We start from the raw sequence: 72089 nt of genomic DNA, 5'->3' as shown, positions 1-72089 counted from the left end.
AAATGAGAAGGCAAACTCAACTAAAAGCATCTCTGTCAGCAGCATACATTCAAAACACATCTCACTGCACATAACTCACACTGATATCTCTTCCAAGAGGCTATTTACACTAGCACTTAGAACCATTAGCAGCCCATGTTAGCATTAAAAATTCTTCATTTAACTCTATATTGTCATTTGGGATTTTTTAAAAGAAAAATAGGCTGGGTCTTCTTTATGTGTTTGAGCTATTTCAACACTGGGTTGAGAAAATGCTTCATAACAGAGCAGAACATTATGACTGAGAATTTTCTCATATTGACTCGTTAAATGTTTTAACCTTAACCTCAAGTTATTCATATCACTGGAACATGCTATTGTGAAAAAAATGAAATTTGTGGTACACCGACATGTAGGGGATTTATCTGGATATAGCTAAGGAATTATTCATCCTGTGCAGCCCATAAGCGGTCAACAACAACAGCTTAACGAGAACCAGGGCCACTTATTCTCAGTGTTTTTTACCTCAATTCCATTTAAAAGGCAAAAAAGTGCCTGAATACATTTTAAACAAGCTCTGAAGAAAATTAAATGTTTAATGAGCTTGCCTCTGCTTCTTTTGTGTGCTATCTTGATCCAGTTGTTATTGTACTGCAACAGTATTGATTCACTGTTCTAGCTTCTTCACTTGTATTGCTTAAATTGCACTTTATGTTAGAGTACTGTCTCGATGTTTTGGTCAGTCAGGTCTGGGAGATGGTGTTGTTTGAAACCATAGGTTTTTTTTTTCTTTCTTATGTGTCCTCTGGAATTCAATTGAAACAGAAATTAAAACATATGAACATAAACATAAAATAGAAAAAAAATGAGTACATATAGACTAATATAAATTCAATTGTGTACAAATATATACATCATGGCAAAACTATAAAGCACCTAAGTAAAAAAAATGAAATAAAGAGAAATAATCCAGGCAAGACCAGATGTAAGCTCAGGTCAACATGGTTCAAGTTAGCGTAATTCAACAGAGAATCAGTGACCTCAACACTGAATTTTTACACCAGGGAAGAAGCTTTACAGTATCCATCATGAAATACTGCTGAGGCCAGACTGGGTGTGTTATGGCACATCTAGTAGGTCAACTGCATGTGGTTTTATGCTGTATTTGTGTATCTACTGTATGCGTGATAAGCACTGTGTGACTGAATACAAAAAAAAAGTGTGTGCATGGTAGGGTGTGTTGGTCAGCTGTTAATGATGCTGTCATGTCAGGGAGTCTCCTTTCTCAGGAGAGAAGGCTGACTCATGGGCTCACTGGCTGGCCTACTTTTACTGGGACTGGAAACTGGATCGCTGCACCCAAAATCCCCAAACATCCATGTACTGTATACAGGGGCCAAGTTACTCAGCAGGACTTTTTGATAAGACATGCAAACATTAGTCAGGTGCACAGAACAAAACAGGTGGCGTGGGTGTGAGATGAGTATTCTCTGTGGAGAGTAATGTTCATTTCAACACCTGATTTTTATTTTGTTTTAGTCTAATAAAATATATATATAGATATAAAATGTAGTCATTTCTTGTTAATGTTAGCTTCCCTTTAATAAACATAAAATTGAAGCCAGCAATGCTATGACCATATGCTACTATGCAGCCATCTTGTGACAGTTTAACCCAGATATTTACATGTGATGACACCAGCCTCTTCTGTCACTTCTCACTTTACAACTATGGGGTCTATAATTTAGGATGATAAAAGAACACATGTTGATTTTACATCTTCATTCAGCTTCATTCATCTTCATTCAAGCTAGTACTTTTTCATTTGTTGTATCCTAAACTGCTCTATCATTTCCCACTGGTTACATTTGCCACTAGATTTATTTGTTTTGAGCCAGTACTGTCAAAATGGAAACTTCTGTCCAGTCGACCAGCTTCAATGATCGTAGTAGTTTTGTACTGACATCATCTCATGCAGATGGCTTCTATCCTGACAGCCAAGTGTGTAATGGTAATAGGAATACAGCAATTGACCCACTTTTACTTAGTGTATTAGCATCAAGTGGTCACTATAGTGGTTTATTATAGTGGTCATTATTATTTATTAATTACATGCATGTACTGACTTGCACAGCGAAGATGGCCATCGGGCAAATGGTTTCAGGTAAGTTCATCCACAAAAACAGAGAATTTGAAGTTACTATTTACTTAACTAAAGAACTTCATTAATATTTACTATCTACAATTTCGGGTATCTAATATTTTAGGACCATTTTAGGCTTGTCAGCAGCAGAGGTGTCACACAGTTTAGTGATAATGCCAGCGGTCAGTGCCTGGATCATGAAAGAATTAATAAGAGTAAAGGTCAGAGACCTCTGGTGAAAGTCTTTAGCTGGTCGCTGCTGTCACTCACTGCCATCTGGCCAATAGTAATCAGAGTTCAGATACTAAAAGATTTTGAATTCACAATATAAGTGTTAAATTACTTTTTTCAATCAGTTTATGTTTGACATCCCTTTCAGCTCAGTCTACAGCTACAGTTTAGATTCACTCAAGTCAACAAACTTGAAATTATTTCCTTTGTTTATTCTTTTAATTAATTATTGCATTAGTCCAGACCCCCAGAAATAAGATAATTATGCATCTGCTCAGCACCGTGCTAGAGACAGCCATCAAAACCAATTCTTTTATAGGAGTATCAATGTTATGGTTTACTTCCAATGAGCAACTCAGTCTGACCTACATTATTTAGTTGTCTCCTAACTTGAGTGTTTTGGTTGTTGAAATCCAACACTGGAACAATTTTTTTTTTTTTCATGAGAACACCTCATTCTCCATTTGGACATTGGTCCATTTGGTAAAAATCTATTTTTGGACTTATGTATTGTTACTAGTATGAGATGACAACTTCATGTAATGGCTTTACATTGACATGCATAGTACAAAAGAATTAGCTTGTTCATTGATCCTTGGCAGCTTTCTGCTAGGGTTTTTAGCAAATCATTTACAGAAATCTCAGCTCTAGGAGGGTTTTGGCCGTATATCGTGTTTCTTATAAGCCTATTGACAATCTGGTAACCAGGTGTGAATCAGCAGCAGTTAGTGTTGATGTTTTGCTCACTGAGTCGTGTCAAAGTGGATTTTGGAAATCCCAGCCCTGGTGAAGACCTCAACGAAGTTCCTTTGCAATAAACTGAATGAGGCAGATAGCAAGCCTTGGATTTATGGAAGTGGGAATGCCTGGGAATATTGCACAGGGGAGTGTTTCTATTGTTGTTATAACCCAGTGATTTAGAAGAGGAGCCTTTAAACTTTCACCAGATTGAAGAAATTCAGTGTTACACTGGGACCTGAGCCCATTAAAACTAACATATGTTCTTGTATCATAAGAGAGCTGTCAGAAACAAGCGTGCAACCCAGTTTTTGGTGTGATTCATGACAGGAGAACCGCTGATTTAGCAATTATAAATGTCATATTTCAAAAACACAAGCGCCCCAAACCATCCATACGTGCACACAAACACTCACCTGTTGCACACTAGTGCAACATTGCCCTGCGCATGTACCTTGTAATTATAGACATCCATTGTAAAGCAGCTGTGAGATCACAATTTGTTTGGGATGAGAAGTTGAACACCCATACTTCGACCCTCATGGCTTTGCCTCCTCACCCACCATCCACCACCCACACCCCCACCCCCAAACTCCTCAACAGCCTAGCAACAAATACACACACGCAACATTTCACATGCACATACACACTAATGTACACGCATCAGATGAGATAATAAGACTCTTTATTCTGTAGCAGGTGAGCTATAGCCTTAGGTGATCTGGGATGGGAAAGATTAGAGAAGGCTAACCGTATAAAAAATAAAAGGGAATAAAGAAAGGCATGAATAAACACACAAGTATGAGGAGGATTAACAAAGCAATAAAAAGGCAGATGTAAGTTTCCTATAGGTGAGACAAATAAGTTGATTTATGACACTCGTAGGAGGCTGGTTAGAGGGTTTTTCCAGAGCAGAAAAACAAAAATATTAGATCAGTTTGAATGGATGGGAGGATGATGCATATGGACAGATGGTTGTATGGATAAAGGATAAATGGCTAGTTAATGTAATGAGATGATGCATCTACTCAAGTATCTAAATGTAAGTGGACCCCTGAACAAAGATGATTAAAAGCTAACAGCATTGATTTATTAGAGAGTTTGTTTGTTCAAGAATGATGACACAGAAAGTCCGAGCACTCCGTCCTCTCGAAAATGATCACACTGTAATACTTCCAAAGACACAGAAAGAGCAAAATCCACTCTATGAAACATAAAAAAAGACATAATCAGACTGGAAAACAGAAATGTATTATGGGGGGAAAGGGCAGAGACAAAAAATGTGCTGAGAACTGAAAGTGGGTAAAGATGGAGTGAAAGGATAGAGAGGTGAAGGAGCAGGAAGCGATAAAGGGAGGAAGGAGGAACTGGAGAGACATCTGTTTGGTGTCAGGGACAGGTTAAGAATGACTGAGACCAATAGAGCGACAATGGGGGGGGGGGGGGGGGGGGGGTGCAAGGAGTGTGGAAAACATTACAGGGCTAGAAGTTTCTAATTGGAAAAGACAGACATTAACATAAGCTGCAGAACTCTGAGGGCATGTCTCACACTGCATGAGTGCATAGGCGTGTCTGTCCTGTAAGTGTTGATGTTCAAGGATGTGTGTGTTTTTATGTGAGCTGGTTCTGGTTATTGTTGTATCTCATTAGGGAGGGTATTTCTGCACCTAATGTGCATGTGTATTTTTGTGTGTGTTTCTGAAGGAGAGCGAGATTGAAAGAGAGAGATCGAGAGACTGAAAAAGAAGGAGACTGATAAGGCAAGATAAGAGAAAGACTAAAAAAAGATCTACGTTGGGAAGAAACTATAATAAAAGATGAAAAGAAAACACATAGAGGGAGCAGTAAAAGCCACCATGACACAGAGAGAGCTGGTTAGTATCAGGAAGCCATAATAATACACAGTCTCAGGGAGGCAGGAGGGTTGTATCACAGACTGTGTTTGCAGTTTTACTGTCCTATTTCACTGTAGTCTTGCAGACACCTCACTTTTCCAATTCTGTCATTTGCACTTTCCTCACATGAAGACCAGACTGCTAGAAATGCATTACAGGATGCATTACCAAAAAAAAAAAAAAAAAAAAAAGCATACGTGTGTTAAGAAATCAGAAAATGAAAATCTAAGGTGTTGACAGGTTTTTTTAAAAATAAAAAGAAACTGATTCAGGTAACCATTCGTCCATGTTACAGTCGACTTTTGAACAAGACAGTATCTTTATATAGTTCTGCTGTTTAAAGGTAATTCTGTAATCTCTTTTGTAAATTAACTTCATAAGACTTTGTGAATATGCAACTGTAGAGTTTTTATTTCATAAATAAAATGCGGCAGTGCAGCTGTGGAAATTAGGTTTCTTAAAACACAATAAGAGCTGAGGGACTCTGGCGAAGGCCCAGGCACAGTAATTATGCTGTTTTCCTCTGAGAGACAAAAACGAGATCCTGCTAATATAATCTCAGTTTTATCTTCTCTGGTGGTGGGAACCTGGGGGGAGATAAGTAGAAGGAGGGAATAAGGAAAACAGAAAAAGCATCAAGTAGAGGAAACGGAAAGATAGGGACAGCCATTTAAGGCTCACAATAAAATCAGGATAACATTAATCCCCAGCTATAGTGATGTCTTCTTATTACCTAGTCTCTGTCACAGCCTACAAATATATTAATGTTGCTGAAACGATTCCCCTCTCTGCACTATGGCTTATAGAGAGAGCATCAGATATACTGAATATACCCTCATCCCCCTTGTGTCTGTTCCAGTGCAAATGTTACAATACTTTTACATCATTGAACCAAAGCTGACATTCTGTTATAACTTGCAGAAAATCAGTGAATTGTGTATAATATGACATGTAGTTGTAGTAGGAGTGTATCATCTGTCTGCACAATAACTATATTACAGGTAAGATTATCTTTTTTTATTTTTCATTTGTATAAACATGCATATCGACGCACGTGAATCTATGTAGGAGATCTGCACAACAACACTGATGCCTTTAAAGCGGAACACATTCAAGATCAGTTCATAGACTACAACATAGACACTTGTAGCAAGTCCGGACTTGATGCTGACCAGGTCCTGTGGCTTTTTCTTCACAGTTTTTATCTTAATATCGTAATAGGCGTCTGCTGTGTTTGGCAGAAAACCCCCCACAAAATTCAAGTTTGTGGGAGGAAGCAAAGGTAAACACAATAAAAGTTTGACACATCCCGTCCCACACTCCCTTTGTTCTGTCTTGTAAAACAGCATGATTAAGGTTGTAGTCTAAAAAGAGAAGAACCTAGTATTTCATTAGAGGATGTGCTAGGAGAGGGACTATCAACTAAAGTGTACAAAGCTTTAATTAAATATCTAAAGAAAACAGAGCTAATAAGGGGAATATATGAATATGGACATTAGTATGGGCAGCATGGTGGCTGAGTGGTTAGCATTGTTGCCTCACAGCAAGAAGGTCGTGGGTTTGCAACCCTGCCTTTCTATGTGGAGTTTGCATGTTCTCCCTGTGCTTGTGTGGGTTTTCTCCAGGTACTCTGGTTTCCTCCCACAGTCCAAAAACATGTATGTCAGGTTGATTGGTGACTCTAAATTGCCCATAGGAGTGAGTGTGAGTGTGTGAGGTTGTTTGTCTCTATGTGGCCCTGTGATGGACTGGTGACCTGTCCAGGGTGGACCCCTGCCTTTCACCCAAAGAGAGCTGGGATAGGCTCCAGCTGATCCCCGTGACCCTGGTTAAAGGAAAAAGCAGGTATAGATAATGAATGGATGGATGGAAATTAGCATTAGAGGAAAGTCTTGGTACACCCTCCAGTTTGGTACAGTAGGTGGTGGTAATGCACCTGAATCTGGTATGCCACCTGCCAATATAAAACTAAAGGAAAAGGAAGTACAGGAAGTATGAGATTAGTCTATTTTATTTTGAACCATGTCCAAATGTACGCAAATAAAAGCAAATCTTACTAAGTTAGAATTTACCAGGAAGACAAAAATGATGATGTTAAGTTAGCTGAGTTAGCCACCTCTGTTCGCCACATACGCTGCTTATGGTGGAGCAACTTGTAACCAAAGTTGAGGACTATAGCAAGTCAGCAACTCAAGAGAGGAACCTGTAAACAGGCTGGTTTGGCCTCTTCTCTCTGCTTACAGATAGGATTTTTCCTCATTCTTTGTTTAATGTGTTAAAACTTTATTTTGTTATTTTGTGTGTAATGAGCACTAGAGGAAAAGTGATGTTTTATTTGTGTATCAATATATTTGTTATCATTTATAATTTAGTCCCATGGTTTGTAAGAACTCCCCTCTCCACCTGGGACTTCAGTAAATTGCAGCAACTTAAAAAAAGCACATTATCATTGTCTACGTTAGAGGGAAAATATTGCTTACTGTGCCGTAGCAAAGACATGATCATATCAATGTGTGCGTTGTGTTAATAGTTTGTGTGTAGGTATGTGTTTTTGTGCATGCATATATTTGTGTGAGTGGCTAATACATAAGTATGAGGATTTATTCAAGCATACTTTATTATATGTCTGCATGTCGCTCTGCGATTATGTGCACAGAGAGATTATTCTGGGCACATCAACATTTTGCTGTACACTCTGTGTCTGTGTGTTTGTGTGTGTGTGCGTGCGTGTGTGGCACTGCCATTTGAGATTTAGCAGAAGAGGTTTCTGAGTCAGCAAACCTGAAGGGCTCTGACTCAAGTCACGACTAGTGTTTGTTTGTGTGTGTGAAGGAGCAACATGTTTGTGTCCAACAATAGTACGTGAAAGGGCAAAGGATGATGGTGGCGATTATGTTGTGCAAGTGGACTTGTTAAATGACCATCATAATTGTTTTTTTTTTTATCTGTTTTATCTTTCTCAACTTAGACACAGCATTTGCTGTAAACCATACCCCCTACCCTTAGGTATATAAATAAAAACTGTAATTCAGATGATTTTATACAAATGTGATATAAACCATATGTACTCAGCAATCTACAGCTTATGATTGTGATTTGCTGCCAAAGTGTAATGATGAGCTAAACCTTTCCATAAATTTAAACTAAATAAGTTAGCCTACCTAAATCCAAAGTACAGGACTTTTGTTTTAGGTCACAAATGTGATCATCATGTCATGTCAAGATACTTAAAGCTTACAGATCATTTAACCAACTGGCTTCTTTCAGAGCATCGCATGAATGTTACAGACTAGAAAGATGAAGGACAGGTAGGAAAGGGTATAAGGAATAGTAAAGTTACAGTATAGAAGTAAAGGAGCAGCACACTTAAGAACCACTGAACAAACTAATAAATTAACAGATGTAAAAGGGGGTAAGAGGGATTAGAGAGGATGTATAGACAGTATGACCCAAAAACACAAAGTACGTGGAGGTAGGGGAAATATCCCCTGAAGCGCTCAGCTCAAATTTAGACAAACAGACAAGGAGTCAGTCTGCCAGCTCTACCAAAGTGATTCAGATCCACTGGATGCTGCCGATTTCAATATGTTGCACAGATTAACTTGTTCTAAACATTTCAAGTTGGGAAAATTCAAAACGTATACCCTTGCCTTAGGATGTACTGAGAAACAGTAGTCTTGTCATCTGGATGTTGACCAAAATCCATCCTTTTACCTTTCACTGTTACTCACAACACCAACACACCATCTGTTTTTTAGTCCTTAAATCAGGACTGTCTGTGTTGAAATAAGGCAGATTAAACCTGTAGTATCTGGATAGTTTGGATTCATTTGGGTCAAGTTATTGTGATGTATAGTATCGTAATAACAAGAGGCTATTATTCCTACAGCGAAAAACAGAAAGAGCACATTGGCTTTTTTCTGAGGTATGTCACACTGGCAAGACAAATGAAAAGAGTGCTATTGTTCAAAATATTCCCCAGGCTGTTTCTGCAATCTGTTGTTGTGACAACTAAACAATGGCAAAAAAGGACGTACATCTTTTCCTGTTTCATGGCCCATTGTATAGACTGTCAACCCTTTTCAAGTGAAAAATAAAAATACAAGACAAAAATCAATTCATGCATTTCCCTCAGACTTATTTGTGTGGTGTGTGAAAGTGAATGAATGAGACTGTGTGTATAGATCATAAGAATACACTTTAAACTTAAGACCACTGTATAACTTCTTCATTGATTTCATAGAAGAAGCAACATTAAAAATTGTACAGTGGCTGTTATTGGGACCATAGACGTGGGTTAGCAGGACCCTACTCCACTGATGTCTCATCAGTGGCGACTGCTGCTTCTGTCAGTTACTGAGAAAATAGTTAATAGCTAAAATGCTAATGTTGCCAACAGTAGATTGCTACATTTTCAGAGAGTAAAACTGTGTTTTTGTAACAATCAATGTAGGTGCATTTGCATATTGATATTTTGCAAAGTCAATAGGGCTTGACATTATGGTAATTTGTTATTGTCGACTTTGAGAAATTCAGAAACATACGTAAGGTAATTAGCTTTTTGCTCATTCAAAGAAAGATCAGCAGTGATTGGCTGCACCCACAAAGGTCAAAGCAGCTTAGCTCAAAGGTCAACACATTTGAACTTTCCCCGCAAGTGGATCGGGGATATGCTGAAAGCTGTTGCAACACCACACACACACAATAATGAGACTGCTCCATATAGATACGTGAATGTTTGAGGCCTTTAGAGCACTGCAGCACTCCATGTGAGTCAGTGATGTGAGTCTTTTTTGCAGATCTTTGAAGAACACAGGGTTTGAGGTCTTTTAATGGGAGCATGTGTGTAATTCTGAAAATCCATTGCCTTTATATTTAACCTCGAAACTGTTAAATTTCAAGTGTTTTACAGGATTTTTAGGCTTTTTTTTTTTTTCCTGTTTTCTCCATTTTATTCTACACAGTGCATTAGTTTTCTTGTTGCCACTAATGGCTAAATGATTGAGCACGACTGACATGCTCCAGATAAATCTGGTTTGAATCATGATGACAGATCACAGCGCGACCAACCTTCTGAGCTGCTGTCATTTGCAAGAAGACCCAGCTGAAAATGAAAGGTATCACATTGTCAGGTCACTGTTTCAACTTAGTGCTTGACCTTAGTCAAGCTGTTTGCCAAGAGCTCTGAACAGAAATGTGTTGTGAATGCTGGAAAGCAACAGGTGTACAGGTCCATTGAAGTAAAACTAATACATGAATGACATCTGAAACACAACACTATGAAAACTCATGGCTATCAATGAATTGTTTCTTGGCCCACTACAGTTTAACAGAATAGTGACCCTGGGTGTTCTTCTACAGGAGAAGTTCTGTGAAGCTCACTGCTGCTGAAATTGTTTACAAGGAACGCTACGCTGTAGTGGATCAGTGACATATCATCTATGTAGAAGCTCTCTTAGAAATACACACACGGCACTCTCTCTTTTGGTGACTTTTTTTTTTTTTATCTCGCTACAGTCACACTTTTATTCACTGCCTCTGCCACCCATACCTAGACAGGCAGCCCATTCTCTTTATTTCACTTGTTTGTTATTTTGAGTTTGAGCTCGATTTTAACTCATGAGAGTTAAAATAGTGATCCTAACTTGAAAGGATGTGAAAAGGCAGAAGGTTTGAACTCAGGGAAGAATGTAGGATAAGATTCAGCAGGTACACATAACAGAACCTTTACGACAAAGACCGTTTTTCTTACCAGACTAACAGCATTTGTTGTTTTGCCTAACAAAACTTATGCTTATGTTTGCCTGAAAAGGAGCAGTATTTGTTGTGCAAATTAAGACTCTTGGCTGTCAGTCCTGTAGTGTGATGTTAAATCACCACAACATCTAATGTAGTGTAACTTTAACCTGGGAGACTGCTTGTTGCATATGGGCAACCAACAGTCAACAGTCTTGTCTTTAATCTCTGACAAAATCTTTCCATCAAACCAGCTCACCGGCACATCAAATGTGTATTATTCCTTGAAATACTCTCCAACAAATTTACTGCTATTTGAGTAACAATGCTATAGCTATTTACTACCCAGCTCTTTTAGGAAACTACTGGGCTTTTTAAAATAAAGGAAACTATATTTTTGTGACCCATTTTGAAATATTTAGGTTTTTGGGCTGAGTGCCACAAACGGAGTAAGGGAACAAATAAGCAATGAGAGTTGGAGTAGTGCATTGCTGGCTTTGGGATTTGTTGACAGTAACAAATATACAGAAGTAGACCAGCATAACTTTTTAAGCTTAACCAAGTAGTGTGAATGTAAACAGGTTGTTTTGAAACTGACATTGAGGTTTTCCTATCTGCAGGGGCAGCAGATTAGAAAACATATGGATTATTTTGGAAGGACATGAAAAGTTTGGACAACTTGTTGGACCGCCACAAAACACACCTCCCCCACACACATGCATCCTCACACACACACACACACACACACACACAGGAGGTAAAGTCCCATGTGTTACTATCAGTACGAAGCAGGTGCGCTTGAAGCCTAAATGATCTAAGGAGAGGAAAAGATGGATGGCCTACATATGGTTAGTGATTGCAAAAGCATGACCTCACTCCTGCCACACCTCCATATCTCTATTCTGTTTCTGTTTTTCCCTCAGTGCTCTCCCCCATTCCTCAACATTCCCCTTTTTCCTCCCTGCTCTCTGTCATTTATCCCTCTCTGCCCTTTATCCTCTTTATCTTGTCTCACCCACTCCTGGCTGCCTCACCCTTGCTTATTGCCATCATTTTCCTCCCAACGATGTGACTCAGCATTTTCTCCACTCGTCTCCCTCGCTCATCTGTTTCTCACTTGGGCTATCTCTCTCATTCTTTTTCCTCCATAATCAAATCTGCTTTGTTAGCATAGGAAGAATTAAGTATATTACCAGAGTATGTTGTACAAAATTTACAATATAAATGTAAGATAATTCACAATGTTGGAAAAGAAAAGACAACAAATAGATTTCATAATATTACTCCATACAGTATACTCTGTACTACTTAAAGGTGCAATGTGTAGAGCAATCTATTAGCAAAATTAAATATAAATTCATAAATATGCATTCATTAGTGTGTAATCACCAGAAATTACAATCTGTTGCGTTTTCTTAATCTTAGAATGAGTCTTATAAATCTACATAAGGAGCGGGTCTCCTTTCACGGAGTTTCCACTGTAGCCCAGAACAAATCAGCAACAAATCAACTAGAAGATATGATGCAATATGGTCTCCTAGTTGAATGTGATGTGAGAACCTTTAAATGAAAGAGGTGTATATTTTACTTCTCTAAGTAGATGTCTGAATTTTGTCTTAGAGTGTATTAGTGTCTTTGTATTTGAACTTTATTTTAATAAGGAACTCGTTTCTCCATATCCTAAGCTGCAATGCACAGGAAACGTCAATGTTGTTTCTCCTGTTGGCTGAACTGACAAAGTCTGTTTTTTCTGGGTTGTCAGGTTTGCCTGTGTGCACCAATTTAAACAACCAGACTGTGATGTCTTTTTCAGTTTATGTTCACTTATTGTTTTAATTTGCCACTTGTGTGTTCAGTGACACATAATATGGAAGTTTACTTTGAGTTTTTGTAGTGCACTGATGCACTTTTTCTTTTCATTTATACTATAGTGTGTATGGTTCAAATTGTAATGGGGCCATGCACAAAAAGAACCTGAGCCTCGTGAGCAGCTGGCTACATGGCCTTTTTTATGGGCATTGGCCTAAATTAGCTTTTCTTCAAGTGTTTTTTGTTTTGTTTTAGATTTTAGGAAGTTCTTTAAATTTCAGTGTGCAGGGTTTCAGCTGGGTGTTCTCACAGTTTACTTTTAATCTCGATTTATCGGGGGGCACACATGATGATACACAGTGTACCAGCTTTGTAGATTTTCGAGGGCATAGGATATCCTCGACTACTCATTTGTGGGCCAGTGAAAATGTGTCACTAGTCCTAAATGTGTATTTTTTGTTGGCTCAGTCTAAGTGGAACCTGACTTTATGGGGGAAACCATGAAAGTCCTTTTTAGATTCACAGTCATGGTCCAAGTCTGACCTAATTTTTGCAGAAGATATTTCTTTCTCTCATTCTAAATTCAGGACAGAGCTCACTCAAACTTTGCAACCACCTTTCTCCTTCTGTCTGCAGCTCTCCGTTCTAATGCAGAAAAATCACTCATGCCTCTCAGCCTTTCTTTTACTCCCTGTAGACTTTCTCTGGATAAAAAACAGTGCATTTGCTGCAGCCTGTATCCTTCATTTTTCTTGCATCCTTCTAATACATCAAAGGACTGCCTTTATGCACTGGACTCGATATTCTCAAAGGATTTTGTCTTCTCTGTTTTCTCCTCCCTTCATCTCTTCCCTCTGTGACTTTCCCCCTTCTCAGGCTCTCATCATTTCCGTCCCTCTTTTGCTTCATCCTCTAGTTCTCTTTTCAGAGCCAGAGGCCCTGACTCCATCCCAAGCTGTCTCTCCTCATCGCTCTCTTTCCTCCTCACATCAATATCCCTCAACCTCTCCTTTCCCCGTAAACAGAGTGACCCTTCAGTCTGCTGTCGCCTTCCTGCCTCCAGACTCTTCGCCATCTCTCTCACAGTCGCTCTCCTGTGGGTAAACATGACCCATGCTTCGATCATCCTCTTGTCATTTTGTCATTATTATGCCCCCTGAACCCCTCTCCATCTCTCTTGATGTCCCTTATCTTCTCTCCTTCACTCTGTCTTGCTTGCTCTCTCATCTCTTGGTTGAGCTTACTCTCCTCTTCTCATTTCTCCAGTGATGACAAATACTCCTATCAGTCTTCAGCCATCTCTCAAGAATGCTGCCTCGCCTGCCTGCTCCTTCAGTCTTTCCTGTCATCTCTCTTTCTCCTTCAAAATGAGATGTCCATCTCCAAACATCCATCCCCCTTTTTTTTTGTCTTTTTATTTCCCTCTAGACAGAATGACCCACACATCTACACTCTAGTGTATATGGACCCCCACACATTTTGTGCTATTTGAATATATCATTCCAGCATCGTGGTCTGGAATAATTCAAAATGTCTCTATAACAGTCTCCAGTCCTCTGAAAAGGTTTTCTGTTTTTGGAACCAGACCGACACTTTGAGCCACAAGAGGATTAGTGAGGTCTGAGGGTGATTGTGGACCATAAGGCCTTGATTTGAGTTGCTTCTCCATTTAATCCCAAAGGCATTACATGACTTTGAGTTTAGGCTATTTGCCAACATGTTTTTTCACAGTAAAATAGAAAAATATTTCTTTATGGACTTGGCTGTGTACACAGGTGCATTGTAATATTAGAGGAAAGATCTTCCCAAAACTTATTGTCACAAAGTTGTATGGTGCAGTCATCCCTTCTTTGGAAATAAATTACTTAGACCAAACCAGTGGTGGAAGAATTACTCACAATGTATTGCATTATATAATTGGAATTTAATTCAGGTGTAGATCACTTTAATGTTGCAGCTGGGAAATGTGGAGCTAATTTGAAATATTTCACATGCTGCTGGCTAGGTTTTTAATTCACCCCTGGGGTCAATAAAGTCTTATCTTACAATAATCATAATTTATTTGTTGATATTGTTCTGAATCTCCCAAGTAATAAAGCAGTAAAAAGTTGCATAGTGGAGTAGTATAAAGTAGTATAAAATGGAAATACTCAGGTAAACCACCAATACCTCAAAACTGTACATTAGTACAGTCATTAAGTAGATGTATTTATCTATTGTCTGTCGAATCATGAAAAGCGTCCCTAGAAGTATTCTACACAAAGGACTTAAAACAGGAGTGTCATTTTTATTACGTTTGAGACCACTTGTTTGGGGAGATGAACTTTCTCAGTCTGTCTTTCCAGAAACATTTGTTTATCTGGTTTCTCATGTCTTTAGTTTTATCTGCTAACATGGCACTTTTTTATTTAGATTTTCTGTTCTCCAGTCCTCAAGTGAGATCGACCCTTAGATCGACATCTAGCATCCAGCATCTGTTTTTCTCTCATCCCTACTGTAGTTTAGCCTGCCTTATCTGTTTTTTTTTACACTATGAGTATTTTTTCAGCTCTGCTACTTGTTCATCTCCCTGATATGACAAAGGCCAATCTTTAAGTATTCGTCAGAATAATTTTGCTTTCTTTTCGTCCCTCCTGCTCTGTCTTGTCTCCTGTAACCCCTCTGTGAAAGAGTTTTTGTTCAATTTGTGATCAGTCAGTCTGTATCTTGTTGGTCACACCTGAAGCACTTCTATTATTGCTGTGCCTCCAATTCTTCAGCCACTATTCCCACAATCATCTGTTCCATCATACTGCACCCCTCCTGCCTTCACTGACCATCATACCATTTTTCCATTATTCATTCCTGCCCTGCGTCTTGTTCCTTCTGCTCCTCACCAGCCTAGACCTAGTATGTTGGCATAAAAAACTAAATATTTTTACTTTTTAGATCAGTGTAATTGGATAGTTTTGCTAAAGGAGGAGGGTTAATTATTGTTTTTGTTTTTTGTAGTGTTGATTTGCTTATGTGAACCCATTGGCATAATGTGTGGGCAAGCGTCCCTTGGTAAAAATATGTGTATTGTGTTTACTTAAATGGAGAATATCATATATTCAAACATTCATTTTGCTTATTTTCTTTCCTGCTGCTTACTTGGGATAGTTGGTCAGTGACTTCATTTTATTCCATCACTTGATATGCTGCACATTCATGTCTGTGCGAACTCATAGATTCCACATGGATTGTTTTCTCATTTAGTTTAATGAAAGAAGAATAATTAATGCTACTCACTGTTAAAAATTGGTTATTGGTTCTTATGTTGTTCCTTAAGTATCTAAGAAATTAGAACATGACTGTGCTCAGTGATCCTGACTACGCCACAAACTGTGTGGTTTTTTTTTTTTTTTAACCTAATTTATGTCAGACTCAACTGAATGACTTGCCTCAACCAAGGAAGTCTAGGACAATATAAAACGCTTGCCCTAAAAACCGTTGCATGAATGAACATATGCACAAGAGGTTTCATACATGATGATTGACAACAGTGGACTGATGCTGTATGTGTGTGTGTGTGTTTGTAGTAAGTGGGTCGAGGTGTCAGATGTGGGAGTAGGTCATGCTTTGAAAACCTGTAATTCTCCTAAATTACACACACTCTTTGACATGCCCTAATAAACATCAGTAATTTAACATTTTGCTGCAGTTGCCCCTGAGTCAAAATGTGCCTCAGCAACACAAAGTCAGACCAGTTGCTTTCAAGTGCTAAACTGAAAAACAGATGAGTGTTGGAGCCAAATTTTGGCAGTTTAAGAGGCATAAGGACAGGAAGAGAGGTTAAGCACTGTGTGTATACGTGTGTGTGTGTGTGTGTGTGTGTGTGTGTGTGTGTGTGTGTGTAAAAGAGTGAGAGGCAGCAATTGTCCCATTAGTCTCGTTATTTAGCTATCTGTTACTCATCAAACCCCACCTAAAGACTTCCTGTCACCAAACAGGGGCTACATGTTAAAGCTTGGAGGGTGTGGTGTATTGGCTTGTGATTGTGCATATATGTGTATACTGTATATGTGAATGAGTGCATATATACTGGTATGTGTGTGAGAATGACAGCATGAATGGCTTAAAGTATATATTTTTTTTTACAATTAAGGCTACATAAGTTTACTGGTGCACATTGTGTAAGTTTTGATAATACGTGTGCAGGAGTGCATGTGTGTGAATATGTGTGTACATTCCCTGCCTGGAGCTTTGTCCCCTGTGAGGAGTAATTTTGACCATATGGCACACAACATGACACATACTTAAACAAGACACTCTTCTACACTAAACACACACATACACAAAACCCCAGCATGGTCCGGTGCCATACCGCTCCCCCAAGGGTCTCAGGAATCAGAAGATCTACATTTAGATACAAGGGTAGAATGCAGGCATGCAGAGATTGGAAAAGGCTTAAAGTCAGTCTGAGTTAGTATATGAGTGCGTAGTGAAAGTTTCATCTCCCGGAGCCAGTTTTACACAGTAACACTGCTGCTGAAAACACGCACACACATAATGTCACAAACTAATACACAAAAATCTGCCTTTGCACTGATGATATAAACAAGTATACAGCTTCACATGCAAGTACATTCACTTTGTTCTCTCCTTACACATAGAAACACATACTGCGTGCACACAAACACACACAAATCCAATCGACACTAATGGCAGCATAAACACTTTGGTCCTTCTCTCTAAAAGCCTCATTGACACACACGAACACGCTCTCTCTCTCTCTCACTCACCCACACACACATTTTCTGTGCTTTATAATGTAATAGTGTTGTAATGGTGTGTAATTGCTGCTCTTCCACAGCAATCTATTGGGATGGATGAGGCCACATCTGAACAAAAGAGAACAGAGCAGCAGGAAAATGACTAACCACAAAGATTTTCTCCTGTTTTCTGTTTCCCTAGATAAGTAACCAGAAAGAGAAACAGATAGTCAACAATGACTGATGGAACAATATCAATATATTGTTCAGATGCAGCACAAATCATTTAGATGTAGTAGAATTTACCATCGGTTAGTTGCAGAATTTGTGTTTCTGCAGAAATCTTGCATCTGTGAAATCTCAACTTCCTGTTTCCCTGTCAACAGACCAACTTTTGAAGACTGTGCTGTGTTTCATTTACTTCCATGGTTATATGGCCCCAGGCCTTTCAACCCACTGCAGACAATGTTGGCTTTAATTTTGAGGAAATAATAAAAGGCATAAACTGAGATAGAAGGGCAAAGAGTGCACACTGTGTTGGGAATGGACTGTAGACTGTAATAATATGTGACAGCTTTACCACCGAGGTCAGTTGTGGTTTTAGCAAAACCTCAGCCAAACAGAACAGTAATATGGCCACTGACTGGCCACAGAAGACTCTGCCCTCATTTTGATGTGTATAAATAGAATCTCTTTTCTTTTCCTCCCCACATTTTCACAGCCAACAAATAGCTTCTATGTTGGTACTATGGGTCTCCAAGAATCTTTTCACACTGAGGCTCTTGGGGACAGACACTGAATGTGGTCTTGAAGTGGAAAGGTTGTCAGGTGGGTTTAAAGGGATAGTTCACCATTTGAGAATCTTTAGTTAATGATCACATGCAAAATTTCTCTCGTTATGTAAATCAACACATACTTTATATGCTCTAAAATCAGGTTTTAGACATTTACTTGGAGCCATTTAAAGTAACTGTACATAATTTCTTTTACTGGGAGAGTTAGATGACAAGAGCAATATCACTAACATACCTGTGTGTTATGTAAGGTGCTGGATCAGGGATATGTTTCACCTAGTTTAAACTGTAAATAGGGAAACAGCTAGCTTAGCTCTCTTTAAAGCCCAGTGATTAACATGTTGTATTTATTGATGCAGTGTATCTAAAAAAAATAGATAAAAGTGTTGTTAGGTGTATTTAGGACCTCCTTCCAGTTTTATGCTAAGCAAGGCCAATTGTTTTGATGTTGTAACTCTGCACAGACATAAAAATGTTATCTTCTCATCTAACGCTCAAATTAAATAAGTGAATTTCCTGAAATGTTAGACTGTTCCCCTAAGAGAATGGGGCAGAAGGTTACTTGATTGCTGTAGAGAATTTGATTGACAGAACAAATGTGGTGTGCATTTTTTGTGAAATTTTTCATGACCAGTATCAAAATCATTATTGTTCAAACTTCTAAAGTTGAACATACACACAAAAAACCCACATTTTCGATGTTTGACATTGTCAGAAAATGTAATTGGCAATGAAAGCTAATTGCCCTGATGGAAAACAGATTTTCCACAACAATGAGATTCTGCCACAGTTGGATGACAAAGTTAATTTTGAAAAACATTCTCTGGTCTGTAATGACATTTATTATTAGCATCATGCAAACTGTAGGCACAAACCCACAACTAAAAAAAAAACAAAACAATGTAACAAGCCATATTGATTACTGTTCCTATATGTAATATAGCATTCGTAATGCAGGAGAGATGCTGCAATTCTAGCTATTTAAATTGGCATGCAATATTCCTGACTAGACTGTATATTTGTGTGTGTGTGTGTGTGTGTTTGTGTGTGTCAAACAGATAGGTATAAAAATGCTTTATGGCATCTCCTGAAACACTGACCTTTACAGAAAATCACTGATCTGTTCAGAACATGATGATCTACTGTGTGCACGTATGTACAAAAGCATGTGTGCATTTACACATGCACACATGCATGTTCCTCTGTGGTTGTGTGCACAAGGTTACATGTTTGTTTGACATGATTTACAGCCAGTAACATTCTGTCCCACCAGCTGTCATTAACTCTGACGTACAACCAACTGTCGTAATGTATGGTCGACTGCATGATTTACTGTTGGAGGTATAATGGAGTGGCTACTGCAATGAACTTGCTGAATGTTTGATGTATGGGTCTCTGCTGGAGGGAGAGAAGTAAATACTATGACTGTGATGGCAACAATTACAGTGATGATGATGAAATTTTACTCCTCACTTTCAGATGCAAGTGGAGTTTCTGGAGGGAAAAGAAGAGCAAGACAGGAGGAAAATAAGGAGGAGGAGGCAAAGAAAGCAGTTTGAGGAGATGGAGGAAGAGGAAATATGGAGGAGGGGAGGAAGGACAGCAATTACAGGCTGTCGCTGTAGCAAACTTTGATATTTTGACAGCCAGCCACTGCCGTGGGAGACTATGTAAGTGTCGATGATGATAATAAATGATGATGACACTGATTATGGAGAGGTTCACAGTCTTTAAAGTCATTAAATATTGAAGATCTCTAGAACCACAGGGTGTCCTTTGTGTCGAAAGAAGACACTCTGTTGGCCAACATCCACGCTGCCTTAGTGTCCTTCAGTTGTGCAGCTGACCTTGTGCTCTGATCTTCCTGAAGGCGAAATATTCAAAAAGACGAGGGTACAGAAGAAGGAAAAATGGAGTTGGACTGATAAAGAACAAAGACAAATCAAAGATGATTACTGGGAGGTATGTTTTTTTTTTTTTTTGTTTTTTTTTAAATCACTGCTGGTAAAAACAAACCTGCACAAAGGAGAGATTCCATTTCTAGCCACCAGCTAATCATGACTGATGCTATACAACAATACCTAAATATTATGCAACAGTACTTTACATAGCACTTATGTATTTGTGTACCTGTCTTTTTAATTGTTTTGGATTCAAATATTAAACACTGCTGTTTATGCATAATTAATGCAACAGAGCACAACAGCCCACAGTGGCAGAACTAAAATCTCTCCATCCCTTCCTCAAACACAGTCCGACTCTGCCCCCTAGTGGCACATAGTCTAAATGACCTTCTTGAGAAATGGTACCTCTATCTGCTATACCGCCTAACTGAAATGGTAGACTGAATTATCAGGCATCAGTCAGGCCATCAAAAAGACTAGAATAACCTCACTCTGGGTCTGAATGCGTGTCTAGAGACTCAAGGGCCATCTGGAATTTGTGGGAAATAGCTTAGATTCAAGTGTGAATCACCAGTTACAGAAATGCCATTGGACCTTTTTATTTAAAATAACCATTTTATTTTATCTAAAATTCAAGCACTGCTAATATTTTTCCTTGTAAGACATAAGAGCATCAACTAAACAGGATCAGTCATTTCTCAGAGAGCAGCTTTGCTAACTTGATGTTCTATTTCAAGTTGGAACAGTGTCTGGTGTATTTGGTGTCATGTCCTCTTTACAGCCACAGAAAGGAAAAGTCCCACAGCAGGGCTGAAGCCAGGGTCTCCACAGAATCTTCTCCCAGGTCATCTGGCTTTGAACACCGCATGCATCTGTACCGGGGTGTGAATGAGTATCGTCGGATGCCTGTTTGCTTAAGAGGGTACTTTGGTGCCTCGCCACAGCCTTGGCAGTCTGCTCAAGAATTTCAGCATATCGTGGCTCGGAATCAGGGGTCAGTGCGCGTGACTCTGAGGGGTCGTGGTAAAGGTCATACAGCAGCGGTGGATTGTGGTGCGTCACATGTTCTCCATGGCACAGACAGATCTTAGTGTTGTAGCATCCTCCAGCTCCCGGTGGAGAGAAGTTGGGAGTGAAAAAATGCACCTTGAAGACAGAGTCACCTGGATGGAAACAAACACCAGTGCACGTGTAAATGTGTAAGCAGATATATTATAGATTAAAGCTGGCGTAAATAGTTTGCACTATTGTACTGTGTACAGTATTGTTGCCAGGTTATTTAGGTACACCAAGCAAAAACAGTTCAGTCTAACACTCACAGTACATCATGTTTGCTATTTTAGAGCAAATGACACATCAACACAGATGGTTTTCTGTTGAATTAAGGATCAATTCTTATTATAGTCAAACATATTTATCTGCCAAATATTTTAGTACATCGCTGTTAGATACTTACTGCCAGGTGGATGCCAGCGAACTGCATTCAGGTAAATGCCACAGTAGTGGAACATGAATTCATGCTCTGATCGTTCTACTTTCCCCTCCAACAGTGGCATGAGGTTATAACCATCTACCTGTCTGCAAGAAATTAATTTTTAATTTGTTAAATTAACTAACTTAGTGTCCTTCAAAACAAAAGAGTTGTTTACAGGTAATGAATCTACAGGATATTCATTGGCTACAAAACATTTGAATTCTTACGCATAAATTTTAAAGTACTGTAGGGTCTTTACACTCCTGTTGCAGTAACTTTAAACAATGCTTTGGTGTAGCCTTATTTTCATCAAATATCGAACAGTAGCTTTTAAACTTTCCAGGAAAAAACTGAGGACATGAGTAAGATGTGGTGAATAAGGGTATACAGTACAATTAAAGCACCCATATGAGTTTCTACCTGTCTAGTTGTGTGTCCTTGGCTAAATACTTCAGTGTAGGGTACAGGTCCATGAGACTAGTGGGCTCATCCACGACTCTCCCAGCTGCCAATCTGCCAGGCCAGCGGAAAATACCAGGGACCCTTATCCCCCCTTCCCAGCCCCCCATAGCCTTCCCACCTAGCAAATAGTAAAAAACAAATAGCTAAATTTCTGTTGTCGCATTAACCAAACTGTATACTGTAAAAACTGCAATAGTTCTAATTAAAACCACAATGTTATTATATTTTAATATATGTATTTCTGCATGGAAGACAGCTTTATTCAGTTTAGAAATGGACATTTTCTGAGAAGCATCTAAATGTTTCCTATAAATACATAAAAACTGAAAGTGACTGAATAAAAAAAAAAAAACCTCTTACCTTTATAGATTCCATTCCAACCTCCTTTTTGGCCGATTAGTGAGTCAGCATCCTCTAGGTGTCCTCCGTGGTCTGATGTGAAGTACATGAGTGTATTGTTGGCTAGGCCGAGGGAATCCACCGTTTCCGTCATTTTACCTGGAAAACATTAACACAGCATTAGAGATGGTTGGTTAGGTGGTACTTCAGTTTCAATTTCATAGGGGACTGCTCTGGCTTCCTTGATGGTTAAAGTTATATTAAGTTGTCTTTTGGCTGATACAGTGAAATCAGATGGAGCAAGAAGAGCAATCAGGCAGGATGTAAGCAGGTCCAAAATTCAGTGACAAATTCAGAAGAAGTATGTGGAGGTACAGCTGAAAGAAGGGTGGACAAATTGTAATGTTTGTTGTGACCATTTCTCCAGAATAGTTTCAAACACACCACTGGGGCCCAAGCGAAACGTTCTCCATAGTTGTTGAGCAGCTAACCACACTCAAACTACAACTGTATAATGATTATCAATGCATGTGGTAACCCCTTGGCATTACAGCCCTGACTCACCAATGATCCAGTCCACTTCTTCTAGGTTATCACCGTAGTGACCATGCTGACTTTTGCCCCTAAAGGCAGAGGTTTTGAAGAGTGGTGTGTGGACGTGGGCCAATGAGAAGAAGAGAAGGAACGGATGATCAGCGTTCCTGGAAAGAAGAGTAACAGGAAGATGTAGAGTGAGAAGCTCTTTCCTCTGTGTCATTTCAAATATGAATTAAGAATGATAAAGGATAAGGAGACGCTACGTATTTTTCTTATTGTCAATAATTTCACAAACGTGTTGCCTGCGTAGCCAGAAGCTGACGTAGCTGTGAATGGGGTGCCACTGATCCTCAACCAAAAGCAGGCAACCAACTACATCATCTAACACATAACACAAACATCACTGAGTGACACAGCAATATTTCTTTGAGAGTAAACACAATCACTGTAATTTATTTCAAGTCAATCCCCCATACACTGTGCATATTAGTACATAGTGCACTATGTATGTACTTTTCTGCAGCTGAAAACAGTACAATGCTCACTGAAATTAGTTAATAATAAAACAATATTTTTTGTATGTCATGTCTTTTGTAGAAACAGAATTTGGGTTGAGCTCCACAGACAGGTTAAGAAAGACTGAAAACTCTGAGGGACATACACATTGTTACTGTCTTATGGAATTTGCTAAAAGTTACAGAATACAGACTGCATCCAGTATTTTCTTATCAGAGAAAGTGAAAATTCTAAACACAATTATGGATATATTTATTGTGGGCATATGATGAAAGAAGAATAGCACACAATAAATATGTCAAATAATAAATAAGTCTAAACAATAATTGAACCACAGATATATGTGTAATATGAAACTGTGCTGTTAGGATTACAAACATACTACACAAATTTTTATAGTTGTGAAGCCATTTTTCTTTAAAAAAGTGTTATTTTGCATGTGCATTCCTACCTTTTTATAAAATTCTGTGCTTCTCCCAGCAACCTTTGGGGCAGTGTCTCCACCGTCATTGGCTGCTCGATCACTTCTTGGTTCCTCATGATAATGCAGTTCCAGGTCGGCAGGAGTTTGAAGGGCACATACCACATGGCAGTTGCTAGGATACTGAGAAAGAAAAGTGCTACCAGCATCCACAGGTTTACATCAAAAAGGCCACACACACGGACAAACACCTGAAAATACATGAGACATCCATATATGACAGAAATCATGCAATACACAACCACAGATAAATACATAATACAACTTCCTGTAACATCTATCTGCCACAGTGTTGTATAGATGTTCACACCATTTTCATTCTGTGAAGTTAATACTTACAATCCTAATAATGAAAAATATTACCATTATTATCATTACCATTGTCCAAACAATGGTGGTACTTATCTCAGGTAGGGTTTACTGTATTGGACTAGACTTACACTGTCATTCTAATATGATTCTGATGCAATTCCATGATTTTGCCACTAGATGCTATCACAAACCATCACCAAGTTACTTATTTTCACCAACTGAAGCAAGTAGTACACTGTATCCTTTGTCCACACATACAGTGCAGTGTTTCAGTCTAGATCTCAGACTAGTTTTATACACTGGCTCCCTGCACACCACTCTAACATGTTGTAGCTCTTTATTTTGTACTCAATTTTTTTTTCTCTCTTTTTGAACAAACAAGCTGTCTTGCTCACTCTACCTGTGACACAGCTGGTTCCCATTTGTCTTACTTACCATTGCCAAGTCCTCACCAAATGTAGGTTTCGACAATACTTTGCTTTGCCCTAAAACAGGTTTCTGGCTTGCGTGACTGTGAGCTTCACAATTGCATCTTCTGTTCCCAGTGTTTTTTCCAACCCTGTGGCTCATGACTAAGTGATTACGCATTAGTAATTTTGCTTTGGGGTGAACAGCACAGCAAATCTTTGTTTTTTTTTTCAACTTCTTCTTTGTCATCTGGCAACCCCCAAATGCATCTACCAGTTTTTGTTTTTAATTTTATTTTCTAGATCATACAGCTTTTTCTCATTTATCCATGTGAGAAGATATGTGAATGTTTCAAGGAGGAAAATAGAAGCTGACGTGATCCAAAATCGCCCTTACTAGTGTGAAAAGACCAACTCCAAGCATAATGGTCAGATTTCTAAGTGTGTGCTGGAGGTCTATCAGGATATCACTCCCCTCTCCGGGCACACAGTCATTGAACAGGGTAAATGGCAGGCCGTAGAAGTAGCTGAAGCCATGTTGGTTTGGGTGGTGACAATGATCCCCTCTGTGTTCACAGTTCACACCCAAGTGCCACTTTCCTACAGAGACATGGGAGAGAAAATGAAAGGAATAGATGGAGTGCTACACAGAAAAAACACGAAGAGGCAGGAATCTGAATACAAGTGAGCCTTTCACAAAATGGTTTCATTTCTTTCTATATATACTTGCAAATTACAGAAATACACAGGACATATATAGAACAATACACAGTCACAGAAAGGAGGTTAGGAGAGCAAGCACAGTCTTATAGTGTCTAATCCCAGGCACCCTCACAAAAGGTAAGAGACCATAGAGCAATACCCTTTAGCATAAAGAATATCAGGGCTCTTATTCAAAGTACTAGACGTGTAGGAAGTATTAGCTATATGCAGCAGTTCTTGTATTGTTTTATGTAGCACCATGGTTCATGAGGACAGTTGTTTTGTTACACAATGCATTGTATTCACCGTACATGATTGAATTGAAATTTAAAAAATTAAATTAAAAGTTGTTGACTCAAAAAAACATTCATGAGATGACCTGATTAGAGTCCAGGTTCCTGTGAGGCTGTTTTCTCCATTTCTAAAGAGCTTCTGCTGCTTGTTCCATGTGATATAAAATCAAAATCATCTTTAATTATGCCAACACAATCGTTCCCAGTGAGTAATTACAGTTTTCTTTACTTCGAGATCTCCTAGACCAATTACATCATGCTGCCCAATAGACTACAGGGTATATCAGATATAAATATACTATATATTTTAAAAAAACATATTACTTCATCCCAGAATGTTTTTACTGCAGGGCAGAGGTACAGTTGATGTATGAGCGTACCTGGCTCTTCAGAGTCTCACATGGACGCACATTTCTTTAGTTTAACCAAACACATCGCTGCAATATGTTTTAAAAATGGTTTACGATGAGACATACTCCTAGGTCAAAATATAAAATACAATATATTTGCAAGAGTTTGCAAAATTTAGAAACTTACTGCTTCTCAGTTTTTATAAGCGGTGTCTCTGGATTGTAAATGTGAGGCCCTTGGCAATGTAACATTTAAGTAAAACTGGTGAAAACAGTAAAAACTGTGCATACAAATTATATAACCATCCCTGCATTTCCAGCTATAAATAGTGGGTCCTGTCAAAGTGGACAAGGCAAAGATAAGCCAGAAATAGAAAGACCTCTATGAAAGTCTTTAGCTATAACTGCAGAATTAACGGGTTACAAGTATTCTGATAAGTTTAGGTCAGTACCACAGAGAGATAAGTAAAATGCATTTGTTAGGCTATTTTCTGCATTTCATTGCACCACCCTCCATACACCTGGGCCCTGTTCTTTGTATGACCATCAGAACTGCCTATACTCAAACTTGATCAAATATATAACAAACGTTTGTGCATGAAAAAGAACCAAGATTTAGGAACTGAGCCAATAAATAAATAAATAAATAACCTCAATAAAAACATTCTGAGTGCTAAAAGACCAGTGGAGCATTAAGATATGGAATTTCAAATGACACTACTTTTAAAAACTAACATATTTAAATGATGAATAAAGGACTCATTTTGCTGAAGGTGCTTTTGCATTTAAAAGGATTTTTAGAACCATTCCATTTTCAAAGTGAGCTCATAACTAAAACATCTCCTGCGTGGCTGAGGGGAAAAACCTTTCACAGTAATGAAAATGTTTCTACACTGGAAATATGGTGAAGCACAATGTGGAGCAAAATAAAAGTAAAATGTAGACAGTCCTATAAGAGACTTATCTACATGAATGTATGGATGACCCCAGTGCATGCTGCGAAGGTTGGTAATACACCTACCTCATGTACTGTACCTGTGATCAAAACACCAACCAAATAAATGCTGATCATGGTTTCAACTCTCCACTGTTTACATCACATACACAAGATCTTCAACCCAGCACAACAAGCCAATCCTCAGACTGCTCTCTAATATACTCTATACACAGTACATACTGTGTGCACATGCAATTACCACTCTACTGTACATATTTCTTTGTGCAGACAAATTTTACAATGATGACCAATGAATACATGATCACATGACATTATCTCACCCACTAGCCCAGTGGTGTATCCATGCTGCTGTAGCCTCTTGGCAAAGGTGGTCTCACTGGGTGGCAGCCCCCCCGAACCTCCAAGGAATAGAAGCACCTGGACGCGGCCTGAGCTACTCATTCCTATCAACAAAAATGGACAATACTGTCTTGAGCACAAGAAAACATCGCTGTTCTGATAATGATTTAGAGTATCTGTTACCTGAACGGAAAGCATAGCGCCCCGTCATAAAGGCAGTCCGGCTCGGAGTGCAGAGAGGAGCAGCTGCAATGTGCTGAGTGAGCTTCACCCCTTCAGAAGCCAGTCTGTCTATGTTCGGAGTCCTACAGGGACAGAAGAGATGCAATGAATAGACAGACTATATGACAGACATGCATAAAAAAAAAATATCAAGCCATCAGCACATCAGAGTGATACTGGGCTAGATCTGACCTCATAAATTGAAAGGAAGCGCTTATGAATCAACAATTAAAGGTGCAGTGTGTAAACTATAAAAGATTTAGGGTCATCTAGTGGTGAGGTTGCAGAATGCAACCTTCTGAGCACCCTTAACACCCTGTCCCAGCTGTTTTCAAGTGCAAGGTGGGTATGGTGGCCATCACCTTCCTGTCTAGAGCCAGTGTTTGGTTTGTCCATTCTGGACTACTGTAAAAACATGGTGGTGCAACATGGCTGCCTCAGTGAAAGAGGACCCACTCGCTATGTAGCAATAAGAAAATGATGGTTGTACTTGTTGGTCATTACACAGTAATGACAACATATTTATTGATACTCTATTTCATTTCTGCTAACAGATTACTCTAAGTATCACATATTAACCCTTTAGAGTCAGAAAAAAAAATCTAAGCAGAAAAGTTGAGACAACTGGGCCTCTGACACAGTTAGGACTTACCTGATTGTGTCATTACCATAGCAACCTACATCACCTATGCCCAGGTCGTCCACCATCATCAGAACAAAGTTGGGCTTCCGGTGTAACTCCTCCCTGGTGACATCCCCTCCTACTGCCAGGAGCAGAGAGAGAAGAGGTGCCAACAGGGCTGACCTTGACGTAAAAGAATAAATGATTTAATTTGACTTCAAATAAAAATAAATTAATTAGCAACCTAATAGTGTAATAAATAATCTATACAACAGCTGACAGGTCATTAACATTTTAACTGATATTTATTTATATTCAATGTGTTCAGAAATTCTCCACAATGATCCAGAAAATGAGAATAACTATTAATTTCACCATAACAGCACAGGTTACTGGCCTTGCATTTTAAAATGGACCTCCAGTCTTATTCCATATTGTAATGACCCGGTAGTCACTGTTGACAGCTAGGTGCATTATGGGTATCTGTTGAAGTTGTTTAGATGTTGGTTAGCAAAATGTTTCATGTTACATTACGTTCACAGTGCTACTGTTAGGTTCGGTTTACTTTGAAGGGGTTCGGTTTTTTTTAATGCCAGTTTAATAAAAAGTTCACCCGTCACCATGACCATGAGAGGCGGGTGGAAAAAGGACTGTTGGAGAGCTTGCTCTTGATCTGTTTGAAATAAACAAGACAAACAGAAGATGACACTGCCTCCTGCTGGTTTGTTCTGGTATCTGCTCCAGCTCACAGAGACACTCGGGGTCTGCGGTGTATGGGACACAAGTGCTCTCGCTTTTGGCGTCCAAGCTAGTTGCGGCGCGTAGATGCTAGCACCATGCTAGTGGTTTAGCTCAGTGTCAGTAAACTAGCCCAGCCTAGCTCCAGTACACCCACCGTTGTTAAATTGGTGTCTGAAGTGGGATTTTGACGCTGTTTAGCAGATACCATCATGGAGCCAAGTATAGGCAAATTAGAGCGCGCCATTCAAGAGAACAGCATCTTGCTGGAGCACCTGGTGATAAAGAAGATGAGGAGAGACAGAACTTCACACTGGCCTGACGCCGACAGCGTCCCCCGGACAGTGTAGTGCCCCCCCCCCCCCCACAGGCAGAACGAACCTCCGGCAGCTGCACCAATACATCAAGTCAAAAATGGCTGGGCTGCAAAGCTACAGCGATACAGCGGGACCACGCCCCTGGAGCCTTACCTGGTACAGATCGAGCGGGCCACCCTCCACAATGGATGGAGCCAGGAGGAGACTGCGACCCATGTGTCACTCGCCTTGGAAGGTCCGGCACTCCAAGTCCTCGTTGACCTGTCTCCCGAAGAGCAGCGTGACTTCCAGGCCCTGACTGTCCTCTGCCTCAGTAACAGGACCGTGCGGCTCCGGGTGGGCTGAAGCCATCATGGAGAGAAGACGCCTGCCCCGCAGTCACCGCAACGACACCCATGCTCACCGGCTCGGTGAGCAAAAGGACTGCTGCACAAGAACAGCAGAGACTCGGGGAGGGGGGGGGTTCTGGCACTCCAAGTCCTCGTTGACCTGTCTCCCGAAGAGCAGCGTGACTTCCGGGCCCTGACTGCTGCTGTCAACCGCCACTTCGGGCAGAGAACCTCCGCAGAGCAGAGCAGGGAGGAGCTGTCCAACCGACATCGACGCGAGGGAGGGTGTGTGGGCTCCTTCACTGCTGACCCCTGGGTTTACTCCTGGAAGAGCTACCCTACCTTTACGACTGCAGCAAAGGAAGAGCTGAGCCTCCACGCCTTTCTGCGGGGTCTTACACCTGAGCGGCTCCGGCAGCATGTTGGCCTGTCGTCTCCTCGAGATCTGAATGAGGCACTGAGAGAGGCTGAGCAAGCAGAAGAGGTGCTACAGGTGGGACCAGTGACGGGTCGACCTCTGCTCCAACGACAGTTGACGAGAGCGGTCGAGCGAGAGTTGGACAGAGTCCAACCGCAAGAGGAGGAAGTCAGCCAAGCCCAATTGGTAGTGAGGCCAAGATTAGACTGTTGTTTTCGGTGTGGACAACCGGGGGACTGCCCTGCCCCTAGCCCCCAGCCCCGAACAGCGTCATCCTTGGGAAACGACCATGGAGTGAGGCAGTGAAAGGACCCTCACCACAGTCGTCTACCCCTCTCCACACCCTGATTGCCTTATGGTGGGGCGCTGCGGGTCTGCCCAAGGACTGTACCTTGGCTCTGTTATCGATGGGCGGTTCTGCAGCTCCCTGGTCGATACAGGATCCACCATTTGTTTGCTGCGGAAAGGTCTACTACCAGAAATGGCTGGTCCTCTGCCGGAGGACTGGACTCCCACAAATACTGCCCTGTTTACTGTCACGGGTGAAAGAACAATATTGCCAGGGAAGAAACTGTTATCAGTGGTGGTGGGGTCGAGCCACACGAGCCACGAGCTCTGGCTCGCAGACATCAGGGACGAGTGCATCTTTGGGTTGGACTTATTGACCTGCTGGAGAGCACGTGTCAATGTGCTGGGGGTTGCCCTCTGCCTCAGTAACAGGACCGTGCGGCTCCAGGTGGGCTGAAGCCATCATGGAGAGACGCCTGCCCCGCAGTCACCACAATGACACTGGTGCTCACCGGCTCGGTGAGCACTGCACAAGAACAGCAGAGACTCAGGGAGGGGGGGCTCTGGCACTCCAAGTCCTTGTTGACCTGTCTCCCGAAGAGCAGCATGACTTCCAGGCTCTCAACCGCTGCTTCGGGCAGAGAACCTCGGCAGAGCAGAGCAGGGAGTAGCTGTCCAACCGACGTCGAGGCGAGGGAGAGTGTGTGGGCTCCTTCGCTGCTGACCTCCGGGTGTATGTCCGGAAGGGCTACCTTTGCGCTTGCTCTGTGTGAAATAAACAAGACAAACAGAAGACGACACTGCCTCCTGCTGGTTTGTTCTGGTATCTGCTCCAGCTCACAGAGACACTCGGGGTCTGCGGTGTATGGGACACAAGTGCTCTCGCTTTTGGCGTCCAAGCTAGTCGCGGCGCATATGCTAGCACCATGCTAGCCGTTTAGCTCAGTGCCAGTAAACTAGCCTAGCCTAGCTCCAGTACACCCACAAGTTGTTACAATCCTGCGAACTCCATGTAAATAAAACCGAATAAAGTATCTTAGTAATAATACTTTTTTCACCTCGCTTGTTCCTTTTCATTATTAAACAATAACACAAGCCCAAATGGATCATTTTTCCTTGTTGTTTGACACTTTGGCACGACTCTGCTTCAAGATGGACCTTTGCCTTTTACAACAGGCCTGATCTATCACCCACACTCTCTCTCCCATGTTGCACTGACTGATTTATACTGTATTTTGCGCAAAGAGCGTGAGAAGCGCCTGACCTGTCAGTATAATAAAACCTTCGCATTATTTTCTACTTTTAGAAAATGAAAGCTAATCAAAGTTCCTAATGTTTAGTTAATATTGCAGATTGTTACCGTAGTTTAGATACAAACCGATGCATTTGTCGTTAAAAACAAACGCTTACCTCATACCTGCACAAAGCACCGATAGAAACTACAACACATTTCCTACACCGCTGAGGGCAAACGGCCCGCCTCCCTGATTCTACAGTAATAATTGGCTTATGGGCGCACAACCAACTTTGCCATAATGTTTGTAGTATTTCGCACACGAAAACGTAACTACTTTAGAACAGCCAACCTTAGTCAGATGCTCCTCAATAGCTTCAGTCCTCTGCTTTTGTTTCACGATTATCATGCTTATGGATGGAAATTATTTCACATTCACAGTGTGAAACTGCGCTTTATCAAATGTTCAGGGTAGGTGCAAAGAATATTTAAGGTAGATATACTCATGTACTTCAGCAGTTTTATGTACAGTATTTGATTTTGTGCATCTCCACCACATTTAAAAGAAAATGATTTTGCTGACACTTTAGGTGAAGATTTTAAATATAGCATAAAGTAGGGATGGGATTTCTGACCTGCAGGTGGCAAACCTGAGACTTCTGCTCTCACAGTTTTGAGTAATTAGACATTCTGGGACTATACAACTGTTTGTAATGCATGTAATGTGTTTCTACATTTTGACAGGTTTACTTTTACTTCAGTAGTAATTCTCAGTATGTGTCTTCCAACACTGGCATTTTTATGAGTCCACACTAACACCAACTTTTTTAAACCATGAAAGATGATTCAGCCTAACTTGGAATTCAACTGGCTCCATTTCTGAGTCATAGCAGGTCTTCATAGCTGCTCACAGCGCTGGGTTTAATTAGATGGTTTACTGTTTGTGTGGGTGCAATGACTGATGGGTATGAAATGAAACCATTCATGTGTACTGACATTATGTGCGTATTCATTTGACGAGAAAAACCTTTCACAGGCACCCACATTTTTCATCTGAGGACCTCAGGTGTATCTTTATAGACCTGTCACTGTCAATCATTAACAAAGCTGCTGTTCAAGGCCTATGAGTGTCATCTTATCGATAACATATCCACATATCAAACCTTACGATGTCTGTTTTTTACTCTGTCTGAGCGTTACCTTATACAGGCAGTAAAGGAAGTTGCAAACAGAGAGGAACAAAGACAGGCAGCCACACAAACTTTACATTATAACTGTACATTTTGTACAGTATGTAATGATTAATATCTTAACTAAAAATGTCATTATTGGAACATCATTTTGTAAGATCAGGGATGTATGAAGTTACATAAGGTTAGATAAGGTACTTTTACAAACACACACCAAAATAAAACACAAACTCCCACGTTTAATTGACTCCTCAACATTATTTACACAGCTCCAGAAGAACAAGTGCCAGATGACAAAAATGAAGAAGACAGTTCCTAGACAAAAAAAAAAAAAAAAACACAGAGAATATTTAAATAATAATGTCTTAAAGTCCTAAACTAGCCTAAAAGTAAAATGTAATGACTAAATATGATTAATAAATCAAGATGTATACAGGATAGGAAAGTGCTTCTCCCGTTGAGATTGTGTTAATAAAATCACCTGCAAAAATCTCTGCTTGTTTTATAATTTCTCTCTGATAATGACATTGTTTCTTTGTTCTCTCTGTAATATATCAAAAGTTGGTATAAGGCAGGACTGGTCGGTGCCATGATTCATGCCCTAGGGTTATCTGGGAAGTGCACTTTGGGACCCAGAAAAAAAATTGTCTGCGATTCCCTTGCTTTACATTCTGGTTTGGATGCAATGCTCCAATGGTTTGTTTTTACAAGGAATCTGACTACCTGGGCCTAACTGTAATGTAGCATGAACCATAATGCTCAAAACACAAGCAGTTGTTTTATTTTAAGGAATGTATTGTTGTTCAGTCTCCTTAAATCAAACCAGACTCACCAGGATTGTGATTGTGCACTGCATGGCAGCAGAGTGCTTTTGCTGGTTCCTACTGCACCCATTGGGAGTGCACAAGGGAGGTGAGAACGGCAATAAAAGGAAAATTCTCATTTATGTTTTGAAGGCATCAGTGGCTATTTGTCAAAGCTTGTATTATTTTTATTATTTAGTGGGTATTTTGTGCATTATCACTCTGTGCCAATGTAGCAGGTGCAGTGAGAGATTTCAGGCACACTATCCACTAAAATGTCCACTTTAACATGTCAAGAGAAAATCAGTCTATCACAGATTACAGTATAAGAAGGCAATCGAAACAGAGGTCTGACCCAGCGTCCGGCCCACAATCCATACAGTAGAATTAATCGATACATGACATCACAGACTATTAATATCTCTCAGCTTGAGGCTAGGCTGTTAGCAACAGTCTCTGTCCTGTATTGCAACGATATGGTGCTTTACAAGTAACACACTTTACATGAACTGCAGAACTATGCATATTCTATAACCCTATTTCAAAGTTTAAAGGGAGCAGAGCAACTACAAAACTGCAAGGCAACAAAAGACATTCAGAAGTTTTTTTTTTTTTTTTTTGCTACAGCAGCAAAAACAAAAAACAAAAAACTTTTTTTTTCCTTTTTTTAAGGCAGTAGCGCTACTTCTGAGGCATTTCACAATAATGATTACAAAATACCACAGCAAACAAGTTAACCAAAGACTTTGTTTCTGAGGCACCACTGCTAGGTTTACAAAATTATATATAAAAAAAAAAAAAAAAAAATCACAAGTGTATGGTGTTTCTAATGCAGAGATATGAAATGATACAAAAATCACTGTAACAGCAACTGGCTTGCTCAAATGAAGAGGTGCACAATGATGAGAGTTTGAAATGCAGTGTAAGAAAACAGATTTACCACAGCTGCTACAGTGGTGTACAATATAAATAAATACAGAACATACAATTCTCAATTTGCTTTCTAAGATAGTTTCAGTACATTAATCTGCTACTTTGCTTGCTTTCATTTTTTATGCTCCAACTCTCATTGTGTGTCTCTAAATCGGTCAAGCCAGGCTGTGTCAGTGAAAGGCACTATAGAGGAAAAAATTACTGCTTTACAATTAAATTGACACATACTACATTGGAATAATATCTAATACGTTACTAAATGATTTCTTTCTTTAAATGATTTTTTTTTTAATGTCAGATGAACAAATTAACTTTGACCATTGCCAAAACGGAGCTGGACTTCTCTTCAGTTCAGTTCATCTCAGTAAATTGTGAAGACATAAATTCTAGGAAAAAGATATAAATACACTGATATGCTTTTCTTGATTTTCTTTATACTGAATTTGTAGATAGATTATTTTGTAATTTTAAGTGCTTTAATTTCATTCATTTTATTTATTGAACTGACTGAGGAGAAGTGGTAGTAACCCAACAGTATTTAAAAAGAAGCCCCTTCACCAATGGAAAAGCAAACCTACAAACACACACACGCTCACATATTGACATCAGTGGCCTTCTAAACACAGATTGGACCATATAATAATATCTCAGAATGCTAGGATTATAATCCTATAATATTATTAATATTATTCCTAGCCAGAATCCAGAAACTAGAGTGGGAGCTACTGAACCCCCAGTTATCCAACTATCCTGTGTCTATACTGAAAATTGTACTGAAAAAAAAAAAAGTTTTACTTAAATGACTGGTTACTGGTGAATGTATGAAATTATATAGGTGGCTTAAATGACAGAATTAGCAAAAAAGCCACTTTTAAGAATTCAGTACAAAGTTAAACACTTACAACATCAATATCAGTCACTAACTTATATTCACACTGAATTACAAGGACTGGAAAGTAGCCATACAAATAAAAAAGGTAGTTCTTTAAGCTAGGGATCTTATTATCATATTTAATTTGATATTTAATCTCTTTAATTGCTATTCTAAAAAGGTTGTTGGATTTGGGTCAAAGTACAAATTCTGACTAATCATCCAAATAAAATCCTATGCTTTGACAATCATAAAACCCCTAAGGTTCATATATATATTTTTTTCTTTTTAATCTAACTCCTTCCCCACATATATGCACACACACGCACACGCACGCACGCACACACACACACACACACACACGCACACACACAGACACACGAGCGAACACACACACACACACACACACAGGCATGCAGACACACGAGCGAACACACACACACACACACACACACACACGCACACAAACACAGAGCCCTACTCTAGGGCCTCACAGTAATTTAGCTCTACAGTGGATAGAGCCTAAAAGTGAGATTGCCGTTTTGCTTGACTGCAGTTGGTCCAGGCAGGTAATCATTGCTGGTCTAGGAGGAGTTCAGCAGGTTGCTAAGGACTGCAAAAATACACAAAAAAGGTCAAAACATTTAAAAGTACTGCCGGCGGTTGTATGTTTTTAAAATGTACGTTACATGTGTGATTGTGTCATACCCTGGGGATCTGACTGAGCCTCCGCTGCATCGGCTTTGCGTGCAGCTTCTGGATCTGCTTCTAATCACAGAGGTTAATAGTCAGTAAAATGCAAAAACACAGACAGATAACATGAAGCAGACAAGGCATCACATGTAAATTTGAATTTCATAAGCATTTAGCTAATTAACACCCTTTCCTGCTCATTAGCACAGATCTCTTTATGACATCCCCTCTGGCAAATTTCATTTATCCCTCTTTGATAACTGTAAAACCATACATCTCCAATGACCATAAATTAAGTACGACAGTGAGAGCACCCAAAGGGAGATTCTGACTGTGTTAATATTTCTCAGCTGTAATTGCTTTTTAACACCATCATGAAAATTTGTTTTCTCTGGCATAAAAAGTGTTCATATCAGCTCAGTCAAGACTTCACATTTATTGTCACTGGTGCAGCTCCAGTAAATATGAGAAATGAGAGATATTTGGGCTTTGGACCGACAATAAGGCCGCACTGGCTTGTGCAACCTCAGCGGCTGAGGCTAACGGCCCCTGGTCTTCCAAGGTGGTTTCCCATCCAAGTACCAACCAGGCCAGGCCCTGCTTAACTTCCGAGATCTGACGGAATCGGGCACTCGCAAGACGGTGTGCCCGCCATTAAATCCTATACAGTATATAGAAAAATAATAATCCTGATTCTGAATCTGACATTTGCCCTACATCACCAGAACTGAATAGCCTATTGTTCATGTTGACTGTAAATGAAAGCTGTGCTGAATTGGCAGTATTACAGTGAAGGGTGTGTGAGTTAACTGTAAATGACAACAGTTTTTAAGTACTAAAGAAGTACTGCTGACCGCCAAAACTTTTTAGATTAAAAGACACACACACACACGACCCATCCATCTAACACTAAACTCAAGTTTTAGATTGATGGGTTTTGTGTTTGTGTGTGCCTGAAGAAATTTCTTAGTCACCGATTAAATTGTGCTTGATTAAAGGCTGAGACATGACCATCAAGTCACGCCTATACAACACTCTCTGGCATGACTGGCTCTTAAAGGATATGAAGCTGCGATAAGGTTAATAAATGATAGTCTTTTTTGCTCTATCTCGGTGCATGGAACTAAACAAGTCATACAGGCTCGGGTTGTGAGCAAAGCCTTAAGGCTCTTTCAATGTGGGCACCAAGTGGAAAAAGAAAAAACACAATAAGTATAAATTAAGTAAGCGTACAGTATAAATTCTGTATAGTCCGCTCAAATGTCAAGCCTCATGTACAGCAGTTACACAGTAAATTGTGTTATTTGGGTGGTTGTTTTGTCAGCTAAGGAATAAGCAGGATAATTACCCTGTCTATTTTTGAAGCACAGTTTCTTCCTCTTATAGGTGAAGTATCCGGAGACTGCTCCCACAGCAGCCACAGCAATTGCACATAGGATGCCTGCTAAAGAGCCGGAGCTGGCTTTTATAGGAAACAAAAAAGATAAAAAAAAAAAAAAAACATGAATGACACCCGTGCATCAGAGCTGCAAATGCTTATGAACATCACATCATATAAAATACCATTTAAACCATACACATTCATTTGAGCTTGTATTATGATATAGACACATCTGTGCTATGTTGACTGTTTTTCAGTGTGACACCTGCATATGGAAATTGTAATGTTCAGTGTCACCACTGGGTGCCATTTTTGCAGCTGCAATAATGAGTGACATTTTCAGCAGCATGGCTCAATGACAAGAGAGAGAGAGAGAGAGAGAGAGGGAAAGATAATCTTTTTCCAGCATATTCTGATTCCTTTTCACGCTATAATTTAGAACCATGAAAGCAACTACAGTGACAGCACAAATCTGTCTGCACATGTTAGCCAGTTTCTATGACAACACCTATCTGAATATTTTTCATGCTGTGTCATAGCATACGGCAAATATCTTTCACAGTCTATTAACAGCACAGAAACACTGTTCAAACCAATGCTCATCAAAATTACTGACAACTCTTTAAGTACATTAAAAATACTCAGTTACAATCTTGTGATGGTACAAGGGAGATGAGATTAATTAGCAAAGCAAATTTAGTTAATTTAGGACCTAAGATTTAAGAAAAAACATGCAACAGAACAGACTATAAAAAAATGACACCCCTCCCAACAATTTTAAGTTGTTGGTTGGTCAGAAAAAAAGAAAAATCAGAAGGTAATCTACTGCAATGTCCCTACCACTCATTTTTTTTCCAGCTGCCTTTGTGTTCACTTAACTGTAAGTTACCATAACTAGTTGTATCTTATATGTCATCAGATCCAAGAAGATGAGGAATCACCTTAGATGTTTGTTGAACTTTGTGCTTAAAAGGTTTGTATAGTTATTATTTCCGTACAATTGATCAAATCTTTAAAGCTTTGAGACTGTTTACATGGAACACAGTCCTCGGACACACCCTATACTGGTGGAAATCTCCCATGCTGAACCCATGCTGAACCCAAAGTTATACCCTTGACTCTAAACATGCCCTGTATTATTGTCCTTATTCTTTGCTTTTAATGCTCGTCAAAAAAGAGGATTTGTATTGTTCCTGTACTGGCTTAAGTCAACACAGAGTAAAAATGCCAAGATGTGCTGGCATGACAATAGAGAGGGAGACAAAGAGTAGAAGTAATGTTAGGGTGATGGGTGACTCAGCAACTGAAGAATGAAAGACTACAGTAAATACGGTGACAGGTGAGGGAAAACAAGGGTGTGACTTTAATCAAAAAACTCAGGTGACTCAAGCTGAATCAATAAGAGGAAATGAAATTCAGTGGAATCAAATAGGAGGATGTAGTGAGTCAGTAAAAGGAACTTAAGGTGGGAGAAGACATGTATGAACATGCACAAATGCAGAACACACAACATTGACACCACCTAAATTTACTAAGCTACCAGATCAGATGCAGTAGAGAAACACAAATCAATGGGAACTTGTAAGTACTACGAGTATAGCAGCCACAGACCCATTGCATTACTAGTATTAGTACGCTACAGTTAAAGTGTGCCAGTATATCAAGACTTCTCACTTACAGTTGCATGTAAAGATACAGTCACTGACTCATTTTTCTCAACTGCATCTCCAAGTCTCACTGCTTATATGCTGTATGCATGTTGGTGTACACCTTTGAGTGGAAAACAAAAAAGAAGGAAGATAACTTACCTCGGGGCTGAGGGTTGTTTGCTGTATGGAAGAGAGAGCACACAATTAAAAATACAAAACAGTATCATTTACACTCATGAGTATACCGGAGGAATCATAGTAAAATATTTCTTGAAGTAAAACAATAGGAAAGGTGTTTTCTGTTTTAGAGCCAGTAAAATCTTGGGTCTTGTGTCTCTCACCAGATTTCAGAGCTACATAAGGCCAACTGTCGCTCCAGTGGCTGCAAAACCACTACAGCACCTGACTGGAACTTGATCAGCTTGGACTGAACATAACATGATTCGATTATTTTTTTTTGCGATTATGTATATTTTGACAATGAACACAATAAAACATCTACAAGCCATCTCCTTTGGCACCAGCAACGTGTGCTAATGGCAGCGATAAATGATTAAAGAAGGCTGAAGAATAAAATGCATTGGCATATAACTTTGTTAATGCTGCATGTACTGCAACAGAGAAGGCAGAGTATAAAAAGCCAGGAGTAAGATTATTCTCTTTTATACTCTGTTGATATTATGAAGTCTAGAGTTTCTGCCCTAACCAGTCCAGAAACACACACAAAGATGCACACCTACACGTTTCCCTCCTGTACATTCACAAAGATGCTTTTATAGTATAACAGATAAAATATCGGTGAAGGACACCCTCTATATCACTTTTTCTTATCTTTGATTTGATTTGCAAACAACCCTGTTATCTCCTGTGCTGCCTGCCTGTATATGCCTGTGAGATCATTGCTGCCCTTCACCTGCTTCAACTTGTCCAAGCCACTAATAAGAGAACACAAGAGAAAAGCACCTTCCACTAGATTATAATGATTATTCAAACCTGGGTGACTCAGATTTCAGATGGGGAATCAAGACTAAATGCTGAGAGGTGTCCCTCCGAGAAAATGTCACGTTCCCGCGTTGCTGTCATATTGCCCTGTGGCTAGCGATTAAACATAACCCAAGACGTAAAACAAGTTCATTCAGTTTCAAGTCATGGGAACAAAGCTCATTAAAATGGAACGGCATTATCACCACAAACAGTTACACCAGAGGAATTTCTTAAAACAATGTTTATTAGGTGCAGTTTTAAGTTGTGTTCTGCAGTTTGGATGCCAGACCTCGACTGGTGCACCAGGTGCATAAACATCGCTGCCTCTGGATGTGATCTCATTCTTCATAAGGCAAAGTGAATGCTCTAGGTAATAAAAGTTGACGTCAATTACAGCAGATAGAGCTATGAAAATCACAGGGGAAACTTATAAATACCCTTTTGTACGGCGTGAAATGCTGAAAGGTGAGATGTTCAGTGCACAAATAAATATGAGTTCAATTAAGCTGCTCTGCTCAAACAAGGCAGAGAAATACAACATTAAACCCCTCAAAAGACTGATGACTGGTTTTACTATGTTACGTGTCAAATTTACAAATTTATAAACTTTCTAATTTCAGCATTTACAAAGAAATGTGTATTATAGAGTAACTGTTGAGCTTATATATGTATAAGTGGAACTATGGGAAAAAATAAGGAGATATCATTGGTGACAGAAATGTAATATTAATCCCTGTAGGAAAATTTACTTTTTACAAGTTCCACCCAAGAGGAATATCTTCCAGATGTTCCCCAAAAAGACCTTATCTCACTAACACACTAAACTTCACCACTGCAAGTTAAACTATGTAATGAAAACATCAGGCATTATAAAAGCTTTCCACAGTTGAGTCCCTCACGAACGTTAGTGAACATCCTGCAAAAATGTCCTTGATAAGGACTGTGAATTACTGCCAGCTCCAAGGGTGTGACAGTGATCTTGTGAACTAGTATTGACTTAGCTTAAAGGATATGACCTGTCAGGAATGATACCATATCCTGACTTGATATTCACTGGGGGAGAAAACCCAAGTGACGTATAAAACATATGTGACTCAGTGTACACAATAGTTTTAGGCTGGGCAAGGTGAGGTAGGATCAGTTATTTATCTTTTAGGGTTGACAGAACCGCAGAGGCATATTTACCTAATGGCCTATTCTATCACCTTATAAATCCTGACAGCAAAACATAGTGGGACTGTACTGTGTTTACAGTATTATTCCACAGATAATTGCTATAATGTTTCCGCTGACACTCCTGTGCAGCCTTTCTTTCTTTCCTAGTCTTTCCAAAAACCAGGACACCTCTTTTAGTCTCTCTTTCCTTTTGTCTTCACACCTCTGATTATCTCATAATCTCTCTCCTCTCCTCTTAACTCTTTTCCTCCCTTCTCCTTCCTTTATCCTCCTCCCCTTTTCTCAACTCTGTAACTCCGTGGGAGAATGTTCCCCTGTCACTTACTGGGTGGAAGAAACGCTCCATGGAAACCTCCTTAACACTCAGCAGCACCCTCTGTCTCGTAGTTCTTAGCACTTCTAAGAGAGGAGCTAATGGCAAGCCCAACCTACATTTATTATTCTCAAGTGACAGAAAGGAGGATGTCCTTTTAAAAAGCAGACAGACAAACAACAACACTACTTGAGACAGCACATGTCGAACTGAGATCAGTGTAAAGGTCAGAAGAGAAATAGCAAGAGTTTGAGAACGGGGAGGGAATGGAAAAGAAAATATAATTAAAAATGAGGGTGACACTGATAAAATCACAGTGATGTCATTTGGGAGGTTTCTTTACTCATACCACCTCTAATTTAGGAGGTAAAACTGCATGGGCCAAAACCCCTCCTCATAATCTTCCTGAGTGATTTGTGCCTCTCATCTGTTCCCCATCAATTTATGAAGAAAATGAGTTGGAGAGAAAAAAAAGGTACTGTACATAACTCACAAAAGCTGGACATGCACATTTTTTATATAGCTGATAACATTGCTATTCTTGGGGTCAAACAATGGCACAATTGAAATCTAATATGTTACTGATATATTTCAAGAGGCCTCGGTCTATGCAAAAGAATACAGTATTGTAGTGACATTCCTCTCACTTTCAGCTGGTTGCTCAGGGACATGCAGTGCTTTAGTGGATAGAGAGTTTCAAGGAAACAGGAGTCAACTGCTCTAAAAACTAATCCATGCATAGTTCTCTTTCCAAACACTACAGGTGATAACGTTAATATGGTACGTCCGTTTAAGCTATTTCCAACAGCTTCCCTTTCCACAGTATTTCAAAATACTCTACAGGAATCAACACTTCTAAGCATTTAAATAGGCCAGCATCTTTGTGAATTAACTCTTACTGGAATAAAGTGAATCATACATCTAGGTAATTTTTTTGTGGTGGGCCTTAGTAATTTGTTGAGCTGAATTAAGACTGGGCTCCAGAGAGGTTGAGATTTATATGTTGTGGCTGAGGAATTTGGAAACTGTTCAAATGACAGAGGAGAGCAAAATAAATAAATGAATAACTTTACCTGCATTCCCGTCATGTGCAGCAGCCTCGGCATTAACTGCTGTCAAAGACAGAGATCGGAATTATAGTTTGATGCAAACAGTTAAAATAACTCATCTGTTACCTGCATCTTAAAGATGTTTTAGGAGTTTACTTTTTAAATGTTCGTATAAGAGCAGCTACATCTCTGATAGAGTAATATAAGCTGAAGGAATGCAATTTAAATCACCAAAGCCCGCTCGTGAACTTTATATTGCCTCAAATAATTTGAATAGACTAAGAATAGACCCAGCACATGTGTTGGGCTTTCTGTACAGTCATGAATCGCAGCTGATTCAATGACATTGGGTGAAACCAGCATTTTTTTTATGTTATATGCGCATGTATGAGTGCGTAAAAATAACCTCAACCTACACTTGAATGTACAGTATATTCAAACCTGTATGGACAGGGGACCTACCTGATGATCTGACTTTTGACACCACTCTTTCAATCTCTTGATCAGCTGGATCCTCCTGAATATCATTAACAAATGGGTCTGCTGCTAGTGAGGCCTCATCATCATACTATTAAAAAAAAAAAAAAAACAATATTTGTGATATACACAGTTTGTCCAAATAGGTTAGGGTTTGAAAACTGCCACTGACCTCCTCCTGAGTGGGTTTCTCAGTAGTGCTTGCAGTGAATTCCTCTGGTACATTAGCTGTTGACTGCTCCACCTCTGTATCAGCTGCTGGAAATAGTAGAGAAAAACAGAAGAGGGCAAATAGTAAATCATTGATTTAATTTTTATCATCCATTTCTGACCTTGATCACGCTGATAATTGCTCTTAATCCTAACATGAATATTCCTTCTAAGCATAAATAATGTCTCTGCTCTTATTGGAGTGTATGACTAAAGAAAGTCCACAAAGTAGAATCCACACACCGATTTGTTCTTTCACATTGTGGGTCTGCAATATTTTGATCATTCAGATGTTTAGCACTTTATAGCACAGCCACGGTGAACAAAAAAATTATTTGTGAGAAATCCACAGGATGTGTGTTCTGTTTTTTGCTCCTACTGATCACCTTGTGTTGTTTCATCTGCTTCAGGTTCAGCTGTTGGTTCTGCGTCTTCGTCTGCAGCAGCTGTTGGTTCTGCGTCTTCGTCCTCTGCAGCAGCTGTTGGTTCTACGTCTTCGTCCGCTGCAGCAGCTGTTGGTTCTGCGTCTTCGTCCGCTGCAGCAGCTGTTGGTTCTGCGTCTTCGTCCGCTGCAGCAGCTGTTGGTTCTGCGTCTCCGTCCGCTGCAGAAGCTGTTGGTTCTGCGTCTCCGTCCGCTGCAGCAGCTGTTGGTTCTGCGTCTCCGTCCGCTGCAGCAGCTGTTGGTTCTGCGTCTCCGTCCGCTGCAGCAGCTGTTGGTTCTGCGTCTTCGTCCTCCTCAGCAGCTGTTGGTTCTGCGTCTTCGTCCTCAGCAGCAGCTTTTGGTTCTGCGTCTTCGTCCTCCGCAACAGCTGTTGGTTCTGCGTCTTCATCCTCCGCAGCAGCTGTGGGTTCTGCGTCTTCATCCTCCGCAGCAGGTGCTGGTTCTGCCTCGTCCTCCGCAGCAGGTGCTGGTTCCGGCTCGTCCTCCGAGGCAGGCGCTGGTTCTGCAACATCTTCAGCAGGATCTGTTGGTGCAGCAGCTTCAGCATCAGCACTGGGCTCAGGTTCATCCACCACTGCTGGTATTTCCTGTATTTCAGCACAAAATATACAATAGGTTCACATAATGCTATTGTCAAAAAAAAAACTCATCTCCATCTCAGTAGTTGTGTGGGCTTCTAGGTGTTTGGAATAATTGGTTAGAAAAGTACATAGATGCAGATTCTTACTGTACACATCAAACTAGTAAACTTATGTCTCTACTTATCAAACTGTAATAGAGCTGATTCTTTCCGGTGAAATTCTTACGTAACTTATTAATTTATTTTCACACAGATTTCCTTTCAGAATCAAACAAGACCAACACCTCACCTCTGCTGTATCCTCAACTTCCTCGTCTTCGTCAGATACTACGTCTGCTTCAGGTGCATCCTCTGGAGAGGTTAGATCAAGAAAGCAACAGAATAATTACGAGTGAATTAATGCAACAACATAAAATTGACTATACTGGTTGAAATTTTGGCTTCTCTACTATTCACACACAAACAGATGGCAATATTATAAATTTAACCTACAGTAGAACCACCATCAGAACAAAAGAGTGGTAGTGTTTAGTGTAACCATCGCCGGTTAGGAACTACATGCCCTTATCTATCTGTTGTCATTTAAAATCATTAAAATCATCTGTCTAAATGGTTGTTCAGATGTTGTGGGTTTAACACATTCTCTAACGTGACTAGCACCACAAATAAAGAGACACACACACACACACACACACAGAGCCACACCCTGGTCTCACTGGTCCCTGATGGTAACGCTCCAGACACACTGATAACATCTGACCTGCCTGAACATCATATGAAGTCTCAACGTCAGCACTGAAATTGCAACTCTATCCTAATGAGAAAATACAAAGAGCATGCCTTTATCATACTGTGTGTGTGTGTGTGTTTGAGCCAGTGCTGCGACATTCCCCTGTTGCATGTGAGAAGCTGAAACAGCAAACTCTATCCTGACTTGGTCTTTCTCTGCTCTGCTGATTTCAGCAGTGCCATAATGCTGGTTGAGTGGTGAAGTGTCTTTTTCCAAATACAAGTACCACATATCAGCTAAGAGATACTATATAGCCATTTAAAAATTACTGCATAAGTTGGTCTGTGCTTCAAGTCTGCAAAAAATGTACTCAGATAGCTTGAAAAAGTAGAAAAGCACTGGTAGGCCAAAATGTTGGCACCATTAGAAAATGAGCAACAAATGACAGTTATTATATTTCTTCATTTGCATAAAAATATTCTTACATGCAGTGAAACAGTACATTATCTTTTTTAGCAGTTATTTATTGCCAAGTAAATTGGATCACTGCATTTGCCAAGAAAGATCGTATCAGAGTCAGTGAAGCCTTAAGGGCAAGAGGCATGAACATATCTGAAGTATTTCCATCACGCTGTAGAGGCGAATGGTACTATGACACCCTGTATTCCTTCACCTACACAAACATTCATATACCCGAAAGAATTCCATACACACATGTAAGTGGACACCAACATGGCTAAACACACACTACACGGACTGAAACATGAATATGAGATACGAGACATGAGACCCATGGATTGATGTGACCAACATGGTGGTAAAAACAAACTCTCTTTGTTTGTCTTAAACCCTGTTTTTCCAGCCACTGTCATGGCACCACTTTAGCATCCAAGATACACTAATCACTGCATTCACATCTCAAAAAACAGCATTGTACGAGGTACTGTGTGAGGGTGTTTGTTTCACTATCTTCATATGTCCTTTGGAAATCGCTGTTTGAATCAAAGATGCCCCACAGCACGCCATTCAAACCACTGAGGTGGAAAGTTAGATGCCACTTGTCTCGGCAGCGTAAAGAAACAGTACCCACTAACATTCTGCAGATTTTTCTCTTGATTTGTCAGACTTTTTCTTTGAATGGTATGTTCATTTGTATTTGTGCTGTGTTTTTTGTTTTTTCCGTGGTATTATGCTTACAGTACATGAACATCTGTGATATATGTGGCGCTCATGTAACTCCTCTAAATGTGCATATGAGAGACTGCCCTCCATAGAAACTCTCTTTGTGTTGCCACTCCATAGAACATTTTGTTCCCATTTATCAGTTTGCCATTTCCTCTTCTAACTACCTCTGGTAAAAAACACACCCCCATACACCCCCCCCAACACTCACACACACACACACACACACAAACACGTGCATGCATACAAACTTATAAAACATCTTCTCCTCCCTCTTCAGTACAATCACATGTTCACTCACATGTAAAGTTTTCTGTCTTTAATAGGTACTGAATCATCTCAGAGCCCTTCACACGCAAGTTTACTTTCACTCTCACACTCTGAGTAAGCAGTGTCCTGTTTTGTGTTAGTGCAGCACTGAAACAAACTGTTGCACATCCAAACCTCTCTCCCTCCTTCCCTTCCTTTCTTTCTTTTTTGCCTTGAAGTCTGTCTCCCGCCTTTCTTCTCTCTCCCAAGCTCCCTCTGTTTCTCTGCCACTGCTTTCCCTTGAGGCTGATGAGTCATCTGTGCATCTCCAACATGGCTACAAACTATTGTATGGGACTCTAGAGCATGTGCAGTGTTTAACTTTAAAAAGGTCCCCAGAGGAAAAATTTTTAAGTCAAACCAGTTTACACATGTGGGAAATAATATGTTTAGCTACACTGTGTTCTTGTCAGGACTAGTCAAGTGGTTTGATAGATTGTGAACAGATATATTTCTGGTTTTAATATTGAATCATCTGAGAGAGACCTTCTAAAAGACAAAGGAGCCAGTTCAGAAAAGGTAAGCTAAGCTAAAGGGCTGTTAGTTGTAGCCTTATATTTAATGGGAAGACATGGGAACAGATTAAATCTTCCACTCTAACTCAGTAAAAAAAAAAAAAAAGTGAATAAGCTTATTTCCAAAAATGCAAAGACGTATAATGAAAAATATTTCTGAAAAAAGAAAAAAAAAAAAAAAGAAACGCTGAAAACATGTTTTCACACTTCATGGAAGTGTGAGGGCTGTACCACTGATGCTGGTACCATTGTTTTGATGTCAAAAGTGAATGTGATGGAACATTTTACCCCAGCCCCTAGTATCATTTCTGGGAAAGCTTAATTATAAAAAAGTGACATACTTTTTTTTCCCGCAACACTGACCTTTTGTTTCTGAAATAATAAAAGAACAAATAAGTCAATTCACTTCACTTTTAGTTATGTAATGCACAGTACTGCCCCATCAACAATTACACAAATTGGAGTCTGAGGCAATTTTATGACTGTTCTGGTTCCTGCAGCGAGACTGTTGTGCAGTAATAATACATGTAGATGCATGTGTGTAACCAATAACCAAACCTTGGCTTATAACAGTGCCCCAGCAGCTGTGTGTGCATGTGTGTCAGGAATACAACAGCATATCCACAACACATTGTTCTGTCAGGTATGGTTCTGTTGTGTGACTGTGAGACACGAAGTGCTGCGTCAGTCATGCACAACTTAAAACAGCCCATATGGGTGCGGAGAGAAAATGCATGTGTGTGTATGTTTTTGACAATCACCAAAAGAACGATTTGTGTGTTATGTAGTTTAAGGTGTAAACACAGACAAGTCTGCACACACATACTGTAAACACACATCTGGCAAACATCACACAACATCTTTTGCTTCTACAACCAACCTATGCACACAGTCACATTGATGAAGTGCTCTCATACTTCCACATGTTCTGTACGTTTAACACCCCCCCCCCCCCACATCACATCACACACAGATGCTGAGTGGCCTGGGGGAGAGGAAGGTGCTGAAACTAGTTGTGTTGTTGGGTGTTGTCTACAGCCGTAGATGGATCTAGTTACCAAGACACTCCCAATCCTTCACTGTTATAACTTTCACCATACAAGATGTGCACACATGCAACTGACCGAGCACCCCCATCTTTCTGAGTGTGACTTAAACTGGTACACACACACACACACACACACAAATGGACTCAGTGAGATTTCCTGTGCCTCAGTCCACCAACATCCATTGGGTTTACAGTAAAGTTACAGTTCAGTGATTTGAAAAGGAGAGTTGCGTGTGTTGAAATTAAAACGACAAAAACAGAATGTGCACGTGTGTGTGTGCTGGAGACGACTTCCTCTTTGGTGGCTAAATTGGTAATGAAAAGTGAACCAGTAGAGTGACATTACCACAGATCACATCCAATCATACCAACGGCCAACTGAAATTCTGTTTGCATAACGTTGTTGAGCCTGACTGTTACTGATCTCTCTCTCTCTTTCCTTTTCACTCCCTCTTGTACATCTTTGTTTTCCCTCTCAAATGGCTGCAGCATTTCCTCTTATCTTCTTCCAGCATTTCCCCTACTTTCCCTCTATTTTTTTTCTGTGCTTGTCTCAGGGCTCCCCTTCTCTCCCTCTGAGTTTTACTGCACATTTGACCAATCTGAAATCTCTGCATGCGCCGCAGGGAAGGGCTGGGGCCCATGGGCCAGCTGAAGATGAAGGAAGAGAAAGAGAGCAAAAATGAAGAATGGGAGAAACAGAGAAGCAAAATGAAGACTGGAACACTTAAGAACCAAGAGGGGTTAAATATAGGGATAAAGGAGGAAAGAATTGGGGGGGGGGGGGGGGGGGGGGGGTATCCATGTAAGGACAATAGGTCCACCACACCCCTGAGGGCCAACACTGAGGTCCAAAAAGATATGGCCACATTACATGACACACCTATTTCACTCATACTCTGTGAACAGTTTACAGTAAGGAGGGGGAATGCATGAGCTTTTTCATTCATTCAGTCAGAACAGTGCAGACTAAAAGGAGCAAAACACTGATAAAGGCGCAGCACACACACACACACACTCACTCATAGATGACTAATGAAGCATATTGGCAGAGAACGGTAGAGGGAAACAGGTGAGAGCCAGAGGGATAGCTAAGAGCAGAGAGAAATGGAGACTGAGATGCAGATAACCTGAAAAGGCAGACAGACAGACAGATGTTTGAAGTGCATGCAAACGAATAAAAATCTTCGCGTGCAGACGATGTCCGGGATGCATTAGCTGAAAATAATTCATTACCTTGTGCCTTGACGCCTGTAGCCAGCAGGCTTCCTAACAGCAGAATCCACAGGTATGACATCATGGAAACACGATCGAACCGGGGATCAATCAAACAGGACAATCAACCGGCTCTGGAGGCTTCAGGTGGATCTGCAGGACCCGTGTGTCGGTGCGTTCTTACGCGTCGGATCAAATATGTGGCGTCTCCAAGGTGCGGATGCTCGTCTAGGTACACCACTGAGCTGACGTCCTCTCCTTTTGTCTGGATTGGGAGAAGGTCCAGGCTTTATTTAAGGTGGGCGGGTCCCAAATATAGAAGGCAGGCGGGGAGACGACAGGGCTTGTTCTGAGGAAGCATTAATGTGCCCGGTAATCAGCAGTGGATTTGATATTATATTCCCGACGCTTGGATTAGTACTCGCCTTTATCAACTCAGTTTACTGAGGGCGAAAAAAATTAACTAAATATCTATAAAGTCCTTATGATAAATATTCTTTCATTTAAATACCATTTTAGGTACTAAGGGCAAGAACAGCTGTTCCTTTGCACCGATGAAGCAACAGAGTGTGTCAGGGTTATAACTTATCCTAAACTTCAGGCATTTCAGTCTGTTTTATTTTCATAAGCAGGCCAGCACCGACAAGATCAATCAGTACTGTACGCTAAAATCCCTGAAGGGATACTTTATCATGTGACTCCATACAGACTTTTTTTTTTTTTTTTTTTGGGCATGATCTCCCCCAAGAGCATCCCTATGCCTATAAAACGTTTCCAAGTTAGAAAATTGCTATGATTTAGGTACTTTCTTAGAGTCTAATAAGCCTATAATTTACTCGGATTTATTAAAATAAAGCATGCGAAGAGCCGACTGAATTGCTGGATTTTCAGATGTAAGGCTTTGGCCTGTATTTAATGTAAAATTAATGCTAGGTTTCTGTTTGAGAAAACCGCACATGACCTCATTCAAACCAAACAGTAGGTGGATCTGAAAAGAACATTTTCTTTTCCTTTCCTCAAGAGTCCTCTCCTGGAAACCACGTTTTTTGTTTTTTGTTTTTAATTCGCCCAAATGAAATGTACTGGTATCGGCAGATGGCGTCATTTATTCATAGTGTATGATCACCATATACATCATGCCTTTGTCTAGCCATTTCTGAACTTCAATGAATTAACACTTGCATTCAATCCTCTATGGGGTAAATTTCCTTAGGTTTCCCCTGTATTTCTAAAATATTACCTTTAGGCTAAAATGTGCATTACCCAAAATGGTCTAAAAAGGTTATTCATCATGAAATCTTACTGTAGTTTAAGAAAAAAACAACTAATATGTGTATTTGCTACCTAATATTATGGTGATACTTTAAAAGAAGGCTGTGCGATTTGATAATTCATGCATGAAAGGCCAAGACAGGGCATTAGTGCCAAACTGGCATAACAAGAATGTGAGTGTGTGTGCAGAGGCCTATCTGATTTTCCTATCACCACAGGCATCATGTGATTTTGACACAAATTAAATATTTGTCCTAGAGAATATGCACATTAAGAGCCAGCCAAAACGCCATTTAACATGCAAACACAGGATATCATACAGAAAAAGTCATCAAGCATCTTGGATCAGTCATCTGTAAATATAGAGTGTCACATACTGTATGGCCCTGGTTTTAAGTATCATCCTTTACACCTTTTCACATTATTTAGCAACAAAGTCATTAGAAAAAACAGAAATGTTTATTAGTATATTAGCCATGGTGATTAAAGGAAAAAATCATTTAAGCTCATCATTATAAAAACATACACAAAGTCTCAATTTGGAATTATTTCAGTCAACTGATTTATACTGAAAAAGGTGGGATTTGCTGATGGAAAAGCGCTTTCAGATGCCAAATTCATTCTGCACCAATTTTTCCACCTCTGATGGATATTTTAAAGTAAGAATAGGTACCATATGTATTTTCTATTGACTGTATGGCATGTATATTATGTCAAATCAGTAGGATCCAACAAATCTTCACTTAAATGTTTTTACATTTTGGTCAATACTTTTCATGAACACCGACCTGAGGAATGCTGATAATTTTTCTCTTAATCACTGTTGCAACTTAAGATAAAAAAAAAGGCACATTGACAGTGGGCAGAATATTTCCACAAGGCATGTTGGGGTGCAATGTGTCACTTTCAAAAGGCCTCAGAAAGTTTGAGGTTTTCCTTTGCTTTTAGCAGAAAAAGGCACAAGAAATGTATAAAATTTCCCTAAACTTATTATACAATCTGTGTTACACAACTACTTGGTCATAAGTACTGATCAGTATGTGATCAACAGTATTTGGTCAGATGTTGATCAATAACAGCATAAATAGTAATGAATAAAATTAATAATCCATCCATTATCTATGCTGCCTGTCCTGTAGAGGTTGGGTGGGGAATGAACTCAATCCCAGCTAACACTGGGTGAGAGGCTTTGTACACCCTGAACAGATCAGCAGCCTATCATAAGGCTGACACAAAGACACAAAATTAGTTATTCCTGACCTATTATCAAAGTAAAAACTTTGGTGCATTGACAAGTGTGTTGAAAAGTGATAAATGAGCCCGAACATTAGCACTATTCTAGTAAATAGTGTTATCTTAAACAGATGAAATATTTTTTCCCCACATTCCTTTCTTTATTCATATGACTTCATTGTCAAAATTACCAACTGACTACAGTTTAAGGGTAAAACCCCTACATGTAAGTAGGATATCCTGAAGTCAAATATAGAAAAGCACATACCACAATTGGTTTTAATCTCCCTAAGGCAGATAACTCTAAAATGAGTCAACCACTGGCTTCAATGTGCAACTTTCTCATGCCTGAAGTAGCACTCCACTGTGTATTATTCATAGGTGAGAAAGAATAGAGGGTGTACAACTCAAATACTTCATAGAGCTACTGCTATTGTGCAACTATCCTGCATTTTTAGTGCAGGATCCTCCTCTTGGATATGCTGTCAGTTGTGCAACTAATGAGTATGGAAAAATTTGGATCATCTGCAGTGTGCAGGTTACATCAGCAGAAAGTGGTACTAATAAAATAGATTTAGCACACGCTCATTAAATGCCTTGGTACCTTTTTATATAAACGTGTCTGTGTGTGTCAGAGTGAAAGAGAAAGTAGGAGAAAATGAGAAATGTTATGATATGAGAAAGGTATATATGAGAAATTCTTCTCAGTAGCTTCAACTTAGCACAGCTAATAAAGTATAGGCAGTATTTTGGCTCCCATGGTCCATCTCCATAAGACTGCAGTTTAATGAATGGCTCGTGGTCCCAGTCAGTGCCATCTAAACTGATGATTGTTTTGGTGCAGAGTGTGATTGGCTGTGGGAAAGTGGCTCACATTTTGTTGAAACACTCTTTGGCGTTGGACCACACCTGAATTCCCTGAAACAGTAACAGATGAAATTAAGTTTGAGAGAAAGAAAACAGATGAGCGGAACTGCAGAACAGACATCATGAAACACTGGGAATTTTTAAAACAGGCAAGTATACTGCAACGCAACCCAATCCAACACACAGAACCTTCTTACCTTCTTACACATGCTGATCTGCATAATGGCATAGCTGATTAGTGCTTCACGCAAATCTTTGTCTTTTTGCTCCTTAAACCTTTCAATGTCTTCCCAGGCTGCTTGCATAAACTCTCTGAAGACACAATCACAAATGCACACAAATGCTGTTATCAGTGATTTTGTGGGAAGCAGAAGGAGGCACAGAGGGAAGAATAGAAGATGAGGTAGATACAGACGTAAGAGGAACAGGCATGGGAGAAATGAATGGAGTACTTCTGACACTGAACTTACTGGCACTCTTTGTTCTTTTCTTTGACCATCTCCTCTCCCTCCTGAATACTCTGCCCCAGGGCTGCCAACCTGCTCTCCCTCTGCTCCTGGCTTTCCTGGCCAAATAGTTTACTCGTCATCCCTTTCAGAGAAAAGATTCGCACCGTCTATACACATACACACGCACATGCACGCGCACGCACACACACACACACAAATTAAAATCTAGCACAGGTCCCATTTATGAGTTTGTTCATGTTTTCATTCAAAAGAATGCTTCAAATGCATGCCTAATATTGTTAACTGTAAGATGAGCTGAGTTTATGATTTGACACATCATTCTATGTATTTACATAGGATGTTAGAGAAATAAGACATAAGCCATAGTGTGTGTGCGTTACCCCAGTCACTAGCTCTTCTTTCTGTTGTTTCTTATGGGCAAGGTCCTGAGCTGCCATCTCCAACTCATACTGGATCAACTCATGTTTCCTACATATTGACCTTAATACACAGACATTTTATTTTAAACAAACACTCAAACTGATATGGTCCTTACCACTAATACTAATAGTAGGATACATAATTTATCTAAATCCATTACAGGAAATAGAGAGCTCTAAAATACACTTGGACAACCTTTTTACCAAACAAAAGTACAGTGGCTTCAGACAGAAGTTACTTTGCATAAAGGGCAGGAAACAGCCCACTTGGGAGTTTGTTTGTCAAACCATGTAGCAATAAAGTCTGCTGATTTCAAAAGCTAACATGGCCATAGTCTTTCAATCCCAGTCGTGTTAACTAGTTACACCGATATTGCTTGACAGTTGTTTGTTTGGTCTGATGTAGCTGCAGTGTGTGCTTCTCTCTTTTAAACACATACCTGACAGCATCAGTGTAGAAGAGGTATTCTTTCAGCTGATCTGCATAGTGCTCTTCTTCCTCCAGAATGTCATCGATTGATGCAGCATACCTGTACACACGGTCGCAAACCAGTGAACCAGTAACAAAATGCTTATGTGTGAGTGTGTGTGAATGACTTTAGTATTTTACAGACTGTTCTATTACTACATCTACATGTTTGGTGAATCTATAGTGTAATACTCACGTATCCATGTGGTGGCCAGCACTCTGTAGTCCATCTCCCATCTCTTTTTCTATAGCACTCCACTCACTGGAGACACAACAATCCAGGCATATTTCACTTGAATTCCACAACTTTTTCTAGTCAGTCCATACAGTCCAAAGAGCTTTTATTATAGTAATTCAAAAGCTTTGTGTGTGCTACCACTTGCTCTTAAATGTGTGCAACCACCACTGAGTTGATCAAAGGTAGCTGGATACAGTATATGCACCAGATGTCTTTTAATCTTAACTTATGGCTTAGTGATGCACATTTTTTTTTAAATGCACTGCCCTCTTTAAGATCAAACTCCTATTTTATCAACGCAGAAACTGATCAACAAGAGATCAGGTGTTTCTTACCTAAACACTCTGCCGTAGTTGCCATGGACCTTGTAAACACCGTACAGTCTGTCTGCAACTCTCTAGAAAAACAATCAAACCAGTCGTTTTGAACAATGTTTTCTATTTTATACGATTGCTTAGTTCATACTGCTCAAAAAAAATGAAGGGAACAGTTAAATCAAACATGTCCTGATGAATGAATTATATAAGTTGAAAATCTTTACTAATTTACACTGAAAATTAAAGAGAAAAATTGGAATCATGGACTCATCCAAGTTCTGTTATTAATTTAATCATGGTAACTCATAATGTGACTCAGAAATGTGTCGTGTCTCTATGCACTCATGGGATCTGGGCATTCTCCTGATCAGGCGGCACTGGTGTCCTGGGGGATCTCCTCCTCCCCTGGATCAGGGAGTCAGTAAGTTCCTAGACAATCTGTGGTGGTATTGGACACAGAGAGTCATAATGTCCCATAGGCGCTCAGTTGGAACATGAGGGCCAATCAGTGCCATCAGTGCCTTTAAACTGCCTACATATTCTGGCCACATTGAGCCGGGCAGGAACCCAGGGCCCACTGCACCAGAATAAGGTTTGACAGTCACTCTGAGGATCAGTCAGGGTACTGTTGGCTATGACATGAAGGTCTGTGTGGCCTTCCAAGGATACACCTCGCCAGACCATCACTGGCCCGCCCCACCAAACCAGTCATGGTTGATAATGCTACAGACGGCATAACGTTCACCACAGAGTCTCCAGACTTTTTCTCACCTGTCACATGTGCTCAGTGTGAACCTGCTGAGAATGAGCGCCAGTGACAGACATGCCTATTCTGATGTTCTCTACGTCCTAAGTGGAGCGATTGATATCCCTGAAGTTTAACTGAGTTGGTGTTATACTGTGAGGATTAGGCGTTCCTTAATTTATTGAGCAATTTATTTTGTATAAACATCGACTCATTGAACATTGACTCCATTGATGTCAAAGGCTTCAAAGTGCTTATGGTCGAGACACACTTGGGGCCTGACATACTGTACCTTTTAACTAATCACTACAGCCAGTTCAACATATCCAGAAGAATACTTGTACATAAATACACGAGGGCAGCAGTACAACAGCATGAGGCCAAAAATGGAGTTAGAGTAACTGATGAAAAGGCAGGAGTTAACCGCCAGCCAAACCTAGACAGACAATTATATAAATGTGTGCGTATTCCAATACTTACCGCCCGCACCCTAAGTAAATGAGAGACGACAGTGTTCAGTTCATCACTGTACTGCTTCAGTGCTGTGAATCGCCTGGAGAACACAACAAATGGATCATTACTCAAACAGTGTTTAATTAAATGTTAACAGTTCACCTATGTTTGCTTTGCACCTACGTGTCAGGGTTCTTGACTCTGAACATGGCACTCAGAGATTTTAGTCTGGAATCAGCCTGGTGGAGAACACACATTTTCACATGTTAAATTTTATTTTACATACAACAGCACAGGAGAATCTGTGAAGGGCGGCTCACGAAATGATCCATGATCACATTTTATCATAACATGGACATGTGAGTATAAGGCTGACAACAAATCTCTCAATTCTGCATTCAACAAAAAGAAATTACTGAATCTGTGTAAAACAGTTGAAACAACATTATATCCAGAAAAAGAATAACAACGATAAACCAAACTCTTTACCTTGTCTTGGAAACCTGTCTCCAAAACGGCTTCCCTCCATCCCTTTTCCTGAGGACAGATGATGGGCACATGACAGACAGGACTGTCAGTTCTACTTGTAAGAGAGGAGCTTTCAGGTTGACAACTAAACTGCAAAAAACTCAACAATGAGCTACACTAGTCTGAAGGAAGTAAGACAGCGCCACAAGGAAATAACGGAAGAAAATTTGTAAAACTGGAACTTTAATAAATTATAGGCAAATGGCAACTGTGCTCATCATGCATGAACTGGTTAAAGCAAATGAACTCACTGGTTTAAAGGATATTTGGCAAAGAGGACTTTCAACAGACTGCTCTTTGAGGACTTCAACTCTGCAGTCAGCTCCCTGCAACGTTCCATCATCTAGCAATCACTGCTGGATGGTATCATCTTCATCTAACTAACTAGCTGGTGAGAGCTCACACACGACATTCAACAAATCAGCTCCGTTAAGGTCTTGTTGGTTCACATAGAAAACACCCCATGTCCTCACCCACCAGGGCATGAAGATCATGGGAGTTAAACACACCCAAAAAAAAAATCTCCGGGCCATATGGAAAATAATATCACACCCAGTTCATATCATTTACGGTAAATTTGAGCTCCTCCCCTCAGGCAGTCATTGCAGTGTCCCTCAGTGCAAACAAATACAAACACTCCTTAATCCCTCAGTCCATTAGAGCCATAAACAAACAAACTGAGCAAAGCAAGATTGGCAGTGGATAACGACTGTACTGTTCTGTATATGGACTCTTGGGTGTTTTATTTCATATTTTGTACTACTTTTATCTTAAAAACTTTATCCTCAGTAACACACTGTACAAATACCTTTTATATATGTATTTATATTCAACTTGAATTATTTGGTACTGTACAGCAACATTATTGTGTGAGATCACTATGTGGGTGGGGCAGGGGATCTCATTGCAAAGAGCTTCAGCAACAAAACAATTCATCCTCCATTTTTACATGGCACTGATATACCTCCTAAATGGATTGCTGGTTCATATTTCTTCTTCTTTGTCTGTACCAATTAACAAACATTTTAACCAAGCCTCCTGGACTGTTTTGTCCCCACGCAGCTAACGTCAGTTTGAAACAAGACTGAATGCGCATCTGTATGGCAGCAGACCACAATGGGGCATTATGTGGTATGTCTGGATGCTGACCTCTGTGAGAAAGCGAAAGAAGATTTTATCAGTGGAGAGGATAGGATGCGATGCAACACGCAACAGGAAGTTTTCCAGGCCAACTCTCCGTCGCTCAACAAAGTCTGGGTCGAGGTTGTCTGCTGACAGCTTGTGCCACATAAACTCTGCCTACAAGAGGCACAATTTGGGGGAGAAAAACAGAAAAAAAGTTTATCACCTCAAAGGTCAGGTTGAGGAAGAAAACTAGGAAACACTGAAGAAAATGTCACACTGATTTGAGTTGTTCTGTGAGAAACTTTCAAATCGTTTCACAGTGCTTTTTAAGCTAATGATGTGTATTATTTATATGTGTCACTCACCCTTTTCTCTGGTAGTGGGGGGATGATGATGTAGGGGTAGGTGACCAGGAGATATGTTCTGAGCAGCTCAAACTCGCTGTAGCGTCTCCACAAACTGTCCGGTGCGGCTGGCGTACCTCCCTCAGGGACAGATTCGGCTGGCCTATTACAGGAGTGGCACGACATATGAGCTACTGTTGTTGCTCAAAGCAACTTGAGACACTTGAGAAAGAAAAACAGTATATGTAACTTTTCTAATGGCATTTTCTGAGAAGGGCTGGGAAAATTCATTTCACAGGCATTGTGCAAGCTGCTGTGGTCCCTGATTGTGTTTTGCTTAACCAGGTTTGATTTTATAGTTTGTAACCAAACTGCAGAACCTGCACCTGAAACTTCCTCCCTTCAAGGAAGTATTCAGCTAAAATATTCTAAGAATTATACAAAATAAAACTGTTACAAGAATTAAATACGCCCTGGGTGCGTTTGATAATGATTAAGTTTAAGTGCAAGTGATCTCGCAAGTGATCACCAAAACACATATGACGTACCGTGTTTCTATGAGGTAGACAGTATAGGTCTCCTGAATGTTAACAGTGTTCTTTCCTGTCCTTTTCTCAGCCTCCGCCACATTTATCTCAATTTTTCTCAAAAGATCCGTCTCTCTTTCCACCATCTACAAAGTCAAAGAACATAACGTTCAAGCACAAAAAGAGAAGAACATGAGAGTCTGTGACATCAGAAAATAATAACAAGGTGAGCCTACAGGTGTATTATCGAAAGCCGCGTTAACATTAGATTTGACTTGAATATCTGGAATATCTGACATTTCGGATATCTAGAATTACATTCTGACTAGTCGCAATTAAAGTTGGAATATCTGAAATGATGTCACTGCGCCATTTTAGCATTTATTTGACTGATGGAATTCACATTTAAGATCTCTATTAATGTATTTATGACTAGTCACAACTGTCTTTTAAGATATCTATTGAATTATGATTAGTCAAAAGTCACATTTAAGATATCTGTAATTGGACTTGTGACTAGTCATAATTCAATTGTTGATATCTGAAAGTAGTTTTCCCATTCAAGTCAATGAGCAGTTCAAATGCCATTGCAGATATCTTAAATGACAGTTGTGACTAGTCAACAGTACAAGAGGACAAAAACAAACTGTGGACTGTTTCTCTCTGGTCTATCACAGACAGGTAATCATGAAACCAGGCTACTGAAGATCCCGTATCACAGCTCTCTCATATACAGGGCTGGGACAGGTGTGTGCTGATCTCAAGATTAGACGAGACAACACTAACATTAGTTAGCACCAATAAAGTGCTGTTCAAAAAAATCAAAGACAAACAAAACGGATGGGGCTAATGAAAATAAAGACAACTTTAGGCGTAACGTCAGTTAGTTAGCGAGCAGCTTGTTAGCTAGCCAGCTAACGTCAGGACTAAAGATTAACTAACTAACGTCAGCTAAAATCCACTGACAGTAACTTTACTAACTTTAATGTTACTTCACAGTGCTCACTGTTAACTTGGCTCTGGAGCTGCTGCAGCTTTTTGTCAAAGTGAGCGAAGAAATCACCGCGTTAAATAGTAAAGTCCACCTAAACGTTAGCTGACTGTGTTGTGGCTGTTTGGAGAAGTCCCCCCAGTTAAAAACAAACTGTCTACGCTTCACACGAGATTGTTTTAGAAATAACTTTAAGCACAACCGTGTTTATAATCTTGCTCTCTGACTCCGCTGAAGTGAGGTCGGTGTTAGTGATCACGGCTACGTCTTCAGAGTCTGCCATCATCATCAAGGGCGCTTCCTCCTCTACGCGCATGCGCTCTTCAGGCTCAACCAAGGAATCGCTGACCACTATAGTTTTTCATTTAACTAAATGAATGGTGTCAGCAAGACTCACTGGAAGCAAAATAAAACTTTATCCACTATTTAAAAACTATATAATATAAGAACGATCTTGTAATGTTGTAATTATTTAGAATAAAATTCTACGGCAGCGTGTAAAAAAAAAACACACAACTGATGTAAACTGTTTGTAAGTAAGCAGACCTTGAAAATATACTAAAATGAAGTTTCAGTGGCAACAAAGCACAATAAATGTGTTATTCCCTTGCAGTGTACTGCAATATACACGATACAGCAAACTTAATGTTTCAAATTTTGCTTATGCAAAAAATGCAAAAATGCTTATTTAAAGCACTTAAAAATATGGTTTCTGAAAGACTCTGCATAGATGTGGCCTATCCTGGACATCACTGTCAAGATCCCTTCCTGTGGCAAGTCTGACATCTGCTGGTAGTGTGTTGGTTAGGGATTTGTTTATTTCCATTTTGCCACAAGCAGACTATACCAAGTTGTTTTATTTATTATTTTTGGAAAAATAATGACCCTTACTATGACCATATTTGATCCAGCTATCAAAAAACTTTAGGTAAACATATCTTCTCTATAGAAGAGTTACAAGAGGAGACAGTATGACACTTAATAAACAGTGAACCTAGATAATGTGTAAACATATTTGGAGAGAGAGCCATTAAAATTATGTTGTTTTTTTTTTTTGCCATGTCAAAAATTATCACCATGATAATCACAGAGTTTAAATTGTTCTGTCAATCATTGCTCTTGTGGTGTCTGAAAACTGAAAAGATGCCATAAGTGATGAATTTGTGGTGATATCATTTGGTCCCTCTCTCTCTGGATGAAGATGGTTCTGGGCCCAGATGTGAATGAGAAGGATGCGGTATGCCTCAGGCTAGTAAACAGCACAGAAACACGGTCTTTTAGTTCCTGTGGTCACACTGTTGTGCAGTATTTAATGTTTAAAGAGAAGGGTGGAGCAGCATTTAGCAAGGAAGCATTTTATATAGATGCCTCTGAGCATGGGCATCATGGGGTGTTGAAGTGCCATGGGATGGATAAAAAAGACAAAGAGAGGGGGGAAAGACAAAGAAATGCATGGAAAAGGAGTTAAGGTAGGAAGTCAAGATGAATTAATATAATGATTCATTTTAAAATGATTAATGACACAGATGTAGTATGTATAGACAGATAGATGGAGTGATGGTGGGATGCGGTTTCAGGCTGCAGCATGTCAGGAAACCCAAAGCCTGCACTGCAACCAGCCATAGTCACAGCAACAGCATAGTTACCATTCTTTCCTGCCACTGACCTAAACCAGCTACCACCACTTCCTGTCCACACACACTGGCACGCAGACACATACATACACACACACACACATATGCAGACACACTCCTCCAGCCCGATTTGGCTGACTGTAATTGGCCATTTGACAACTTTTTAGATCCCTCTAACCAATGTGCAACAGTAAGCTATATACGGTGTATGTGCTTCTTCCTGTCTTGTCTATATTTGAAAGTTCTGACTTAAAGCTGCTGAGTAACAAATGGATATGTGTGTATTATACACTGAGTCAAGATATAAAATAGTAATTGTTGATAAAACAAATAAACTAAGTATTGCACATCAAAAGGCAATAGAAAATACATTTATACATTTTAATACAAATTATAAATTATTTTCAAATGTATATCTACAAAAAGCATGACAATATACAGTATGAGTATTGAAATGTTCAGGCCTGATGTATTCAAAAAGCTTTCAGTTCTGTGGTTTGTCATTTTTTTGTCTCCTGCCTATTGGTTAGATACAGTTATTTATTTATTTGATGAAATCTGACTTTTGAACAGCAGAGGGTAGCAAAAATCCAGTAATGCTGAGTTGCAACTTGGGATGCATCAATAGGAGAATCAGAATCACTATTCACAGCACTACATGATGAGGTTGAATATAATAGGCCCATTTTTCACCAGTTATTTTGACTTGTCACAGTAGCATCTGTGTAATTAAGATTAACAATTTATACTCCCATTCCAAAAAGCTGTGCAGTGTGACAGTGAACTAGCTGTAAAGAATTTAGCCATCACCATTATTTACACCTGTGCCCATTCCAGGGCTGGCTTTGCTATTCATATCTGCAGCATTGGAGAATTGCAATAAAAGTGAGTTTTAATCACTATATTAAACATCATGTGGGTAAGAATACTGAATTTATTTTTACTTACATTTTTTTAAATCTTTGTTTGGGTAGCACTTTTCTGTCTTTGCATGTCTTTGTTTTCTGAGCTCAATTAAATTATTATTTTTTTTTATGTTAGCGTTTTAGATACTGCATACAATTTCCTTGTTGCTTCAGGTACTTTGAAATATGTGATTTTTACCAAATATCTGGTTTGTACTAAGTTTTAAGAAAGGCTGTATTGTGTATGCGCACGCACAGGCGTGTGTGTGCGTGTGCATGCATGCGTGCATATGAGGCTGGTCACGAAGATCATAAAGAGGAAGTCCTTGTGGTCAGTAGAAAGGAACACATGTTTTGCTCCATGTCATGGTCTCCGTCCTTCATTTTCCTTTCCTTCATCCATCATCTATTCTTGACAGTGGTGGAAAACTCATTCATCCAGTGAACCTGTATTTGTGTGAGTGAGCCTGTTTAGTATGTGCATGTGTATGAAAAGCCATAATGAAGTGAATTCGTTCTTATTTGGCTATTTTTGTAAAATCTTACTTCAACCTTGTCCTGAGAATGTCCATTATTTACCCGTTGATGCTAATGTGTGCAGACAGACTTGCCATTGGCCTTCAGCGCTCGAGATTACCTGAAATTTATCAAATGGGTTGTTCAAGTAACCTATATTTTAACAGTTCTTAGTGTGTTTTATTATGTTAGAGACCTATATTCATTTTAAGAATTTTTGTTTAGCTGAAATATGTAAAATGTAATATGTAAAATCCCCATATATTCACATTTCAAACTGAGCTGTAGGTGTTAATCAGAGGAGGTGAGGTAAGATCATTTCATTTTTTACAAGCTGTTCTGTTTAAACCACATTGATTTGAAAATGACCATTTGATTTGAAAATGACCATTTTATTACTATTCTGCTCTCTTCCTCCTCTTGTGTCTTCTCTGTCTCATATCTCCTACACATTTTAAAACCTTCTTTCAGATCTCTCTTCCCATCCATCACCGCAGTGTTGACAAATTAAGATGTGCAAGTCTCATTGAACACTTCTCTGCATGACTGGTGCTGCACGTGCACACTTGCATGTGTTATACATTTGCTATATGGGCACTTAGTCTCTCTCTCTCTCTCACACACACAAACACACACACACACAGACAAACATGTATGTACAGTGTGAGCAATGCAGTATAATAAGCAGCGTGGCAGCAATGCGGTCAGCTTTGCCCCATGTGCAATCGTTGAGAAGCCACATGAAGACTTCTGGGTATTAAAGGACAAGCCTTGGTTGGCTGGGAGGGAATCTGTCATGCAACAAGAAAACTGTGTTTTTCACCCTTTTTTCTTTCTTTCATTTCTTCTCAAGCCTTTTTTTTACTTCTCAAGTTCTTTTTCACCGATGTCTCTTTCTCACTCTGCCCATTTTTTTTCTCCTTCATTTCTTTCATTCTGTGGCATATTAGACTCAGTTGTAATACTCTCCAGCTTAAAATGCTGGTGACCACTGGAATGTTCTGTCAAAGAGGTAGGCGGACCCAGGGGGGGCGGAACAGACCAACATAACCAATTAAGGAGGAGATTGAGGTAAGATGGACAGCTTCTAAATGGTGTAATAACAACCTACTAAAATGTAATTACAACGCAATAGCAATAGACACTTCTAATGACAGGATGTATATGCCAATGTGATTTCCTAATTATGGCCTTGGCATAATGGGAGACTGTTAACATGGCGTGGAGATTACAGAGAGGTGTCTGAATGCAGAAATCCAACCACAAGGACTTGTAACAGTGCTGAAGGACATAATGGCCACTCAGAAGTCCTGCCAGGTATTGATCAGAGACAGCAGGTTAGCATGTTTGAGGTGACGAATGAAAGAGTTAGTGAGAGCGCAAGTGATTGGTGTAATTATCTAGTTTGTTCATCCATTGTGCCATTCATACATTTGTCCATTCATCTGGCTACTCCATTCATCATTTTCTGTCTAACAAGAGTCTAGATTCATACAGCTACTGAGTCATGTTTTTGCTTTTTGTTTGACCTGTTCCTTTGTCGGTATAATTTCATACAGTTTCACCCACCGTCCATCTGTCTTTCAGTCCGTCCATATGTGATGCTGCCATCTATCCTTCCATCCATCCATTCATCCATCCATCCAAATCTATCCCTCCATCCATTTCTAACAAGAGGAGTGGATGGTGGCCTCCATTATTACAGAGCATCCCAGAATAGAGTCTCGTTTTATTACAAGTCCCTCTGGTCGCCGTGGCTACCCAAATTACAGGCCAGGCTTCTCACACATAAAAAAGGTTGCGCTGCCGAAAACCAGCCACCTCAATAAAGGATGGATTAGAAAATCCTTTGCTTTTTTCCCTTCCTTTCCTTTTTGAAAGGTTTTCTGTACATTTTTTTCCATCTGGTGTTTTGTTTTATGTTGGGGTGCAGCGGTCTTCTTCAGTGGTTTTGCTCCCCGACCCTGCGGCGGGAAAATACGCTCACTTGTGGGTTTCTGGGAAGGCAGTGGTGGACGAAACATCTGCTGGGAGCAAGATGTATGTAAGTCTGTGTATGTGTGTGAGTGTGTGCATGTAGGGACACTGCACTGGCATCCTGTTCACGTTTACAAATTTGCTTGAGTGATAGCAAAATAAAAGGCAAGAGTGAGAACAGTATTTAATATGAACATTTGTTTGTAGTTTTAAAAGAAAATTTGAAGCTGCATAATAAAATGCAGCAAATAGGAGTGAATAAAGGACTTCAGGAATATAAAATTGCTAAATTGCCTGAAGGCAGCAACAAAGGTCCAAATGATTATAATGTAAACAGTTTCTGGCCAGGGAAATAACAATCCCTGTTAAGAAATTCTGAAGTATTTGTATGGAAATTCAAAAAAACAATGAGCTTGTCAAAGCAAATTTGCATCTTTGTATCACATCAGTTAACTGTTTTCATGTTACAGCAACAACATTTGTCAATCAAGTTTTAATGAGGGCTTTGTCATGGTTTCTTACAACCTGCTTTCCCTGTGGGCTATATTAAAATGGTTGGTTTCCCAGACACAGTAGCCATATGTTTGTATATGTTGTTTTGTTCAATTGAAGTTTCATTGTTTGAGTGTACAGGGCTGTTTTGAGATCCATTTGATCTGCTTGCTCAAGCAAGGTTTGTTGTAGGCTGAGTCATCTCCCTCCAGTGAATCAGAGGCAGTGCTTCTTTATTTGAAAATATTACACCATTGAAATATTATTCCTGTTGAGAAAATGTTCCCAAAAATGTTTACTGATAAATTAAACCCCAATTGGCTGTTTGAAACCCTGTGCCCAACATAGACAATACAGTAGCATATTAGAATTGATTTGAAACAACAAATTGTGTACAGTAATAATACCCATGTTGGGGTATTGAACAATGACTTAGTCATCAGCATGATAATTGGTTGTAGTCATACTGTATCTTAGAAGACAAAGATTACAGAGCTTCAAAGGAAGAAATTAAAGTTGGAGTCTTGAGAGTTTTTGGTGGCTAGAGGAAAGATGGGGTGGGGGGTTGGATTGATCTAACACCAGTAAAAGGGGATGTTTAAAGCAGTTTCTTTCACATCTTCTGCTTTTAAACCCAAAAGGAGAAATATAGTCTGGGATGCAGGCTCATTAAACAATATGAGGACTCTTTATCATGTGGCAACCCACCGGAAATAGGGCTGTGACCGACCCATCGTTTAAAAAGCCAGGGTTTTACGGGAAGTGTGAATGTGGTGTGCGATGAAAGGATGGGATGAGGTGTGTGTGTGGATGTCTGTTTGTGTGTGTCTACAGTGCACGCTATTATTATGTTGCTGTGGTTGTAATGATGTAAGATGCTTGCAAGGGAGTAAACAAGAGCAGCACGCTATCTACAAAAGGCATATGAAAACATGATGTTTCTGCGGGTCTCAGCTGATTAAAAAAATGTTTCAGTCCAAGATAAAAGGTGATATGATGTGTACTGTTCAGACACTTTTGTAGCAGTAAAGTTCATCCATCCATCCATCCATTATCTATACTCACTTATTCCTTAAACAGGGTCACAGGGATCTGCTGGGGCCTATCCCAGCTCTCTTTGGGTGAAAGGCAGGGGTCCACCCTGGACAGGTCACCAGTCCATCACAGGGCCACATAGAGACAAACAACCTCACACACTCACACTCACTCCTATGGGCAATTTGGAGTCACCAATCAACCTGACATACATGTTTTTGGACTGTGGGAGGAAACCAGAGTACCTGGAGAAAACCCACACAAGCACAGGGAGAACATGCAAACTCCACACAGAACGGTCCCTGCTGGGTTTCGAACCATTAACCTTCTTGCTGTTAGGAAACGGTGCTAACCATCAAGCTACTGTGCTGTTCTGACTCAGACTCAAGGGCAGTAAACCCATTGACTTGGGTGTACTTGGAAAAGTGAAGGAAGAAAGCTGGAGAACACACTGTGTACTTAAACAACACAAAGTTGATTTATTTATGCTTTAGAAGCACTTTATTTACAGGAAAGGCTCAGGGATAAATGGACAGATATATATGTGCGTTTAATTTAGGTATGCCTCTGGACTTCTAATTATGAGCAACTCACAGCAGCTTTCCCAATGGTATCAATGCTTGGTCCCATGCTGTGGAGAAGATGGTTCAAAACAGCCCTTCTTCAAACACGGGACCTTACCAGTTACTTTGCATTGTGTAATACATGTCAACAATGAATGGTATCAGGTTGGTTAATGTGGTAAATTCATCAGTGCTTTGATACTTTTTAAATTAACTTTCATTATTTAAAGTTCCTAACTGTTTTGCAGTGTTCAGTGGTCATACTCTTAAACAAATAGCTACTAAGATAACAACATACTGTATCATAATGTACTCAAACAATGCTTTGGATTATTCCTGGCATCCTTGCATAGTTTTACTACATTAGGGAATGTACGATTATGAGATTCACTTGATATGTGTTTGGCAAGTGAGACATTTGTTGTTGCTTCAGCTCCACTCCAGCTCATTGGATTTCAAATGACTGAGGTTAAAGTGCTGACTGAGTATTATGCATATGTATATATATGTTCAGATCCTCTTACCAATAAAACATGCAGAAGGACAATAATCCTGAATACACATTTAGCTTTATGGAAAATTCTTCACTGGCAGTCACTCACCCTCAATCCAGTTTGACTTGCTGAAGACCAGACTGAAGGTAAAGAGCCATATAAGTCAAGATTTGAACCCAGATATTAATGATGACGTGGTGGATTTAAGCTTACATCTGTTACAGTAAGTTGTCCAACAGTCTAATTTTTCAGATGGTCGATGTGATGTGGATGTAAACGGCCTCAAAGCTGAAAATTGGCATGTTAAAAACAAAGCAACTCTAACTCAAATGTTGATTTACTAGTTTTTTTTACAAGGATTCAGCCACATCTCTCAGGCTTCCCTTATTGAGCTGGTTCAGGTGATAAAGACTGTGGGATATGGTTGAAAGCTCAGAACAAAGCTAGTAAGTTGCTCCCAGAATCACGTATGAATGTCCAAACCATGAAAGACAGTAGTCATTTCATGTTTATTACACTAGAATACAGAGCCACAGCAAAACCAACACAAGCTCCAAATGCTTACACACTCCAGGGCAGTGCACTGAATATTGCTGGTGTAGCTGTGAAATTTACTTTGATAGTAACTCACTATATGAGTTCCTAACAATACAGTCAGATTCATGCTCTTACTGTCTTGATGCTTTATTCACCCACTCCCCTCCATCCTTTTGCCTTGTCAATCAGTACAAGGAGGAAAAAGTCATTAAATCTCGCAGTTGGCCATATATGTATAATTACAGTCTGCCGGTATGTTGCTAAATACGCCCCGGCGCTAGTCTGGTCTCCCTGGTCATGTTTTTTCCTCCCACCGGCCGTGTTTGAAGCCCTTATAATTGGCAGAGGCAGCGTGTCAGGATTAGAGGCTGCTGGTTTGAAACCCCGACACCCCCCTTTTCCCCTTGCTCCCCCCATCCATGCAGACAACCACAACCTTAATACCTAATCTCCCTCTACTCCTCTTCATTCCCCTTGGGGAAATATTCATATATTTTAAACCTAATAAATTGAGCTCAATTTTCATGAATTAAGCTGGGACTTATTATATACATTAAAGCATTTGTTATTTCCCCTGAGTCTCTGTTTACTCTACATAGACAGTTTGGCTTTTCTGCTACTTATTGCTGCTGCATGATCAGCATTTCTCAATGAAAGTTAACCTCCTGGCTTATCACTAAAATAATCCCCAACTTTTTTCTTCACCTCTAAATTTACCTTCCATGTTTTTTCTACCAAAGTAGCAGAAAAACCATACACCCTTATTTTACCCCGTGTGTTGCACCAGTATCTGTGAAAACCTGTCATGGATCACATTGTTAGTCTGGCTAAAAGTTTTTACAAGTGTTAATTACATCAGTATATATTTGACTGGTGCCTGCAGGACGCATGTGGTCAGTCTACCTCTCTCATCTCACACTAGAATCCTATCATTCAGAACAGCACTCTCCAAGTACACAGTCACTCCTAATGTTGGCAAAGGTTTTTAAAAATTTTTTTTTATCCTTCATAGATACCAGAGGCATTATTTAGGTTAGACAATGTTTACGTCTTGAAACTAGAGTTTTGCAGTGCAGTGTTTTGACCTAAAACCCTTTACAGTGTTTTGATGTAGCATAAACCTGCTCTGGCAGTTTTTTTTTTACAGTGCTACAGGGCTACCCCTGTCTCACTGGCAGTAGTAAAAACCCTTGTGGGTTTAGACAAATGAAGGTTGTTTGGGCCATCAAAGCATTTAGAGTTGAAATGATGGAGCTGATGGTCAGTGATGTCAGCAAAGATGTTGACTTTGCCTGAGTCAGAGCAGTTTCTGGTCAGTAGAGCCCCTAATTTCTCGGTCTGTCCGACGCTGTCTCTCTGTTTCTGTCTCTCTTTTAACCTCTCTTACTCTCACATCATCTCACTCCATTTTCCCTCACACATCTAAAAACTGCTGCCCTCTCATCCAGGTCAGTGTGCTGACTTAAGCCAAGTGGATGCGTTTACAAATCTAAAACATGCATTGCATGAAACTCGGCACTAAATTATATGCATTATATGTACATTATTGCACGATTTGTACTCACTACAGGGCAATATTCTGCCCTCTCTTTTCCAGTTCCCTTACAAGTTTGAAAATGAACATGTAGATGAGCATTTATCGACTTCTCAGTCAGGGCAGAATCATACTAGACTAGAAATGGGTTATACACTTGTTTCCTCATATTTTTGAAGGAGCTGTAAGGTCAAAATGAGACTTCATGGTTCACTCCAGCAGATATGCTAATGTCTTTCTCCTGTCTCGTCTACTGGCATGTTTGGCTGCACACATTATAATACTGTGACTGCATTTTATATGATCAGACAAAATCTGACCAAAAGTATAGTTCCTGAGGTTTCTAGAGATATGCTATATGCTATAATATTTTTTCTATATATTGCTGGCTATTGAATTTAGCATTAAACACAAGAAAATCCATCATTTTCTGGTGACAGCATGATTTAATATGATGTACAGAAGATGTGTTAATTCATTCAAGGATGGATATTTTGTTAATTGACAATGTAATCTTAATGTTGACAAAATGGAGTGCAGATGTTGTTGCTGGGTAATGGAGGCTGTTGGATGTATAATTATGGTAAGGTAAAATGAGACTGTTGATGCTGAATGAAGTCAAATGAAGATGTTGTTGACTGGTTATTTTCAGTGAGGCCTCTGTATGTGTGCACCACAAACACCAACATGAACACACACATTTCACACATTTATTTATGAACATACATCCACACTGAGCCAGGAGATGAGGTCAAATATTTAACATTTAACCCTGTGGTGAGTTTTGGAAAAACATCATCAATGCTCCTTGCTAGCTTCAGCTCCCAGGATGAAGAAAATCAAAGAACCCCTGATTTTCTTTACATATGCACTGAATACCAGAAATGCAGATGTTTTCGTCACCTCATCACACAGAAACAGACATATACATATATAGAAACAGGTCATGTACGTTTCATACCGTTCTCATACTCTTGGCTCACTGACTACATAAGCAGCATGTGTTGTTAACACATTAACACATTATCAACAAGCTCCTATTAGTAAACTCATCCCCCAATTTATTTTTCAGCACCATATTAAGAGCTTTCTTATGTCTCTGTGGCCTTTTCACCCTCATTGCCATGTTCTAGATTGCACGTAGTCTTTTTCTACTGTTTTGAATGGGCTTTATGAAAACCATTGTAACCATAGGAACAATAGTGAAGTATGTAAAAGGGCCTCTGAATGGGAATGTCTTCATTCAATAAACAGCTGAACAATAAGACACAGTGTAATTTCCCCAGTTTCTGTTTTCCGCAGAATAAATATTTCTCTGTCTTTGCACAAGTGAGTCTGTGGGCAGGACTGGTGGTGCCAATAAAAGGATATTTAATTTTTAAGTTTATTTTCCCTTTTGCAATTCTTCATTTGAAGCTTTTTTTAAAAAAAAAATGCTGTTGTCTTCTTGCAGCAATATGGATTGTCAGCTTTTTTTATTGTTTTGCCTGCATTTTTCAAATCACTCACTAATTCTTGCTTTCCCGTTTGCTTATTGTGCAACAGCTCTTCCTGTTCTTGACTGTCTGTATCTCATCGTCTCAGTGCATCAGCTACTGCAGATTTCTCCTTTCTTCAAGTACTATATGTCTCTGTTAAATGCCTGTCCCTCAGCCTTGCCACTTGTTCTCTGTTACACTGTATATAACCCCCCACCACCACCACCACCTCCACCCTGCCCAACAGCCAACGCCCCCCCCCCCCACCCCAGACAGCTGTCTCACCGCAGCACAGAGCTACGATGTGACACCGTGCTATAAATATGAGTACTGAGAGACACACACAAACAGATAGACACACACACACACACACACACACACACACACACAAACACACACACTATAAATACCATCCCTGTACAAAACACTCTGCTGCAGTATAAATATTTAAGTATAAATGTGTAATGAATTTATTGATATGTTGCCCATGCCAGCAGGCACTGTTTTGAGCCGCAGAGTGGTAAACCAGTGTGGCGGGATTGAAGTGGTGCTGAGGGATTGTGGGAACGCATGTTCCGAGTTAGGCAGATGACCAATTGGTGGGCTGGAAGCTGGAAGCCGCATCACAGAAAGAGCTACTGATCAGTACCAGTCTTCATAGCCATCCATCTCTCTCTTTTGCTCTTTCTCGCTCTCTTTCTTATTGCACTCTGTTGCTTTCTTTATCTCCATTTTTTTCTCTTTTGCTTTCTTTTTCATTGACTTCAACTCATTTTGTCTTTTTTCCACCATCTGTCTCTTACTTTTTCTTGATTCCTTTCATTCTGTCATCCACCCTCTCTTTGTATTTCCATCTTTGTTGCGAGATTTTTCTCTCACTGGCAGCGTCTCTCTGTCTTTAACCCTGAATCGGTCTTTTTTCTTCCTCATGTTGAAATTTTTGTAATTGGTAGGTGCACACATGCTCTGCAAGCATGCATGTGATTTATGAATGAAGGCATTTTTGGTGTGAAAAACTTGTTGAAAATGAAAGAAAACAGTCTCTGTGGCAATAAATAAACAGGCTTTCTTCAAAGCAATCAAATAGTGAACCGAGACAGTCCATCATATGTGCATCAAGTTTGCTTCATTACTAACATTTGCTGACTGTGATGCATAACAGTTCATGTGTATTTATCAACCAGATGAACACAAATGGCAAAGCAAACATCTTATAATTGAACAGTTGGATATTGGATACTGTACAACAATCTCTCAGTAAATAAACACTGATGAGCATTTGAGCCAGAAATGTCATTCACAACTAGAGAAGATAAAGAACGGCACAGCACACGCATTTTTAGTGTTGTACAGACGGGGAGACATTGACAGAGTGCAGCAGCATGAAAAAGACTGAGGTACAATGAGAGAAACAAAACCTGCTCTCATACCACTCAGTGGCTATTGTGGTTTTAGGTTTATTGGGAGTAGCCAGTATCACTTCCTTTTGATAAGAATCTTGATTAACCCTGCTGTTTGTCCAATAAAATTGTTCCAGTATCCCAATTTCCTTCCTCAGTAGTAGCTGTTCCACTCTGGTAACTATTAGCCTCATGGGAAAGTAAATCTGATGTAGATTTCTATTAATACCTTTCTTTGCAACAAGCAGCTTTGGAACTTTTTGTTTCAGTTCTATTGGAGAATTAACAAAAGAACAATAGTTGTACATGTAAGATATCATTGGCTGGCTACGTTTATAATAGACCACTAAGATTAGGTATGGTTCCCCTGACCATTATAATTGTGACCTGTTGATGTAAGTGGTATTGGCATGTGGAGGCTGTATGCTGCAGGAGTAACTACTTGACTTGTTGATTAGTGATAGGTTCCTTTATAA

General features: G+C 39.8%; 3 protein-coding genes and 1 pseudogene across 7 annotated transcripts; all 4 read right to left on the bottom strand.

Moving 5' to 3' along the window:
* Positions 1 to 18970: 18970 nt before the first annotated feature.
* On the bottom strand, positions 18971 to 31545 carry arsh (arylsulfatase H). 3 transcript variants are annotated; one of them, XM_026295866.2, is made up of 11 exons: positions 31477 to 31545; positions 28007 to 28159; positions 27316 to 27437; positions 27114 to 27236; positions 24888 to 25090; positions 23742 to 23962; positions 22802 to 22938; positions 22259 to 22396; positions 21857 to 22016; positions 21419 to 21540; positions 18972 to 21125 (listed from the first exon to the last, which is right to left on the bottom strand). In XM_026295866.2, the coding sequence occupies exons 1-11, from the start codon at positions 31479 to 31481 to the stop codon at positions 20695 to 20697; spliced, it is 1815 nt and encodes a 604-aa protein (XP_026151651.1). In that variant the 5' UTR covers positions 31482 to 31545; the 3' UTR covers positions 18972 to 20694. The 3 variants fall into 3 exon arrangements, with proteins under 3 accessions (XP_026151653.1, XP_026151651.1, XP_026151652.1); XM_026295867.2 differs by having other exon boundaries at positions 31484 to 31513; XM_026295868.2 differs by lacking the exon at positions 31477 to 31545 and having other exon boundaries at positions 18971 to 21125; positions 28023 to 28160.
* A 1164-nt stretch (positions 31546 to 32709) lies between these two features.
* On the bottom strand, positions 32710 to 49333 carry LOC113123401 (translation initiation factor IF-2). 3 transcript variants are annotated; one of them, XM_026295427.1, is made up of 10 exons: positions 49072 to 49333; positions 44341 to 44402; positions 43416 to 44058; positions 42992 to 43077; positions 42805 to 42910; positions 42367 to 42405; positions 38980 to 39000; positions 37139 to 37252; positions 35806 to 35865; positions 32710 to 35710 (listed from the first exon to the last, which is right to left on the bottom strand). In XM_026295427.1, the coding sequence occupies exons 1-10, from the start codon at positions 49133 to 49135 to the stop codon at positions 35682 to 35684; spliced, it is 1224 nt and encodes a 407-aa protein (XP_026151212.1). In that variant the 5' UTR covers positions 49136 to 49333; the 3' UTR covers positions 32710 to 35681. The 3 variants fall into 3 exon arrangements, with proteins under 3 accessions (XP_026151212.1, XP_026151214.1, XP_026151213.1); XM_026295429.1 differs by having other exon boundaries at positions 42367 to 42402; XM_026295428.1 differs by having other exon boundaries at positions 42992 to 43074.
* LOC113124091 (uncharacterized) lies at positions 36328 to 36446 on the bottom strand (annotated as a pseudogene).
* Positions 49334 to 50759: 1426 nt separating the features above from the next.
* Positions 50760 to 59361, bottom strand: LOC113123838 (sorting nexin-4-like). The gene is made up of 14 exons (XM_026296153.1): positions 59251 to 59361; positions 58079 to 58203; positions 57552 to 57693; positions 57211 to 57360; positions 56023 to 56070; positions 55717 to 55772; positions 55561 to 55633; positions 54354 to 54415; positions 53977 to 54042; positions 53752 to 53841; positions 53273 to 53372; positions 52893 to 53038; positions 52620 to 52734; positions 50760 to 52473 (listed from the first exon to the last, which is right to left on the bottom strand). The coding sequence occupies exons 1-14, from the start codon at positions 59335 to 59337 to the stop codon at positions 52426 to 52428; spliced, it is 1308 nt and encodes a 435-aa protein (XP_026151938.1). The 5' UTR covers positions 59338 to 59361; the 3' UTR covers positions 50760 to 52425.
* Positions 59362 to 72089: the final 12728 nt, after the last annotated feature.

This window comes from Mastacembelus armatus, chromosome 21, assembly GCF_900324485.2.
Source record: "Mastacembelus armatus chromosome 21, fMasArm1.2, whole genome shotgun sequence".
NCBI classification, from domain to species: Eukaryota; Metazoa; Chordata; class Actinopteri; order Synbranchiformes; family Mastacembelidae; genus Mastacembelus; species Mastacembelus armatus.
Note: the sequence above shows the minus strand (reverse complement) of the source record. Positions and strands in the feature narration are given on the sequence as shown.

What these genes read in the sequence shown, in the direction of transcription:
- LOC113123401 (XM_026295427.1), bottom strand. Translation starts at nt 49,135, where the DNA reads ATGATGTCATACCTGTGGATTCTGCTGTTAGGAAGCCTGCTGGCTACA. An exon ending in GTCAAAAGTCAGATCATCAG is followed by an intron (nt 42,406 to 42,804) that starts GTAGGTCCCCTG and finishes TGTCTTTGACAG; the next exon opens with CAGTTAATGCCGAGGCTGCT. An exon ending in AAACAACCCTCAGCCCCGAG is followed by an intron (nt 37,253 to 38,979) that starts GTAAGTTATCTT and finishes TTCCTATAAAAG; the next exon opens with CCAGCTCCGGCTCTTTAGCA.
- LOC113123838 (XM_026296153.1), bottom strand. Translation starts at nt 59,337, where the DNA reads ATGATGATGGCAGACTCTGAAGACGTAGCCGTGATCACTAACACCGAC. An exon ending in AACTACGGCAGAGTGTTTAG is followed by an intron (nt 54,043 to 54,353) that starts GTAAGAAACACC and finishes TTGTGTCTCCAG; the next exon opens with TGAGTGGAGTGCTATAGAAA. An exon ending in GCTGGCCACCACATGGATAC is followed by an intron (nt 53,842 to 53,976) that starts GTGAGTATTACA and finishes CCGTGTGTACAG; the next exon opens with GTATGCTGCATCAATCGATG.
- arsh (XM_026295866.2), bottom strand. An exon ending in TATGGTAATGACACAATCAG is followed by an intron (nt 27,438 to 28,006) that starts GTAAGTCCTAAC and finishes CTGTCCCTGTAG; the next exon opens with GACTCCGAACATAGACAGAC. An exon ending in TCGCTGGCATCCACCTGGCA is followed by an intron (nt 21,126 to 21,418) that starts GTAAGTATCTAA and finishes GTTTCCATCCAG; the next exon opens with GTGACTCTGTCTTCAAGGTG.